Source organism: Sorghum bicolor, chromosome 2, assembly GCF_000003195.3.
Source record: "Sorghum bicolor cultivar BTx623 chromosome 2, Sorghum_bicolor_NCBIv3, whole genome shotgun sequence".
NCBI lineage: Eukaryota > Viridiplantae > Streptophyta > Magnoliopsida > Poales > Poaceae > Sorghum > Sorghum bicolor.
The window spans coordinates 1,357,844-1,428,786 of NC_012871.2; the positions used below are offsets into that span (position 1 = coordinate 1,357,844).

Genomic DNA, 70,943 nt, shown 5'->3' on the forward strand with positions numbered 1-70,943 from the left:
CATATGCTAGACCAAATATAGTAGCAGCACTAATATGACATCCCAAGTTAGATATGAGCAAACGAGCAATCATATAGTAATTACCCCCAAAAAAATCACAGTGGGGCAAAAAGAAATCTACCTCCATAGTCCTTGTACTCAGGATCAACATATAAATGTGGGAGCACAAAGAGAACACCATGGAGCCCTACAAAATAACATAAACAAAACGACATTAGATACATATCAGATCGAATCTAGCAAAAAGGACAGAAGGACAACAAATGAATAATGGCATCATAGAGCATAGAATGAATGAACGCTCGAGCTTGTTAGATGTCTCCTTATCGAACTCGCACCCAAACCCGAAATAGCCAGTTTCAAAATCACAGTGACACACACGTATGAATGAATTTTATAAGTGAAATTCTATTACTGATTTAGCAGCATCCCCATTCCATACCACCTCTTTTCAAAATGTTAGATCAGAGATATAGTCATGAGAATGGTATAACAAATTATACAGACTTTCAAGTTCAATCTATTTCACAGAGTGCTGTCACATCCGTAGACAACAACTGGAAGACAAAATTTCACCTGCTCCATCCTATTGAATTTTTGCATGACTTCTAGGAACATGAACATGACCTTGGTTTGTGTAGAAAGTAAATGAACCTGTGTGAAGATCAAGGTACGTGGAGCTTGAGATGAGATGTGTTGGGCTTGCTACTGCATAGCTCTCATCGATGCGTCAAGCATGCTACTGTAGTTCCAATTGGCTTGGAACAGAGATCTGTAGGAACTTTAGCAAAGAGATCAAAGAAGTAGAAAAAAGAAAAACAGAACAATCATTATATTTTTGGAAGGCTGATAATTCAAGTGCTAGCAATAGATTTTTGGAAAAAGGACACATTAAAGCATAGAATTTGAACTAAACTATTGAGCATGTTACTAAGCAAACAACAAATTGCTGATTTCAGTCAGATTCAAAGTACCGCACCAGCGCGCGCAAGCCACATCTCTTCAATCTCACAGACTGTAGCATCCAAACTCTTTGCAGTAGCAGCAAAAATGAGTTTGTAAAAAACGAGTAGCTGTAGTAAGATATTCAGATTGGATGAACTGCAGCCATGTTCTTCACAAGTTGAGCTGTAATTACCTCTCAACCGTAATGCATATGTAGCATCTGCAGAGCCTTCCTGCAGATGCTCTGGATGTCCTCTGAGCTATTGTCCAACCACTTTTTTTTTTTTGGCAGTCAGCCCCACGAGTCGAGGAGAGAGAGAGCGCCCCTGCTGGCGATGGCGGACTCCGCCCCCGCCGTCCCGTTGCAGCCCCAGATCCTCCGCCGCGGCGAGCCCATCCCGCAGATCCATCCTATCCCCGTCGCCCTCCACACCTCCAATGGTCCTCCGTACACAGATGACTCTGCGAGCAGCCCCGACATGGGAGATCGAAGCGCGCCCCAGTTTGAGACCCCGCCGCCGCCGCCGCCGTTCCACACGCGTCGGTCCGAGCTGGATGACGACCTGGTGATCCCAGCCACGTCGGAGGCAACCTTCTTGCAGACGGCTCATCCCTCCTACGCGGACATCGTCAAGCGACACAAGACTGAAGTTAAGGAAGCACACCTACCCCGGCGCCCAACGGCTCGCATCCTCCAGTCCACCATTACTACGCCGAAGGGGAGCACTTACTACGGGCGTGGCTCCGCTGACGAGCCGTCTCGTCGTCTCCGCACGGACGACGCGCCCCGAGGCCGCCATGACGACCCGTCACCTCGCCGTGCGGCGCTGCATCGGCAGCCTGCCCCTGGCGCCTTCAATTCGACTGAAGCAGAGTGGTTCGAGGCCAGAGTGAAGCACTGGTGGCGCAAGCTGTGCCGCGGGTCAACTGATGAAGCTCTGCGATGCCGCAGAGCGTCAAATCGCGCGTCGCGTCCACTTCAAGGCCGCCCGCCCGCTAAGTCTGCTGTTTCTTCACCGGCGCTCCGTGCTTTTCACCTAAAAACAGCTGGAAAGTGTTTCAAGTGCCTCGCTTCTGACCACCGCGCTGCGTCCTGCCGAGACCCCGTCCGCTGCTTCCGCTGTCTTGGTCTGGGACACCGCGAGAGAGATTGTAGGCGCCCCGGCACACAACGCCCAAGCATACCTGCGCAGCGTGCCTGCAAGGAAGGCCTTCCCCCGCCGCCGCCGCAGCCGCTGCCGCCGCCGCCGCGCGCGGGCCAAGCTATGGCGATGCTTGGCGACCCGGAGACAAGGCCTGATGAGGACGAATGCCTCATCCCAACCTCGTTCGCCACTGAGGCGAGCCGACGCGAGTGGGAGGACACCGGTGCTGTCTCCTGGGCCATGTCTGGGCCTCCCAACACCGGCCCGAGGGAGGTCGAGGCGGCCATCCGCGATGAGTTCCGCCTGCGGCACGGCGAAGTGGTCGTCACCAACCACAGCCCCCAAGCGTTCCTCATCAAGTTCCAGCATCGGCATCACTGCAGCAGGGCCCTGCAGCAGGGCTTCGCCAAGCGCCACGGCATCGAAATCCACTTCGTCAAGTGGCGCAGCCTCGCCAACTGCTTTGGTGTGTCTCTCCTCTTCCGTGTCAGGCTCTGCCTCGACGGCGTGCCCAGACATGCCTGGGATGATGACATTGTGGAGCGCATCATTGGGAGGCGCTGTGCTTTGGAGTCCATCGACACCGACCTGCTGCACCCAGCTGAGACAAAAACCATTGATCTCTGGGCTTGGACAGCAAACCCAAGCCTCATCCCCAAGAAAGTTTGGCTCACCTTCACCAACCGCGCCAAAGACGCCAAGCTTCAGTCAATCCTGGTGACTGAGACGCCGCCTGAGCACTGGCAACAAGGCACCAAGCATCCTGTCATCATCCACCTGGATGAAATACATGACTACACTGCCTCCACCATCGACGACAAAGGCAACATCTCCCCAGGTAAAAGACGTCTCCCAAAATGGCATCTAGGTGTTGTTGATGGAGAACAGGTTCCCGCCCGTGCTTTCGAGGAGTTCCCGCATCACCCGCCGCCGCCCAGGCGCACTCACAAGGAGGGGCCGCGCACCAGGCGGCCTGACAACAGGTCCTCCAAGGGGACAAAGGGGCGCTACAACAACGACCACCCCGACTTCTACATGGGTCGTGGCAAGCACCACGAGGACGACGACGACTACGACACCTCTGGCCGGGGTGGCCGTGATGACCCTGGCAGGTTTAGCCGGGGTGATCACAGCGGTGCTGGTGGTTACCGCGAACGCGACCGCTCCCCTCCACGTCGCCTCTGGGCACATGACAACAGGCAGGGAGGACGCCAGAGGGCTTCCAGCGCCCTCGAACAGGCTGTGGTGCAGCCAGCTGAGCTACAGGTGCCGGCCAAACTTCCCCAACTGAATGTCTTGCAGGTGACTGAGGAGGCTGAGCTGCAACGCCTCTTCAGAGCCCATGCCATGGCCCTCCAAGGAGCTGTGCAGTGCATCGTGGACCGTGCGGGTGGCCACCACACTAGAGAGACGGCCTCCCTGCTGAAGTCACTCATGTACGACTACATCGACAAAGCCTCTGCGCTAGCTGGCGGGCTCGGGCTGATCCAAGCCCCGCCGGAAGCTGCTATGCCGGGAAATGAAGCCTGGTCCAAGTGGCCACCCCAGCCAGCTCCGACACACCAAGCTACTCACGCCACGGTACCCGTGCGTGACGTCTTCGGCCGCATCCTCAGCACGCTACCACCGAAGGCAACAGTGGAAGACAACTCCATTGCTGCGGTCGAGAAAGCACTGGCGCGCATCGAGCTCTCTGCAAGGGAGAGCCCCACAATTCAGGTGCCACAACCAACATCTCCTTCTCACCTCTGCAATTCAGAATTATCTCCAGAGCAGGGTCCCAGCGATGTAGCTCTCCGTGATCAATTCAGCACCCAACCATCACTCACCCCTGCTGCCACTACACAGGGTGACAGCAGCGGTGGCCAGCAGCTAACCAGCAGCGTCGTAGCACTCTTTAGCAAGCCGACGGAGCCGCTGCTCCAACAACCTCAGCACGCAGCTGCTGTCGTGCCAACACCGGCCTGTGCTGGGCCTAGGCGTCGCAGACGCCAACGTGCCTTCGATATGTCTGCGGTACGACGCAGTGCGCGCCTAGCCAACGCTAGACCCATGTCCCAGATGCAGCGTGCCCAGAAAAATCTTTGCCGAAAACTTGGCCTACTGCATGATGACCTTGAACCTGTGGAAAATGCTTTGCAGGATTACATCGCCATGTTCAATGGCCCGCTGCCGATGGACACCATCGCCGCACTGACGGAGATATTCAACCTGGACACTGAAGAGACGAATGATGCTGATGATGCGCTGCTTCGCATGGTGGGTGAAGGAGTCGAAGAACTCCGTGACGCAGCCATCCTCACTGCAGCGGCCTAACAAGCATTACAGGCTGCACAATTCGCGTCCAGACATTTAAATATGTATCAAGCTACCTTTTTTCAGAATTTGTTCAAGTGCTTCGTACTTTCCGTCGTCGTCGTAGCTCGGGCGGTATGCCTGTTTGCAAATTTGTTCAGACGTCCTGAGTTATGTATGCCTAAGACTTTCTTCAGTATGCATCAAATTTGCTTCACAACCACCGGTGATGCCTTCAGAGCTGCTTTGTTACTCCTGTATGCCTGGAGTTGCAGATCAGTCTTCAGTGATCTGCCTCCAATTATGCAATGTTCCTACAGGCTGCCTTTCATGCGTACTTTACCCCTCCATGGTTGCACAGAGTATTGACCTTTTATCCTGGAATGTTAGAGGGCTAAACCAGCAAGCTAGAAGAGATATTGTTCACCAGATAATAGCTGCAACGTCATGCAACATTGCATGCCTGCAAGAAACTAAACTGTCCCAAATCTGTCAATACGATGCCTCGTATCTTGGTGGCTATCGCCTGCGTCAGTACGCTTATAAGCCGGCATCAGGGCCTTCTCAAACGCGGGGGGGCATCATCATACTATGGAGCGACTGCCGTGTAAGCTGCACTGACATCACCATTGGAGAATTCCATGTCTCCATGAATGTTCAACTGAAAGACTTGAACACCAGCTTCCTGCTTACTGTGGTATATGGGCCATCACGTCGTCGTGCGGACAAGTTACGATTCCTCGATGAATTAAAAGCACTAAAGCCAGCGCCTAGCACGCGGTGGCTCATCACAGGCGACTTCAACCTCATCTACAGAGCCGCTGATAAAAACAATAGGAACCTAAGCCCACGCCTAATGCGCCATTTTCGCGAGGCGCTAGATGAGTGTGATCTTGCTGAAATTAGCCTGCAGAACCGAAAGTTCACTTGGAGCAATGAGAGGCTTCAACCCATGATGTCAAGGCTCGATCGTTTTTTCTGTAACGCAGATTGGGACGCCACCTTTAGCACCCACACCCTGAACGCGTTGTCGACATCACTCTCCGATCATTGCCCTCTTTTGTTATCTGACCAATCAGGACCTAGAACGCCTAGCTCATTCAAGTTTGAAAACTTCTGGATCAGACTCCCGGGCTTCAAAGACGTTGTCAAGAATGCATGGGATACTACATTGGAGCACCATGAGCCGTTCCATGTCCTGTACCACAAGCTGCGCTCTACCTCACAAGAGCTGAAAGCATGGAGTAAGGAAATTATCTCTGATGCCAAAAAACTTTTTTTCATGGCGCAAGAGATCATCCTAAGGCTTGATATTGCCCAAGAAAATAGGAATCTCACGGCTGCTGAACTGTTGCTGCGGGCAAAGCTCAAAAAAAGAATTTTGGGGCTAGCAGTGATCGAAAGAGCTAGGTCCAAGCAGGCTTCGAGACTGTCGTCCATCAAGCTGGGCGATGCCAACACAAAATTTTTCCACCGCAGAGTAAATGCGAGAAGGAGGAAAAACTACATCCAGAGGTTGAGGCATGGCCAGGGTTGGGCGATAAACCATGACGACAAAGCCTCTATAATACAGGACCATTTCTCGAACTTCATGAGGCACCCTCCAGAACGGCAGCAGGACATAAATTGGGACGAGCTGAATCTGCCATCGCACGATCTGAGCGGACTTGATGCAGTGTTCACCGAAGAGGAGATAAAGCTTGCTATTCAACAAATGCCATTTGACAAAGCACCGGGGCCAGATGGATACACTGGTGCTTTTTTCAGATCGTGCTGGGACATCATCAAGGTCGATGTCGTCAATGCGGCAAATGCCTTCCATTCACTGCGTACAAGTAGTCTTGCGCTCCTCAATTCAGCCAACGTGGTGTTGATCCCCAAAAAGGATGGCGCTGAAGCTATTACTGACTTCCGACCCATTAGTTTAATCCATTCCTTCGCTAAAATACTCGCCAAGGTTCTCGCACTACGGCTAGCACCCCATATGAGCTCCATTGTCTCCCCAGCACAAAGTGCTTTCATCAAAAGGCGAAGCATCCACGACAATTACATGGCTGTCCGCAACGCGATAAGACGCTACCATAATTCTAAGCTACCAACTATATTCCTTAAGCTCGACATCACCAAAGCCTTCGATTCAGTAAGATGGGAATATCTCCTCACGCTGTTGGATAAACTCGGTTTTCCTAGTCGATGGCAAGACTGGATCGCGGCGCTTCTATTCACCTCGTCGACGAGGGTGCTATTGAACGGCATCCCAAACGCGCCTATCAAGCATGGCAGAGGGCTTCGTCAGGGCGATCCGCTATCACCTCTGTTGTTCGTCATAGCAATGGATCCACTGCAGAAATTGCTCGATCTGGCAACCGAAAAAGGATTTTTGTCTAGGCTAAGGGGAAGAACAGCCCAACTTAGAGCTTCAATGTATGCTGATGACACGGCCATCTTCGTGAAGCCAACAAGGAAAGACATCTTAGCTTTGGCTGAACTCCTAACATTATTTGGCGAGGCTTCAGGATTGAAAACTAACTTCCAAAAATCGACATTAATCCCTATACGTTGTGAAGGATTAAATCTTAATGAAATCCTTGCTGGCTCACCGACGGAAATTTCATGCTTCCCAACTAAATACCTAGGCCTGCCGTTAACACCTCAGCGACTAAGGCGAGTGGACTTCCAGCCTCTGGTAGACAAAACGGTCAGCAAGCTCACTATATGGAATGGGCGCCAAATTAACCCGGCGGGTCGCTCGACCCTAGTTAAAGCTGTCCTTACTTCGCAAGCAGTCTACTTCCTCACGTCCCTCCGTGCGCCAAAAGGAATAATCAAGGACATCGATCGGCAGAGAAAGAGATTCCTGTGGGCAGGTGCTGAAACGCTAACAGGAGGAAAGTGCAAGGTCAATTGGCCGAGGTCAGCTAGACCCAAATACTCTGGAGGCTTGGGCATCCTCCACTTGGGGAAATTCGCAAGGGCGCTAAGATTGCGATGGCTGTGGCGACAATGGTCTCCAAATTTTGATGGTAGACTTGGGGATGAGACCCCATGCAACAAGACTGACAAGCTTCTCTTTGCGGCATCCATGACATTGACAATAGGGGATGGGGGAAAAGCGTTGTTCTGGACAAGTGCATGGCTTGACGGCCAACGGCCTTGTGACGTTGCGCCACACCTATTCTCCACTTCCAGAAGGAAGAACAGAACTCTGCAACAGGCACTCCGTGATAATAATTGGATTCGTGACATCAACATTCAGCATCAAAGTTTCTCTGCCCAACACTTAGTTGAGTACACACACCTTTGGCAAGCAACCAGGCGCATAACTCTAAGAACGGGCACGCCAGATAGCCTTGCATGGAAATTTGAGGAAAATGGCGAATACACAGCATCCTCTGCTTACCACGCCCAATTTGTTGGTGCAACTAAAAACACCTTTGAGGCACTCATTTGGAAACCTTGGGCGCCACCCAAATGCAAATTCTTTAGCTGGCTTGCGATTCAGAATCGAGTTTGGACTGCAGATAGATTGGAAGCCCGGAGATGGCCAAACCAACGAACTTGCACTCTATGTCGACTCCATGTGGAGTCAGGCCTGCACCTGTTCAAGGACTGCAGGTTCACGAAGCGCCTGTGGAAGGAAATCTCCACATGGGCGCAAAACTCCTACCTGCACCCAAGTGCATGGCCGCCAAGCAACACGACCGAGGAATGGTGGATGGCGATATCAAATGCGCCGAGTACAAGTAGGAAAGGCCTACGTTCATTCATTATACTAGCTTGCTGGGAGATCTGGAAGGAGAGAAATGCGAGAGTGTTTGAGCACAGAGAGTCCGCCAATTTTGTGGTACTTCAGAAAATCAAAGATGAGGCGAGGTTGTGGATTTTGGCAGGAGCAAAGCACCTCTCTTCTTGCATCCAACGACACCATCTTCGTTTTGTACCCTAGTTTTTTGAGCTTCTTTTTGTTGCTTTGCTTTGCTTACTTGTCGTCGGTTCTTTTAGCTGTGTATAGAGCCCAGTTGGCTGGGGTTGTATAGTGCCTGTCTAGGCGATCTCTTCTTTTTAATACAGCAGGCAGCTCTCCTGCCGGTTCGTTTCAAAAAAAAACTTTTTTTTTTGGCAAATGTCAGCACAATGTTAAGGCATAAAGTCCAAACATTTCTTATCAAAGTTCAGAGGTCGACCTTTGCATATTTGGCTAGCCTGTTTGGCATGGGTCAAATGCATGTCAACAAGGGCAGGTGCAGAGGAGTTCATGAACAAGTCAGCCAACCTTCAAAGAAAAATACTTATAAAAAAAATAAGGACTACTCAGACTGCGGTAGCTCAAAAATATGGGAGGAGACAAAATAAAATGGGGATCATGCCTTTTATTTGCCACCTGCAAAGGACTCCATTGAATCAGAAATAGATTGACAAGTACAGATTCTAAACGGAAATCTACTGTCCATTGTTTTCAATAGACTACACCTCTGAAACCTTTATAGATGATGCACATCTGAATTTTCGTAACTCTAAGAAACAACCATAGATGACAAATCACACTATCTATCTGTCGTTCAAGTTGTTACATATCGAAGTTGCATGGACAATTCTTTTAGGAAAATAACTAAAGATATGTTTGTGCTAAGTCCATTGCATAACTTACCTAGATTAACGATGGCTAGCACGCTGACGCCCGGCCAGTCAAACTGCGGCTCCAGATCCGCGGCGGACGCGAGGACAACCTCCAGCATGAGGTACACCTGCGCGCCGTAGCACGGGCACGGCATACGCAAGCATCCGCGGCCTGTAGCACCGGACAAAGACGAGCACGGAGAAGAGCGCCGCCTTGGCGGGGTAGGCAGCAAGAATCCAGAAGGGACAGAGGAGCGGGAGCAGCGACGGCGTTGTAGACCTAGGCCGCCTCCTGCTCGTCGATTTGTTGGTGAGGAGCCTAGCGGATGCACGGAGCAGGGGCACCAGGTTGCAACTGCAAGGGGCCAGGATCTGGGACTGGGAGGGGTGCCGCCAGGCTACGTCGCCGCCGGCAGATGCTTGTTATTCGCTAGGTGGAGTGCGTTAGCTGTGCAACGCACTGGGCTGGGCGGTGGCGACGGCAAGTTGGGCAACTGGATCCTCAGGCGGGCTGGGCAAGGGTGAGTGGTGCGACGGCGCACCCAGCTGCGGGTGGGCGCGGGCTCGTGAGGCGGCGAGGATCCCAGCAAGACACAGGCGCCGAGCGAGAGATGCGGATCCTGGCAGGTGGCAACAATGGTGGTTTCTTTCCTAAGGCGCGGTCCGCTTGCGCCTGGCGTCCATGGCGGGCTCGCGGTGCCCGCGTCTGGATAGAAGGCGGCGGCGGCGGCGGCGCAGAACCCTAGCTAGGGTTTCGCTCCCGCGGGGGCGGCGTGTGTGGGTGGAGGAGAGAGAAGTTTGCGAGCCGCAGCGCAACGGCACGAGCGAACCAGAGACGAGCAGCAGAGGCTTTGGGCGTGCGGCTTTTTTTCGGGGAAAAATTGTGTGGTCGCACTCGCGTGGGGAGGCGGCTCCAGGCGGATGGATCGCACGCGGGAGGGCAGGACGACCAAGCGATTGTCGCACTAAAAAATGTCCACTCTTTAGTGTCTTTTTAGTTGTAGGAGATATAGTTTGCTGGCTGTGTGCATCCGCAATGAAGAGGTTGAGTACTGTATTCCAATTGCTGGTAGTAAATAATTGTGAAATCATAGTTTGCTTTGTTTTATAGTATTTGTTAATTTATTAATTGTGATAGTCTTGAGTCAGTCAAGTTCACATCTATACTATAATTGAAATCTTCTCCGGGCAAATCCTACCTACAAGATCAACGACTCACAGCACATGTCCTACAGATTTAACGGCCCAGATTAGAAGTATGATCACGACCTTACACACCCTCAGCATCGCGTCAAATCAAACCTCCGTCAGCTGCATCGCGGGATCGATTCTTCCGATCGCACAAATAAAGAAACCCCCGTGAATACTTGAGCTCACGAAGCTCCTCTCCCTCGCCGCCGCCGCTGCCGACCTCCCCCGCGTAGAGTCGCTCTTCCTCCTCTCCGTACCCCACTCCCCGGCGTCCCCCACCCTCGCCAACCTCCTCCGCGCCGTCGCCGCGTCAGGCACCACGCCCGGTGCCCTGCTCGCGTTCTTCTCCCGCCTCGTGGACTGCCACAGGCTGCGGCCCAACGTATTCTCTTTCTCCACCCTCCTCGCTGCTATCGCCCCCACGGGCGTCGGAGCGCTCCCCCACAACCGCGCCCTCCACGCCCGCACGCTCACGAGCAGGATGCTCGCCCCGACCGGCGAGAGTGGGCACGTGATGACCAGCCTCGTCGGCGTGTACGCGGCGGCCCGCCAGCTCGAGGACGCCCGTAAGGTGTTCGACGAAATGTTAACCAAGGCGGTGGCCGCGTGAAACTGCATGCTCGCCGCATACGATCAGTGCGGCGAGGTGGACGCCGCGCTGCGGTTTTTTGGCGAGATGCCTAGGAGGGACGCGGTGGCATGGACGACCATGATTGATGGGTGCGCGAATGCTGGGAGGGCAGCAGAGGCGGTGGACCTGTTCTGGAGGATGAGAAAGGCGCGTGTCAAGGATGACGCAGTGACCATGGTTGCCTTGTTGACGGCCTGTGCAGAGCTGGGTCACTGGAGCTTGGACGGTGGGTGCATGCACGTGTGGATTTGGAAGGGTGGCAGTGGAGAACATACTCTAATCTATATGTATCTCAAGTGCGTTGTTGTAGAAGATGCACGATGCTTGTTTGGGATTTTTGTTTTATTATTTCTTTAATCGATCTCTACAATTTTGTTTTTCTTGTTTGTTTGTCCAGTAAGGCAGGTGTAAGTATCTCATTTTTATGTACTCGTTACCAAGGTTATAAGACAAATGATGAGCATTTGTAGATCAGCTGTGTTTCTCAACTTTTCTACATAGCATTTGTTAAAATCAAATATATGTTCTCAAATGAAGTACTGTAATTTTCATATAGACTTTTTTGTTAGTGGATAGGTTTGTTTTTTAATTTTATGATTTATTTTAGTTTTGTAATTTTTTTTCTAAATATCGCCGTAGCGTTAGCACGGGCAATATTACTAGTTTAGAAAATGCCGTTGTTTCATGAGTATCATGACATCAATTTCCTTCCCGAAACCTGCTTGATCTTTCACATTTCCCTGCAAGCCAGTTGTCACCATACTATGTACATATTTCCTGGTTCATTCTACACTGAATTCCATGATTTTTCACAACTGTCAAGTTTGAACTCCATATTGATTGTTTTTTCATGTTCATGTTGTGGTGATACCGATGTTAAATCTTTTATTTTTCTACTTTGACCTTTCAAGTGCATGAGATAAATGGGCCTTGCTTAACCATTGCCGAGCCTTTTTTTTCTTTTGCGATTTTGTTTTGCATTAAATATTTAACCTTGAGTCAAACATTTTGGTTTCTCGTAGTGCAAAGTGCTAATGAGTAACCAATGTGTTGGGCCTAGTTTGTGAGTTTTTCTGTCCAAAACCGTCAAGCCTTAGAGTTTTATTATATGAGATGTACAAGGTTAAAATTGAGTTCATGTGACATTCAGAAGCTTGTAAGTGACAAAACTTTTATTTGAGACGAACTGTTGAATTTGCAGATGTTTGACAGAATCTGAAAGTCAATAAGATTTTTAATTTTTAAATAGACGAATACCAATTCAAGGACCTCCTAAAGAGTCGAGAGTGATGTATCGCACATTTAATTGTCAAAACATATATTCCTTCTCCCACTCCGTGATCAATTTATCTCATCCTATGTTTATTTCTCAACTATAGAGCACAATTTATACAAAATAGAATAAAAAAATGTCGAAGCACCATTTATACAAAATAGAAATAAAAAAAAAATTATTGGGTACCAACTTAGACACACAACCCACACACTCCATATTTTTACTCAACTACGAAACACAATTTATACAAAATAGAAATAAGAGAATGTCAAAGCACAATTTATACAAAATAGAAATAAAAGATGTTTTTTTCTTGGGTACAATTTAGATGCACACAACCTATACACTTCACACTCATACTATACGCACACACAAGTATGCAGTGTCTGTGTCCATACATACACAAAGAAGAGATTGGGAGGTGTCGCCTCCAGTCCACACATTCCACGCACTCCACCTTCACACTCCACACACACAAGGAAGCTTATGTACATGTCAACTGAAGTCCATTGCACTTCCTCACGCTTGTTTGGGCTCATAGAGTCATGTATGCTTTCTCAATTATGATAACTTTTGGGCTTGCATTCCATAAGAAGATAGAAACAATGAAGAGACCCTAGGAAACAACAAGACCGCAAAAGGAAAAAAATGATTAAGAGAGCACAAAAAGGAAATAAATATGTGTTAGTAGATAATAAGGAAAAATATTCCTACAAAATAGAAATCAAATATTTTTTCAACAGTTATGCAAAAAATATATAAAAATATTGTGAACAATGTTCTAGCTTGAAAATAAAAATATTCCAATCTAAATAGCAAGTATTCTAGAACTTCAAGAAAAAAGTAGCTTAAAAAGATGATTCAACTTCAAGAGAAATAACCTCTAAATTATTTTTTTAGCTTCATGAGGAAAAATTGTTCACCTTAGCTAAAAAGATGTTCCAGTATAGAGTAAAATTTCTTGATGATTAATTCACATTGCATCCTTATACAACTATTGAGAATAAATAAAAAAAAATACTATGTCCGATCCATTTGAAATGGCAAAACGTTTAGTTTTGTTTTAATATATAGGTTTAGCTATGCACTTAGATATGCACTGTTGGTCTACTTGGTAGCTCGCCCCAGGGCCGGCCTGACTGGAAACCACATGCAAACCCAACTAAACCGGCCTTGTTTACTTCCAAAAATTTTTGCGAAATAGGAATAGTAGCACTTTCGTTTATATTTGACAAATATTATCTAATTATAGACTAACTAGGCTCAAAAGATTCGTCTCGTCAATTCCGACCAAACTGTGCAATTAGTTTTTATTTTCATCTATATTTAATACTCAATGCATACGTCTAAAGATTCGATGTGACAGGGAATCTGAAAAAATTTTGCAAAATTTTTAAGGAACTAAACAAGGTCCAAGATGTGTGGATGCAACCTAACTTGTTTGGTTGCTAGGCTGAACTAAGCTAGGTTGAGGCTGGTCCTCATTTGGTTTCCTGAATTTTCTACGCCTTGTTTAGTTTCCAGAAAATTTTGCAAATTTTTTCACATTCTCCATCACATCGAATCTTTAGACGCATGCATGGAGTATTAAATATAAACGAAAATAAAAACTAATTGCACAGTTTGGTCAGAATTGACGAGACGAATCTTTTAAGCCTAGTTAGTCTACAACTAAATAATATTTATCAAATATAAATGAAAGTGCTACGGTATCGATTTCCAAAATTCTAGCCAGGCTCGGCAGCGACGACTGAAACCTGCGTGCCCCTCCAGCCGGCCATGCATGGAGCCGCATCTCCACGCACGGAGCCAGGCCAGGCCGCGAGCACCCGCATGGCCCTGAACATGGGTTCTCCTGCATGCCGCGGGCCAGGAGCCGGTGTGGGCTACTAAAATACGATTGTTTGGTTTCGTTCCTGAAACAGAACTATCATCTATCCCACGTTTTTTTTTCTGACAGCATTTCTTCCATTTTAATTTATTACGTTGCCCGAGCGGGCATAATGTAAATTTCTATGTATACCATTTATAGGAAGACTAAATAGATGATCCGCTTTTGATAAAAAAAATGCTACGCATACAAGATGCACACAGTACAACTATCATCTATATCTATATCTATATCTATAATTACAAATCCCACTATAATTCTATCTTGACATGCAAGCCATCCACAACACAAGTCCACTATATATATATCACTACCACATGCAATTATGACACCTACCTTTTCATACAAGGTATCAAGTGAAGCTATATCATCCACTAACATACAATTATTTGCCCATGTCACCAAGCCACATCATTCACTAAAATTCATTAGCAATTCATAGGCAATGCATGGGGTATGCTTCTAGCTAGTAACTTTGTAAAAGCAATTACCGGTCTACATATATATGGCCCTAGATGTTTGCATGTTGAATTACATATGCACCAATTCTTTTTATATTTAGCCTGTTGAAATTTGACACATACACCCGTTACAAGTCATAAACATTTTTTAGAGGTAGACTCAAACCTTAAGGTACATCAAGAAAGGTTTTACACATATATGTTTAAAATCATTTTGTATTTTTAAATGAACGGCAAGACAGAGTGGGACTAAAGTGATATGCCCCTTATATATAGATAATGGTTATCCACTACCATATGAATGTGGACCATGAATATAGATCGATGTTGATGATGAAGAAGCACAGTGAGGGGAGACATGACAAAGTTGGTGAATACCATTGTGAGCCACTTGATCTTGACTATTAATAATGACCAAAAAGGCCATGTACTTGTCACATAGGGTGGAATCAAAGTGATGAAATGGCCATCAAACCCTTGACATAGAAGTGCATGCTATGGAAGGTAGACCTTGTTTAAGCAACCAACATAACTTCACAAGCTCCGTTTTCAGTTGTCCAGAATGGGTGATCAACCAACTTCTAGGATGACAGATGGCTCTCCATGGGGCAACTGTCTGACTGCTTCCCGACTTGCTCCGCATAGGCATGCAAGGACGTCCATCGTCATCTCAGTCACCGAGATGTTCGCAGTTGGCGGGCTCATGTTGCCTTGTGGATAACAAGGGCAAAACTAGAAGCAATCCTTGCAGGAGATACTCTGATAGTTGGGGATGACCTAAGGTGCTCCATTGAAGACTGCCAGAATTCTTAGTTGGGTAGGCCCGATTTACCACACCGTAATTGATGCTATAGCCAAAATGCCAAACTAGTGATAGTCACCAACAACATGAGATGAGGTTAGCCTTAGGGTTAGCACACAATACACTAGCATGAGATAAAGACATAGTCACCAACAACATTAGCACAAACAACCATGAGAATCTAGAGAACTACCTCGAATCCAACCAACACCCATAGCTAGCGAGATCAAGATGCCATCAACATCACACCAAGAATAGGTTTGCAATGGTGAAGATATATCGACCTATCACCATCACAATGATGGCACAAATTGCCCTTGATGATCCGTAGTCACCTTGGACCATAGGCACAATATGGTCAATAGCCTCCATGAACCACAAACACACATACATCTGAAGCAGGGTAGGCACCATGATGAGCTTGAAGGTACACAAGGCTAAGTCGGTGATCATGTTGCCATGTCATGTAACAAGAACACATTCAGTGACCATCCATGCCACCATGAAGCACAAGAACATAGATAAGTCAGGGTTAAATCATCATAGATAAAGTGGGCTGATTAGTCACGAAGGCCATATTCACCACCTCTAAAGGTTGGTGGCAGTGATTGCTAGCAATGCGTGTGATGGGGTAGCAGTGAAAGGCTAGGGGAGATCCTACTTCACACTCTCCAAGTAATAACAACACAGTTATATTGAATGACCAATGGTAGCTCAAATTTGCACAATGCTGAAATGCTGTTATCATTCTGATTCAACGATCTTATTCACTGCCCGTTGTGCTATTGTTAGTGTATTGTAGTGGTCACCAGGGTGAATACCAGGAGACAAAAAGAAGGTACGAGTTTGTGTGGAACACCCCAATCACTTGCATTATGGTGTCCTCTGCAATATCATCGTCTCCCTCCTAGCTAGCACTTGAGACAGTGCCCCGCATTAGTCATCCCTTCCAAGCTCTCTCATTCTACACCACCCCTCCAGCAGTGGGATCTCCTGCATCCTTTGCATGCACACACCTAATTCTAGCCACCACTTATTTATCCCCATGCACTAATTAATTACTCTAGTAAAGCTTGGTGACCGCTCCATTGTAGTCATGGATTAATGGCTCCGGTCCACCGTTATCGACAACCTCTAAGAGGAGCACGACTTTGAAATAGGGTTTCTGCCTTAGAGGAAAATAATGAAATAACTGAGGGTAGCGTGTAAAGATGGCAACGGGTACAAACCCGCTGGGTTTTGCCATCCCAAACCCAATACCCATTAATATAAAATATGCCCACTAAAAAACCCATGATCCGTCACGGGTTTGATTCGTGCCCAAACCCATGCCCATTGGGCCACGGGTATTTAACGGGTTGCCCGTGCCCGTCACAACATGTCATAAGATGGTCATCCAGTCAAGTGAGCAAGTCTACTCTATAGCGCACCAAAATACTTGAAGTTGAATCAATTGGCAAGGTGAGATTCATGTTATGTGTTATCACACCTCCGCACTAAAATTTGCAAGTTGTGACATAACACTCACCTCTAGCATGCACTGGGCCATGACCTGCTAATGCTCGGTGCCAACATCTGTCATATCTTTGAGTCTACATGAACTGGGTGCATGCACTAAGACGCGCTAGCTAGCTGCAACTTTCACATATGGAGCTTCTAATAAAAAAAGTATGGAGCATGCATGTTCTCTATTTCGTTTATTTTCTTGCATTTTGTACTTTATGTACTAATTATATTGTGTGATGATATGGTGAACCGGGTTTAAAAAACTCATGGGTTTGCGGGTTTGGGTACTACACACCCAGACCCATGCCCATAAACCCGCTGGGTCTAGCTTTTGCCCCATTAACAAACCCACGGGTAGTGAAGTTGACCCATATCCTTACCCTAATAGAGCAAAAACCCATCGAGTTTCGGGTCTCAGGTACCCATTGCCATCTTTATAGTGTGGGCATAAAGTTACATATATATGGTCCTTTGATAATAGTCCTAAGATAGTTAGGCAGATATATAACTCATTATTGATGGTGTGGTGACAAAACGGTATGATGAGAGGCAACAAAATTGGTATAAAAAAAGACCGTGTCATAGTCGGCTCTTTTTTAAAGACCGAATATATAGGTAGTGCATACTTGATACGCTATCAAACGGATGAAATGACCATTGAAACCCTTTACGTAGTTGCCTTGTTTAAGTAACAAGTACTAAATATTATTACAACTGGCTACTGATGGGATGACTGCAGTCAGAGCTGTGTCAAAAAGGCATATACCACATGGCCGTCTTACAGCTCACGACATTCTATCTACTAGCTGTGTGTGAAATGTGAAATGGTAACCTGTGACCCCAGCCCCCGATCCAGATCGCCCTCCCAGTCGTCCCCACTCCCTTCCCCACCCCAACCACTCGGCCTCTCAGCTCCGACTCCGATCCATGGACCCAGCAGCTCCGGCGACATCGCCGCCGTGAAGCGCACGCGCGCGAAGCTCCCGTCCGACACAACTCCGACTCAGCCGCAGACATGGATCGCCTCAGCCCGCTGCCAGACGACATCCTCGCCAAGATCCTCTCCTCCATCGACAACTCTCCCGACGCCGTCCGGACCTGCCTTCTCTCCCGGAGCTGGCGCCCCCTGTGGAAGCTCCTCCCGGAGCTCCGATTCCCCTTCTTCCCCGAGCAGGCCAGCATGTTCCGCGACGCCCTCGACCGCCATCAGGTGCCTCTCCGCCACCTCCAAGTCGAGGGCCACGGCCAAGGTGCCCTACCCAAGTCCCTCGCGATTTGGCTCCCCGCCGCCGCGCGCCGTGTCTCCGGCTGCTTCGCGCTGCGCAACAACGCGGCTCCGATCCTGGAGGACCTAGACGACGAGCGCGCTGAGGATCAGACGGCGACCATCGAGCTTCCCTGCTTCGAGCAGGCCACCTCGATCTTGATCTGCCTAGGGTTGCTCGGCAGCCTCGCCATGCCACCAGCCGACGCTGACGGCGCCGGCGGCGTGTTCTCCCGCCTCACCGACCTCTGCCTGGAACGCGTCTGGTTCCACCACCCGTCCGAGCTCGGAGACGCCGTCTCCTCGGCGCGGTGCCCGTGCCTGCAGACGCTCAAGCTCCGCAACACTCCTGGGCTGGAGGTGCTCGCCATAGACTCCACGAGCCTACTGAAGATGAACCTGGAGGAGGTCATTGACCTGCGGGAGCTCACCGTGGAGGCGCCGGAGCTCAAGGAGATAACTGTGGTGGACTGCTTCGTCTTCTCGCTGATGCCAAGTGAATCGATTGTTGTCACCGTTACAGCGCCTGAGCTGGTGTTCCTGGATTGGAAAGACAGCATGGAGAGCCAAAGACGTATTCTGGCTCAGCTCAGTCAGTTTCCGCGTCTCTGCTCACTGGGAAGCCTCCTAATCTTTGTGTATGGAACTGATGATGCCTTCGTTCCATACAACACATATTTTCTGGAGTTCTTGCAGCACATTCAGTTCCTCGAAAATCTTACACTGACACTGGTCTATGTGCAGGTGAGTCCACTTCATCTTTTGTCTATTGGATATTTTCTGTATGAATGCCAAACATGATAGCTTTGCTAGATTACTATAGTTTGATTTTTTCTTTATTTTTTCTCTTTCGTTTTAATTTGTATTATTAGTTACCTGCTGGGCACAGATTTGAGAATTATTATTGGACTCCCAAGCACAGTATGCATGTGATACAATACACCGCTAGCAGGGAATCCTGAATAATATATAATTCTCTAGTTGGGGGTATTATTGGAGAATCAACGGAAGAACTCTCACCTGTTTTGCTTTGCTTGAGTCCCTGCTATCACTACTTCCCAAGATATATATATATATGCTCGAATCTAGCCTATATATTTTGGCCTTTTTTTTTCTGAAAACAATGTTCCATCAATGAACTATATCTAAAAAAACAATTGCTGGACATGACCACTATATACTGCATATGCACAACCTAGGCATGAATCCTATAGACATTTCTAGAAATAGTTCTTGGCGATATAAATCTTTCTTGAAAAAATGATTTCCTATGCACACGCAGGACATAGAGAACTATCAATACCTGATGGAAGACATGAGGATGCTCCCGAAAGTTACAACTCTGCACCTCATTGTAGCATCAAGTGGGCATTGCTATGGGGCCTGCTTGTTCCATATTCTCAGGGTATGCACTGGTATAAGAAAACTGGTGCTAGATTTACATGCTACTCCTGAGGTAAAAATATGTTTTTTTATCTAATAGGCTCTTTAATTAGAACTTAATACAACTTTGTATGGTGGTGGTGGGTGCTAAGCTAGTAGGTCACAGATCTTGTAAAATGCTCAGCTTGGTCACTTAAGTTTGTTTAGAGTGTATTTATAACATGCATTGATCTAGCGTGGCTAAAAATGTATGCTTTTCATGTTGGTGACCAGAGACTCATATATAATAGATTGTGCTTGCTTACCAATGCACATGCTCTGGATATTTCTTCTATTTTGCCATCGCCTTATTATTGCTTCTTAACTGAGTGCAAATTGGATGTGTAATTGTTGATAGACCTTTCAGTGAGTTCCAATGTTTAAATATGATAAGGTATTCAATACATGTCTCCTAATGGAAACATGTCTAGTTTTCGAGTTTGTCTGCACTATATGGTAATGTACAGTACAAGTAGGCTAAGTTCTTGCTGTAAAGGGCAATCTTGATAGCACAATGACCTTCAAAGAAAATCTTTAGCACAATATGAGTTTGTAAATTCTAATGTTTGTTGTAATAATATTTTCATTAATATCTACCACTTGAGGTGAACTAATACCATTAGCTTCTGCCAATGACATGTAGGACCTTACACCACATGGCACATGCCTTTGACTATAACTTTGTACTTTAAATGATGATTTTCCATCAAGTGATGTTATGGATGAAAATTTGCCTTTTGTATAACCTTCAATATTTCCATTGATGTGTCATATTTAGCATTGTTTACAATGGGATATTATCTACTGATACAACAATAAGTCAGGTTGTGCACAATTTTATGAAAATATGATGTTTATCGCGCCAATTTGATTTACAACAATACAAGCATACTACTGCAGTCAAATAAATTTCTAGGTAGAATTTTCCACTGATGCTGTTGATGACATGATTTCTTGCTGATATACCTAGCTTGAAGTATTTTTGCAGTCTGATAATTTTTTTTGGATTCCAATACTTTCACGTTATCCAATTCTAATTTTAGTTGATCTCATCGTGTTGATATGGTATGTTGTGTCAGGAACCATTAACATGTCCACCTGGATGTAATTGTGAGAACCAATCAAACTGGCAATCTGAGAAACTTTTGTTGGTTGGCCTAGAAGAAATTGAAATCCAACGTTTTGGACGAACTACTCATGATATTGATTTTGTGGAGCGATTGTTTGGTTGGGCGACACCATTGAAAAAGGCAACAATAATTTTTGATATATTAGTCAGAGAAGGCGTGGCCAAGGAATTGTGCAGGATGTTTGGACTCTTCTCTAGGCCCGAAATACACATAGAGTTCAGGTATCATAACAACAAGAAAATGCTTTATGCACCTGAAGACTAGGGCACCATGGAGTATGCATGTGATGAAACATGTATAAGACTTGTAGTGTAATATACTTCATCTTGGTACCAGCTGTAGTGCGTGTGAACATTAAATTTCTAGCAGATCATTCATATATGTTGGAACAGTGCATTGTACTGTACATTGATTTGATATGTAAGTTAAGTGGTCTGCCTTACCTCTTTTGACAAGCTTCATGTCTAGAGGATTGTAATGTTGGCATGCTGAAGACTAGAAATCATTAATATGGATTTAAATGCCCCCCCGTCTAGTTTAAAAAAAATGAATTCCACATTCTGATTGGTTTTGATGGAAAAGGCATACTACTTGGGTTATAGTATATTAGTATGTGTCCTTTCTGCATTCTTGCCAGTCTATTTGAACTTTGAAATATATATAGCTTGGAAAGTGGTGTTGCACTTGCCAGCAGAAATATTGATGAGTTAGGACACAAGGATTTGAGTTTTTTATATAGCTTCCAATGTAACCCAAGTCCCGATGGAAATCAAACATATTATTGAGTAGCTATTGCTAGAATGATCCTTGAAAATTTAGTAATTTTATTTACAAAGAAAGAAGAAAGCATTATTCTAGCACACATCAAACATAATTCTGCAATCTATTGTTTTATTTTGGTGACATATACCAAAGTATTCATCATTCAATCTGATAATAATCTTAGGGATGCATCTCTTCTGATCTGATGGAAGGATCTCAGTTTATTTTCCAAAGCTTTGGTCCTTACTTTAAGCACAAACTACATGCTCATCAGGTTATACTTTTGAGCAGACACAAAATGGAAAACATGGAACTCTTGTTGAATATCCATGGAGAAAGCAGAAGCACATGATGATTTGACTATTAGTTGTACAAAGAGAGGGCTTAACAACAAAAAGGAAAATGGCAAATGCCTACTGAGCCCCGAGAGCGAGCCTAACCTTGACTATTAATATTCATCAAAAAGGTAATACTTACTTGAGCCAAGTTGGAATCAGATGGATTAAATGACTATGACACCTTTGATGTATAACTGATCTATCTATGGAATAAGGTGGCTAGCGACCCTTGACATATGAGCACTCATGATATTGAAGATTGTCAGCTGGCCATGCATCTCTGGACCACGGAACCCTTGACATAGTAGCAATTAATAGTAACGGAATGATGATAGATAGAGCTATATCGAACAAATGTTGATACCTTGTCACACTGGCCTCACTACCCATGCTAGCATGAAGGCCATCAATAAGATGGGATGGCCTAGGGGCTTGCAAAGTGGGCTTAGGCTAGATAGCCGTGGGAGGAGAGTGAGAAGAAGGGAAGATATGTGATAGGGTACAGGGGACAGTGTGGGAACAAGTGTGGTTTGTGACTTCAATACCATCAAGGACCATCGGGAGGTGGGGTAGGCTAGAAAGAGAGAAGGGATAGGGATGTGGAAGGGGTGGTGAGGGGTGAAAATTATATATATATATATATATATATATATATATATATAAACAAGGTATCTACATACAAATGCATATGTGCAAGCATGGGGTAATCAAGCTACCGTGGCAATATGTTAGAAAAATAGCCTAACAAAACCATCACGGGTCATTTGAATGCTATTAGATACTTTAGGGGCTATAATGTTGAGTTTTACTGTTAAGTGTGTTATTTAGTCAGCCCTCGATATGTTAGGGGGTTACTTAGACTTTTTCCTTTTATATGTGTTGATGCACAACCATATCATCATCCATCTAATGTGCCATATGTTAGAAAGAACACCTTAAAATCATCTAGGGGTTACTTAGACGGTTTCTGAAATTTGAAGTGGCAAACTACATGTATTTTATGTTGTGGGTGAAGCAAAGTACGAACACCAATATTTATAGGGGTTAAGTCGATCTTTTGCATCTTTTATTTGTGTTATATTCTCTTTACTTAAAAAAATAAGGTTGCATTTTGGACATGGGCACACTAGTGTCCATAATATAATTGGAATATTCATTTCAAATAGAATACACGCCCGTAGCCTACTCAAATCAAGGGTAGCCTAGTCAAACACAGTGGCAGACCCAGAATTTTTGTAGAGCCTGGGCGAATGTTACGGTAAATAAAGGATAGCATGTTGGTAGTGAATTGATGTTGAGATAGTGGATCATGAATAGCGGGTGCTATTGCGAATGTTGAGTTCTAATATCAGCATATGATAATTACATGTCAATTTAAGCATATATATTATGAATAATAGATATAAATAAAATATTTAAATGTACTCAAAGAACTAAGGTTTAACATATTTAAATTAAGAAAAAAACATGGTGTTCCATATAAAGCTTTGTTTAGATGCTCATGTATCTACCTTAATACATATGTGTTAGGATAGATTAACACACGTGGATTAAGGTGGCTATATGGACATCCAAACAAGCCCTTAGTCATCATATATTAGGTTTTATAAAGAAATAGATTATGGGAATCATAAATGGTAGCAATTTGTAGCTAGAAAATAAACATGCCCAGTAAAATTAATTTTATGTTTAATTGCTAAAAAGGATTTCAATATACATTATATAAGAGGGTGTTTGGTTGAGGGTGTTAAAGTTTAACAGGTACTATAGTATTTTTGTTTTATTTGTCAATTATTGTCTAATCATGGGCTAATTAGGCTTAAAAGATTCGTCTCGCAAATTACTCTCTAGCTATATTTTTAGTTTCGTAAATAGTCTATATTTAGTACTCTATGCATGTATCTAAACATTCAATATGATGAAAGTTAAAGTATAACTTCCTAAACCAAATAGGACCTAAATTCATAGCTACTTAATTTTTTTGAAAACTAAACAAGGGGCTTTATTGCTAATGTCCTGTCACCGAGCAGAGCCCGGGCAGGTGCCCAGGGTCGCCGGGCGCTGGGTCCGCCCATGGTCAAACATATGATTGGTTGACTGCACTGTAGTAAGTGCAGTTCTAAAAAAAAGTGACAGTCCACTTTTGTGTAATGGAGGGCGTATGGAATACTTAAGCTGCTAGGGGAATAATTGAAAGAAATATATATGCTCTTGCATTTCTTGTCACAGCAAGAGACTAACGAGCTGTTAGTTGCTCTAGGTGCTAGATTTATACTTGTTTGTTTCATTTCATGCATGTTTAACCATTGCAAATAATTGTATATGAGTGTCCTCAAAACACTTCACTTTAGTACCTGGGCTGGGAAGAGTTTGTGTTTTTCGTTTCGGTGACCGGCGGCCTGTATGAAGTATATATATAGCAGTAGACAAGAAGTTCAGTGACATCCATTTGTCCAGACCTTATGACCTGACATTGAAGCCATATCTCATCTGCCGGCCGGCTCATGCACACCCGACACTGGTGAACCAGCGGGGATTTTTTCTGTTGACAACCTCTAGGACCAGTAGGGATTTTGATTATATGTGACCTTGACTATATAATAATACTAACTTAAATGTTTCACAAAAGATAGGTATGGTGAGAGGGGACAATGACAAAAAAAAAAGGCAAAAAAGCCTATATGTGAGCAATGTGACCATAAGAGTGACTATAACACTACTACAACAATTTTAACTGAGGTGAGAAAAAAAAAATAATCGAGACGGACATCACAACTGCCTTGGTGGCTTGGCCCAAGGTTACGGAAAATCACCATTTTGCTGGGGCGGTTGTCTTGCCCGCCTTAGTAAATTATTTTTTAAAAAATAAAAAACAAAACCCACCGATGAGCCCGTTTTGGAGCCCTACGGCAAGCCCGCCAACTCCGTGTGATTGCCACCGCCGCCATATCCCTGTGCGCCACTTACGCGAGCCGGATCTGGCGTCCCCATGTCGAACTTCTACCGGATCGACATCCCTGCATAGCGCCATCTCCAAATGGAGGAGAGAAGGGTCTCCCACAGGCCACCACTGGATCTAGCCAGGGGAGGAGGCCCCTTTCCCTGTGATACCGTCGTCCCAGATCTGGGAAGCCATCAGGCGAGGGGAGGAGGCCCCTCCTCCGCGCCCCTCGCTCGCTCATTGTTGCTCCGCCACAATAACCTCGACGGATCCAAGCGAGGGACGACAAAGGCCGCTAGAGGATGTCGCGCCACCGCTCTGCCACCATGCCCTGTCGAGCCACGCCTCTGAGCCATCGCCGTAGTGTGAGAAGAGAGGTGAGGGAGAGAAGAGAGAGAGAGAGAGAGAGAGAGAGAGAGAGCGTGAGAGAGAGAGAGAGGCTAATGAGGGAGAGAAGAGAGAGATCGTGGAGGAGGCCACGAGTGGCGCACACTGAGGGTCAGGAAGGCGTGAGGCTCATGAACGGCTGTGAGAAGAGAGAAGATTGAGTGGATTTGGAGGCTAGGGTTTCGACATGGCTTACATACTATGACCGAGTTTTAGGCCGAGATGGGCTTCTAACTATGCTCGGCCACATTAACGGAGGCGGGTCTTTTAAGAGGTTTGCCTCGAAAATGCAAGTATTTTGGCCCGCCTTTGTTAATAGGTTTTAGGAGGTTATTTTTTAACCGCCACCATAAATCTATTTTGCAAGGCGGTGAATTGTGACCGCCTTGATTAATAAAAACTAATGCATCTGTAAATCGATAGCCATTAATTAACTGATTGAGACAATCAGCCCAACCGCCTCTGTGGCCATTCTCCCAATGCCTTGTAAAAGATTTTATGTAGTAGTGTAACATTAACCATTACGACAATGATAGACGCTCCATCTCGAAACACACGTGCTTCTGTCCTCTGTGGGTCACTTCCGCCACCCCCACCCATTCTCTTCATCGTCGCCGCATCCCCAAAACCCGCCCTTTGTGCACCACTATGGCTGCCCCGGCCCCACCCATCCCCTATGTCGTTGCCATGCCCCACCCTATCCTCTGTGCATATAGCCTAGATCCATGCCACGTCACCTGCTACACACCATTGAGCTCCATGTTGGTAGCGAGATCCGTGCCACCGGCAAGCACCACCATTGAGCTCCACGCTAGTGACTCCACACACCGCTGTCTAGCTCTATGAGCTAACGAGCCTCCGTTCGCCCAAGCAGAAAGGAGACATTGCTCTGAAAGCCTATGTTTTTGCGCGCCACGCCCATACCCGTCCTTCGCCTGTGCGCCGTCGCCGAGATCCATGCCCGGACACTCCGTCCCGAAAAGCGTGTGCTCCTATCCTCGGTGCGCCACTCCCGCCATCCCCACCTGCCCTCTGTGCGACGTACGTCCCGGCACTAGTTTTTCCATAACCATTAACGACTGAAAGTGTAGTACTTGATAGTTGATATGCAGTATAGATGACATGGCCATGAAACCCTTGAAGTATGTGTAATAAGCGCATGCTATGGAAGGCAGGCTGGGCGGCCATGCATCCAAAGTTTAAAATAGCGGGCTATTGAATATAGCGGCAACTTTTTTTCAACAGCTATGCAGCTATAGCGGTGCTATGACAGATAGCGTTTTCATAAAAAATACATGAAAAACAAGAGTAATTGATAAAAAAGACATGTTAAATATGAATTTTGATGAATAAAAATATGTTTTTATAAGTCTAGATAACATTACTAAGTACTAATGTGATATTATAGCATGGTTTATGAAAACTTCATTGTTTAAAATACCAAATTAGTTGTAACTGATAAATGATAATCTAGTCTAAGATGGAGTTTTGAGAGTCAGACTGAGAAAATTTATAATAATGGCGCTATAGCGCGTAATAGCGGTGAAATTTATCATAGCAAATGTAACTTAGCGGCGCTATAGCGTGTAATAGCGGTGAAAGTTGTAATAGCAGAAAAAATACAAATAGCTTAGCGGCAGGCCTGTCCAGCAGCTATAGCGCCGCTATATCCCGCTATTTTTTTTTCTATGCATGCATCTCCAGACCATGCATGAAACCCGGGATGTAGTGTAGTAGCCCTTGTTGAAGGAATAGTATTACAATTTCACAGCCTCCTAGCTACTAGCCATAAACGGAATGACGACACGATAGTAGCCAGATGGCTGACACAGCTCACTAGCCTTGTACTACTGTGAAATGATATATATGGTAACCCGCGTGACTGACATGTGAGCGCATATATAGCCAGATGGCTCACACAGCTCACACACCATCTGTCGCCTGCCAGCTTCTACTGCCGTGTGTGAACTGTGTGAAGTTCTACTACTAGCAGCCCAGCGGCAGCGTGCCCAGCCACCACTCCCACCCAGCAGCCCTAGCAGATCCAAATCGTCCTCACCACCGCTCCTGCTCTGGACCATGGACCCCAGCGGCGCCGGCGAGATCGCCGCCGCCGCGAAGCGCGCCAAGCCTCCGTGGGACACCGCCACGAGCATCGCCGTCGATCGCCTCAGCGCGCTGCCGGACGAAATCCTCGCCGAGATCCTCCTCTCCGTCACCTCCCCCGACGCCGTCCAGACATGCGTCCTCTCCAAGCGTTGGTGCTCCTTGTGGAAGCTCCTCCCGGATCTGCACTTCCCCTTCTTCCCCAAGCCGGCCGGCAGCTTCCGCGACGCCCTCGACGACCAACAACAGGATCTGCAGGTACGACCTCTCCACCTCCGCGACCTCAAAGTCGAGGGCCACGACCACGGCCAAGGCGACGGCGACCTACCCAGTTCCATCGCGACCTGGCTCCCCGCCGCCGCGCGCCGCGTCCATGGCCGCTTCACGCTGCTCGTCCACGGGGATCCGACGAGAATCGCGCCGGATGAGGATGAGGCGGCGGACGCGGCGGTGATTGTTGAGCTGCCCTGCTTCGAGCAGGCCACCTCGATCTCGATTGGCCTGTCGTTCCGCGGCAGACTCGCGTTTCTTCCACCGGACGTCGCCGGCGTCTTCTCCCGCCTCACCGACCTCTGGCTGGAACGCGTCCAGTTCCAGGACCCGTCTGCGCTCGGCGACGCCATCTCCTCGGCGCGGTGCCCGTGCCTGCAGACATTTCACGTCTGCCGCGGCCTTGGCCTGGAGAAGCTCGCCGTCAGCTCCACGTCTCTACTGAAGCTGGACCTTCAGAAGCTCCATGGATTGCTGGAGCTCACCGTGGAGACGCCGGGGCTCAAGGAGCTACAGGTGGTGGACTGCTTCTGCACTCCGGCAGGGGAGACGGATCAACTACCAGCGCCGGTTATATCCATTACAGCGCCTGAGCTGGTGGCGCTGGATTGGAGAGACTCGATTACTCAAGACGCTATTGGTTTCGCCCACGGGTTGCAGCATCTCCGCTCACTGGGAACCTTCTTATTCTTCGTCTATGGAGATGAGGACGCTGATAGTTACAACCGTGATTGTGTGAGGATCTTGCAGGGCTTTCGGTCCATCGTAACTTTGACATTGATCCTAGCTGTGCTGGTGAGTTCACTAATTAGTCTTTTATTTGTTGGAATTGTGTTAATTTGTTGTTAGTATATTATATATAGTATATATATGCCAAACATGATATATAGCATGATATAGCATTCTGGTGCACAGGTTTGAAAGAATTATTGGAGGCATGTGATACAAATATACAATACACACCTATAGAGCAAGCAGAATCCTGGCTAGGCGGGAACGGGCACGACTATATATATAGCTCATTTAAATTTGATCGTGCACGCGCGCCAATATAATGCTTTTGATGAGTCGACGTCATAATAATAATTCTATAGACATGGTGGTATTTGATCATGCATGCTATTCCATTCTTTTCCGAATGAGAAGTATGATGTTGAGAATCAACCCAACATTTTCTCACCGTTAGCTTGACTCTGCTATCAGCACTTTCCAATGCAAGATTAGATCCAAAGCATGCATTTTTTTTAGTTATTTGGGAATTACAGTACAGTTTTTATCCCTTGAGATGGTTAGCTAGGGTTTTGTGGAAGCAAGTGAGATATTGTTTCCTCAGCTAACAACAACGACAGCGTCTGTGAATTTAGCCTATATATATAGTTGGTTCTTTTTGTAAAATAATATTCCAGAAATAATGAGCATATATGTTTTAAAAAAATATTTCTGGAATTGACCACTATATGGCATTATTGAGCTGCCCATTATTGAGCTGCCAATGCTTTTGGCACCAATTAATACAACGTTCAACCTTAGCACCGGCCCATCATTGAGCCTGCACTAACCCTGTGGTGCCAAAAATTAGTAATAGTTCTAGGGTGTGGTATATGTATATTCTTCTAGAAATATTTCTTGGTATTATAAGTTGTTTCTTGAAATATATTTGCTTCAGCTTTTTCGTCTGATTAATTAATATATGGACACACAGGACATAGATGATGACGATGAATATTTGATGGAAGCAATAACCGTGCTCCCAGACCTTACAACTCTGCACCTCGTTATAATGTCAAGTGGACATTGCTTTGGGAATAGCTCATTACATGTTCTCAGGATTTGTACTGGTATAAGAAAGCTGGTCCTGGAATTATCAAGTATTTCCGAATCGAAGGTAAAGATATATATGCTTTGCTTATATAAGATTCTCTCTAGCTAGTTAAAAGAAGAGAAAAATAGCACCAAATGTACAACTTGTGTGGTGGGTGCTAGTAGGTCACAGATATCATAAAATGCTCACCTTGGTCAATATATTCCTTTTAGATTGTCTGTATTGATGACATGAATTGATTCAAAGCGTGACTAATGATCTTGAAGTAATTTGGTTGTCTCATAAATTTTTGTTTTTAGATTCCTCTACTTTCATGGCATCCAAATTTTTAGTTGATCTCGTCATGTTAATATGGTTTATTGTTGTGTCAGGAACCATGCCCATTCGGCTGTATTTGTCGGCAGCAGTCAAACTGGCAAAATAAGGAGCTTGCGTTGGTTTGCCTACAAGAAATAGAAATCCAAGGATTTGGACCATCTGAACATGATAGTGGATTTGTGGAGCATCTATTTGATCGGGCAACATCACTTTCAAAGGCGACAATATTTTTTGATGAATCGGTCACGGAAGGCATGGCGAAGGAGCTGTGCTGGATGTTTCAGTTGTCCTCTAAAGTACACATAGACTTAAGGTATCATAACAACAAGAAGGTGTTATGAAGAATAGGGAAAAGGCAGCGTATATGGGAACCTTTTGTAAGCTTTTGCTTGTAGTACATGGACCATGCATGGAGTATGCATGGAATGACATATGTATAATACTTAATGTATTGTAATTTTATTTCATCTTGCATTGGTACCACAGCTGCAAATGCGAACAATGTAAGCAGTGTTCCTTTGACAAACTTTTGTAATGTCGATGTGTTGAGACTACAAATAATCAGTATTGCTTGAAATGATTCCCATCCAGGAAATAATCTATTCTACAATCTGTTAGTTTTTGGCAGCCGGACATGGATACTGCTTGGGCTGTAAATATGTATCTTTTCTTCATACTTATCAGTCTGTTTGAACTTTGAAATATATGGAGGTGGAAATATAAAATCTTTGAAGTTTCAGTAGTTTTATTTTGTATACTAAAAAATTAATGATTTTAGCACAGAACAATCATAAGTATGTACTGCCTCCATTTCAAATTACAAGATGTTTTATCTTTTTTGTTATGCACTTAGATATACACTGTCAGATAGTTTCTGCAAGGATTTGGTCCTTGTTGCAGGCACAAACGCTCATCAGACACAGAAGTCCAGGGAGCATTTGACACATAAATTCATGACGAGTTTTGAGGATCTGAACTTGAAGTATATTTTGTGACGTACGTGACTGTCCAATTGGGTGACAATGCTAAAAGAATTGTACAACAAACATTGTCAAGGAACTAGCTACTACTAGTACCTTGTTATCAAATACTTTCAAGACATCATCATATCGTTCGCTATATATATTGCGTCCATGGCTGCACTGAAAAATTGAAGTTTGCTAAAAATCTGATGGGGATGATGACAACAACAACAACGTCCTATTTTGTAGTACCAGCAGAGCACCTGCGCGCCACTGCTCGACAACTTCTACCCTGATCCTACGTCAATGGCGGAGCCTGATGGGTCATGGGCCTCGCATGTAGCTCCACTAGTGCCTACGTCAACATACGCACTGATGGATCTACAACCGATTAACGGCACCAGACCTCTAAAGTATCTTCGAAAATTGACCCGAGGCCCAAATGAAGCCCATTAACTACCAAAGCATATAAATTACGCAGTTAGGGTTTGGCACCCTCACTCTCTCCTCTCACAGCTGCCTCTCTCCCTCCCTATCCTTCTCAGCCACTTCTCTCCCTCCCTTACTACAGGAAAGCCGAGCTTTGCTGAGTGTTAAATGCTTTGCCGAGTGCCAAAAGTCGGGCACTCGGCAAAGAGCCTCTTTGCCGAGTGCCAGACACTCGGCAAAGCCAGGCCCTCGGCAAAGACCATCTTTGCCGAGTGTCCGAAACTCGGCAAAGCAAGGCACTCGGCAAAGGGTGACGGTGGTACACACCGTTAGTCTTTGCCGAGTGCCAGAAGTTTGACACTCGGCACAGATGGTCTTTGCCGAGTGCTAAATTTGGCACTCGGCAAAGATTTTTTTCTTTTTTGGTTTTTTGTCTCCAAATTTTTTTCTACTAACTTTACACTTTATTTTGAAGCCTAAGTTAAAATTTGGCACAATTCTCGATATATTTCATATATATATTTAATTTATTTCGCTTAAACGTATTTCTTCCAAAAATACAATATTGAACTACAGGTGCATCCAATCATAGAATTAGTTGGTTGGAAAAATGATATTCACAATACTTACTATAGTTTGAGACCATTTCCAAGAGTACACCCGGAATTTCGAACGTCTTATACACGAAATATGGCGACAAAGTTGCGGGAGAAATGCATTTTAATTATATAAATTGCAAATAAAGTCCAAAAATCTGAAAACTTGACGACATGTCTTTACATCACATGTAGATGCTATGATAAAAATTAGAGAACGTTTCACAAAAGTTATCACGTACGTTAGTTATAAACCCACACTTCTCACATGTGATCACATGTGAAATGAAGTGAGAGGTGTTGGTTTATAACTATGGTATATGACAACTTTCGCAAAATGTTCTCAAATTTTTATCATAGCGTCCTCATATGATGTTAAGACGTGTCGCTAGGTTTTAAGATTTTCGGAGGTTATTTGTAATTTATATAATTAAAATTATTTCTCTCGCAACTTTATTGTCATATTTTAAGTATAAGACGTTTGAAATTTTGGACGTGTGCTTCAAGAAATGGTCTCAAACTATAATAAGTATTGTGAATATCATTTTTACAATCATCATATTTATGATTTGACGCACCTGTAGTTCAATATTGTATTTTCGGCAGAAATATATTTCATCAAAATAAATTAAATTTATATATCAAATATATCGAGAATTGTACCAAATTTTAACATACACTTGAGAATAAAGTGTAAAGTCTGCACAAAAAGTCTCGAGGCAAAAAAAATCTTTGCCGAGTGCGTTTGGGAGGCCCTCGGCAAAGACGTAACCTTTGCCAAGTGCCCTACCAGATGGCTCTCGGCAAAGACTATAGTTTTTTTAAATACGATTAGAGAGTAAAAATATTTTAATAAAAAAATTACAAAATGACTTTACCGAGTGCTGTGGGTGTGGCCCTCGGCAAAGCGAATTTTTTAAAAAAAAATAAAAACAGAAAATAAGATTTTTTTTAAAAAAAAGGCTCTTTGCCGAGAGCCGGATCTAGCAGCCCTCGGCAAAGGGAAAGTTTTTTCTTCAAACAAAATGAAAACAGAAAATAAAAAATTTTCAAAAAAAAAAGTTGTTTGCCGAGAGCCAGATCTGGCGGCCCTCAGCAAAAAGGGAAACACGCAATAAGTGTCAGCCAGTGCTCCAACTCCCGAACGTTGCCAGCCAGTGCCCCAACTCCCCAACTCCCGAAGCCCAACGCTCGACGCAAAGAGACGCAACGCCCGGCGGCCGGAGCCGCGCCCGCCGCTGACCGCGGAGCTGCGACTGCCGGAGCCGCGCCCGCCGTTGACCGCCAGAGCCACGCCGGCCAGCCCTGACCCCCGCCCCAGCTCGGCCCTCCCCGCGCCTGCCCCAGCTCTTGGAGCGACTGTGCTGGGCAGCTGCGGCGTGCCGGCGACCGAAGGGCAAGAAGCAGCCAAGGCGAGCAGTGTGCAGGCAGCGGCTGGGGCGGGTGGATCCTGCACGGCTGTACCTGCAGCGTCGGGGTGCCAGGCAAGGAGCCAAGGACAAGGGGCGGCGGGCAGATCCGAAGTCAAAGAGCAAAACACTTTTTTAAAAAAAATTCTTTGCCGAACGCCTCCAAACTAGCGCTCGGCAAAGAGCAAAACAATTTTATTTTTAAAAATTTTTTTGCCGAGCGCCTCCAGCCTAGCGCTCGGCAAAGAGCAAAACATTTTTTTGAATTTTTTTTTTGCCGAGGGCCCCAATAACGCGCTCGGCAAAGTGGAAAATTTTGTTTTTCTTAAAAAAAATCTTTGCCTAGCGCCTCTAGCCTGGCGCTCGGCTAAGCTGGGGAAGCTGTTCTGTTCCCGCGCCAAACCTGGCAGCTTTGCCGAGCGCCGTGCCAAGAAGCGCTCAGCAAAGGCTCTTTACCTAGCGCAGGTGGAATCCAGATTTTTTTGTTTTTGCTTTCTATCACTACAGACACAACAAATCATATATATATATATATATATATATATATATATATATATATATATATATATATATATATATATATATATATATATATATATATATATATATATATACATCACATGGATATCACGATGAACACAAGTAGCACCATTTATATCATAATTCCATCACTTTTATCACCACCGTCACCATATATATCACAATAGCACATATGTCTCATAATAGCATCACTTATTTGGCGATGAAGTCCATACAATAACTTGATGTTCATGAAGTTCAACACAACAAGTCCAAGTCCATGACATGAAGTTCAACACAACAAGTCCAAGTCCATGACACGAAGAGAAGGAATATGTGACAACTTCTTCGACGTTACTCACTGAGGCGGCGGTGGAGGTGCGTACCCGGCCACCCATGTGACGGCGGCGACGGTCTCCCATGCTCGTTCGCCACGTGGTTCGAACCCACCGACTGAGGCTACACACAAGAGCAGCGATTGCATGAGACAAAGTTAAATAGCTAAATAACATGCATCTGTGATATATATTACTCTCCGGAGTCCATCAAGGAGTTTCTCGCACTCGTACAGGCTCTTCGGCAGCACGTGGCCCTCCGGAAGCATGTTAGCAATCAAGGCCAGCATGCCATTGAAGTGTTGCCGACTCATGTTGATCTCGGCCTTAAACGCCAGCAAGCGTCCAACGGCATCGAGTTGACAAACCGTCGTGCGATCATGAAGGGGTTTCTGTGCCGAAGCCATCATGTCATAGAATGCCTTTGTGGATGCCTCCGCCTCCTTCGCACGTCCATCGAGGATCTATGCTTGCGCGAAGTCATCTAACATGTCTACAACCCTGCCACCATCATCGACATGCTCGAGGCGAGGACGCACAACCTCCTCTCTCAACCAATGCGCTTCACCATGGTGTACCCACCGAGTATAGCCCGACACAAAGCCATTCAACTAAACATATTTAGCCATGGTCTCCTGGTTCTGCCATATCCTATTTGCACACTTGCTACAGGGACACTTCGCCAATCGCGCTCTATTCGCACCACTGCCAAATGCACGGTCCAAGAAAGCCTCTGTCTTCTGCCCCCATTCAATGTTGAAATCATGCTTACTTGTGCATCCCGTGTACATCCACTCACGGTCATCCATCCTCTAACATGCATATCAAAGATGAACATAAACATCAAGTGCATCAACTTCGTGTTCCTATCATCTAATAGGTAAGGATAGGTCCTAATCCCACCTGCGGATGCATAAACGAGGTTACTTTCCATGGGCTACTCCGAGCCGAGATAGAATTTCGGCAGCACCTCCCCGCTGTTCTCCGGATACACGTCTCGACGGGGAGAGTGTGTATCGAGAGAACAACACGGAGGTGAGGCCGAAACCCTGTCTCGGATCAAAGCAGACCATAGAAACTAACCTCGTCTACGCATCCGCGGGCTGTCTAAAAAAAGTGGACAATACAAACAGATACGGTTATACTGCTTCACTCAAGTACTCCAACAGAACTACGGTTCTAGTTTCTTGACTTCTTCGATAAGCCTTACAGCCAGCACTCCAGCCCCATTAAGGTTGAGGCATTGATGATTACAGTAGCTGAAATGATAAACACTTCTGAAAGAAATAAGAAAATTAACGTAGATTGTCGCTCGAAACGTAGTGTTCAACGCTGGTTACCTTTACTTCTGACGAAACTGAATGAATTCAGGAAGTGTTCATATATACCGACGAAACTGCACAATCTAATCTAATCTAATCTAATCTAATCAGGTTGCAGTGGGCCCGACCAAACTTGCGCAGCCCTATGTCTATATATGTATATATGGGCGTTCGAGATCATATGGCCGCGATCGATCGAAGAATTCCCGATCTCCACTCCACCAGCCGCCATCCCTCTCCGGCGATCTAGCCATGGGGATGGTCACCAGAGCCAAGAGGAGGAGGCAGGAAGAGGAAGAGCGCGAGCGCCTTGCCGACCGTATCAGCAGCCTCCCTGACGACGTCCTCGTTGACATTGTGTCCCTTCTCCCCACCAAAGACGGCGCCCGCACGCAGGTGCTCTCCTCCATGTGGCGCCACCTATGGTGCTCCGCTCCTCTCAACCTCGACTTCCACGACGACCACGTTGGCATCGTCGCCAGCGATATCTCCCACATCCTCTCTACGCACCCTGGCCCTGTCCGCCGTTTTGTCATGCCTCGCCCCTGCCATGGCAAGCAGTATCCCACCTCGACGGTCCGGGATGGCTGGCTCCGGTCACCCGCCCTGGACAACCTCCAGGAGCTCCAGTTCTCCGGCGACGGCGACAGTCTGCTACTGCCATCAGTACACCGCTTCTCGCCCACCCTTTGCATCGCCCGCTTCAGTGACTGCAGTATCCTAGCAGCCGGCGGAAACGACGCCGGCCCGCTCCATTGGCCGCTTCTCAAGCAGCTGACTCTTTTCAGTGTCAGTATCTCGGAGAGCTCGCTGCACGCCTTGCTCGCCGGCTGCCCTGTCCTGGAGAGCTTGCTGCTACTTTACAACAGGGGCCTTTCAAGGCTGCAAATCGTGTCCCGTAGCCTCAGAAGTATCGGTGTGCATTCCGGTCATAACGGTCAGCAGCTCGTCATCGAGGACGCCCCGTGTCTAGAAAGATTACTATATTTTGGAGGAACTGTAAACATATCGGTAATCTCTGCACCAAGATTGGCTATTTTTGGGAAACTCTTTGACGGCTTTCCCATGCTTCAGTTCGGGGCCATGGTTTTTAAGGTATATACATATATCATGCTCATGCATCCTCAATCACTTTCACCTTCGATTCCCGAGGCATCCACTTTTTCCCCCTATCATGCATGTGCGATGTGTTAATTCTTCTTCCATGCTTAACTCAGGGATCAACCATTGTTAGAATGTCAGGAGCGGTGGTGAGCAGTGTGAAGGTTCTTGCCTTATATGATGTCCAAACTTTGCCTGGATGCGGCTATTAACTTACTGCAGTGCTTTCCCCACTTGCAGAAGTTGTATATCGACCTGAGTCTCCAAACCATAGTCGTCTGTGCATCTGCATTCTTTTTTTTTGTCACTTGTAGAACATCAGTATTGTTGTAAAGTCGGGTTGACCATTGATGCTATTTCTACATTCACGTTGCTTTTTCAGATAACAAGAGTTTCGAGGAAAGATTGGTGTACATACCGGAAACTTACTAGTACCCTTGATATCGGTCTGAGGAAAATTGTGCTAAGAAATTACCGAGCCAACAAGTCACATCTTAACTTGGCTAGGTTCTTTGTATCAATTGCAAAAGTGCTGGAGTTAATGAGGTTTGAGATAGAAGGCGTAAACTTTAGCAACAAATGGATTGGAAAGCAACAGAGGCTGCTCCAGATCAAAAAGGGCGCTTCAAGGGTTGCTCAGTTCGACTTTGTATTTCCCGGCACATTGATTCGGTCTCATGGCGACCGACGTGACGAGCAAGTACACGATCTATCGGCCAACCCATTTCACAGGTTTCACTATTAGTATGTCTATGACACCAATGGAACACACATTTGGTTCTCATGTGATCCAGCAAGGTCTAGTGATTTTGCAGTGTGTTGCCATTTGTTATCTCTTCAGTGGTGTAATTTGTCAACCAATTTGGCATTATATTTTATTTTAAACGAAGAACTCCTGAGATTTCTATTGTTATTTTCCACCGGGATGCATTGGTTTTTTTTTGTTTGCAATCTGCGCATATATCTGCGTCAAATCATATTACTGTCTAATTCATTCAGTTTTGTCACAGAAGATGTTTTTGGTAAGCCATGAGGCACACGTCTATTTTGTCAAATCAAGTCTTCTTCCATGCATAGTACCAAGTTGAGTAATTTTGGAACATACAAAGATAATCTATGTGAATGTATTTGATTTTCTATATATTTTTAATGGAATATTCTCTTATTTCTGCATTTGATTCAACTCTATCTCTGCCTAACTCATTGTCCACCTCATTGGTAAATGGACTGCCAAAGGCTAAAGCACTAGGTTGTTTTCTTCTTGGTACCTACTACCTACTGCAGCGTTTAAGGATATCAAGATGCTTAAAATTTTGTAATCTATCATTATCCTAATTTACTTCCAAAAATATGCTTATTAGCAATTCACATTCATGTGTTTATTTTTTATTTTTGGTGTATGAACATTCTTGTATATATAATGCATGCTAGGGAAGGACGATATAAGACCTCTCGTGATGTTTTCAAAATTTGATCATTGTTGTAACGCACTATTGGTCTTGTTTGTAAGCAGATAAGATCTGCATTTCTTCAAGGAAATGAAGAATGGATGTGGTTCTGTAGGTTTATAAGAAGCAAATGTGCACTTACATTCAAAGCACTAGAAACTGCTACTTCACTTAAGCAGAAATTGTTGCCTTCTAATGTTTCCCTAGCTCCTTGTACTGACAATCTAGTAAAGCTTCAAATAATAAACCATATATAGCCCTTTTATGTATTTGGGAATCTTGAATCAGCAATACATCGGGGAGAAGATCATTGAACTGCTTCAGCCTAAGGTATTTCTTATCCACAGCCAAACCCCAAGAAGGAAACTACTGACATTGCCATCAAAGAACAGCGCACAGCGGGTCATAACATGAGTTTTCGCAATAACAACAGACCACTCTGTCGTCACCTATATCAGTTCAGTTTCATAATGCTTAGGATTTAGAGATGATTTTTTCTTTTACAATTGAAATGTTCAGTTCAACGTTTTTTCAGCAGTGTTCAGAATTCAGAGCTACATTGAAGAAACTTTTGCTTTGAGGTCATACCTAAACTATATGCATGTCTTGCCTGCGTACCAAGCTGTTCTTCGACAAAGTTGTATTATAGGTTTTTGCTGCTGCATCTTAGTCTACTGGATGTTGCCGTACCTTAAAAAATACAAAGACAAGTTGAATGGTGAGACTGTGCTCTGTTCACATTGTGTTAGAACAGAAGTGAAGGGCAGGGGAGTTTGAGGCTGCAATAATCGCTCACCGACGTCCAGGACTTTGCATCTTGTTCTCACGAACTCATGCAAGTTGAGCTTGTGCCTGACCACGGCATCCCGGGCCAAGGCATGGGGACTCTGTGTCGATGACTTTGGCCGTCAATAAGCTATCGGCGAGCTTGAGCGGCATGCCGGCTTTAAGAAAAATGGTACCCGACATGGGCCATTATGTGATTTTGGTGTTTGATGAACAACATGACCAACTGAAATAAAAATGTTTGCTAATATACAAGGAAAGCTCAAAATGATTCAAGGTTGGCTTTTTTTTTCATTTTTGTTTAGTTAGCATTCCGCTCCTGAAACAGTTCTCCACTCGGACCCGCAAAAAGCCACTCTACCACTAAAAGCCCTTGGATCATAAATGTCATGCATTCAACAACAAAAAAAAAGACTTGTCTGAACATCTATAAGCATTAATCATACAATAAGATATACAGCCCTTCTACTGTTCTTTGAACTAATTGAATAGCAGGCCCAAACTACTAACTAACTGCAAGCCTATGCTGGGCAATGCACCCATCCATAAACTTCAGTACTACTAGCACACTGAAAAAAAGCTGGCATTCTAAATTTTCGGCACTAGCAAGGATCTAGAACAAACAGAAGCATGTGGTCAGGATCTTACATAGGACAAGAAATAAAAGCGTTTCAGTTAACAAGGAAATAACAATTATATTGCTGCTGAAAAAATTAACTTCCAAACGAGTTATCACGGACATCTCCAGTTTTTCATCGAAGACCTATCTGGATCCAAATCACCCTTTGCAAAAACCAAGGCAACCACAGAGAGCCTTACCACAGGTGAAATAACGTATATATAGCATGCATCTTCCCACCAATGCAAAGTATTTCTTTTGCATTTTAATGTCCTGGATTCATAGATTCATTAATTTTTTTTACCAGTCCCTAAAAGTTGTGATATATTGGGATACTTCTACAACATCTCCTCCAATAAATCTAGAAAATGATATTGGGCTACCCTAATACTATTTTATTAGAAGAGTTGTATTGGGAACTGCTGAAGATGTTCTAATAATGGCTAGAAATTCCTTTACCAAAAGAAACTAGAGGTGAAACGCCATGGACATTTGTGAATGGAAAAATTGTGATTACATTTTTTTTTTTGAGAAAAAAGTAGCCCTCTGTAGGCCTTATCAGCTCATCCTTTCCTGCCAGGCCGACGCCATGGGCCGTGGGCCGCTACTCTGTAGCCACGTCTTTCCCTGCCCTTCGCCGCCAGGCCCTCGACTCTGCTGTGCTCTCGTCTCGATGGAGCTGGGTGGCGGTGGCGGCGGCGGCGGCGAGAGCGCCGCCAAGCGCGCGAGGCTCTCCTCCGGCGATGCCGATTCCTCCGCCGCCGCAGGAGAGGACCGGCTCAGCGCGCTACCCGACGACGTCGTCATCTTCATCCTCCTCCACCTCAGCACCCGCGCCGCCGCGCGGACCAGCGTCCTCTCCCGCCACTGGCGCCGCATCTGGGCCCTCGTCCCGGCGTTCCACTTCCCTAAGGTCCGCAGACCCCACTGGCTGCGCGACTTCCTCGACGCGCGTGAGGCGCCCGTACGCGACCTCGTCGTCATTGCCCACGGCGCCACCGGCGAATCTATGGGGGTCTGGCTCCCCGCCGCCGCGCGCCGCGTCACCGGTGACCTATCCCTTGTCAACTGCTTTCCGCCATATGGTGCCAAGAAGGAGGAGGAATCCGCGCAAAGAGGCTCTTTTGAGTTCCCCTGCTTTGAGAAGGCCACTGCGATCCATTTCTTGTTGGGTTTTCACGGCCTCGCCGTGCCTCCCACCGGCGTCTTCACCCGCCTCTCGACAATCTACCTCGGCCGCGTCTGGTTCCATGGTCCAGGCGATCTAGGCGATGCCGTTTCCTCGCCGCGGTGCCCGTGCTTGCAGAGGCTCGGCGTGGACGGCGCCCATGGGCTGGGTGGCCTCTCCATACATTCGGAGTCTATGCTGCAGTTGGAGCTCAAGAACGTGCGCTCCTTGTCTCAGCTCACCATTGTGGCACCGGCGCTCAAGGAGTTAACTTTGGAATTCTGCTTTGCCAAGAGTGGACCTGTCGCCAACATCACGGCCCCTCTGCTGGCGAATCTTGTGTGGAATGATGTGTATGATCCAAGCTCTGTCAGCCTTGGCAAGATGGAACATCTCCGATTGCTGGGCACGTACTCTTGTTTTGTTTATCAATACAGTCACTTCATGAGGAATCAGTCTTGTGTAAGTTTCTTGCAGCGCTTTGAGGGCATCGATACTCTTCTTCTAACGCTGGTGTATCCGCTGGTGAGTTCTTACTTCTCTTATATATCTGGATCAAATTATGACATTGCCATGTTATTTATACCATGGTAGTCTATCCATCTAGGTTCTTATATGTGACAGATGCGACATGCTGACTAGTCCTAGGCTACTGCCCCATAACCAAAGTTTGCTAAATACACCTTTTTGTACATAAAAAACTTGCACAATATAATGTCCTAACTGATAAGGCTTGGGTAGACATATAAAGCAAGAAATAAAGTACTTCAGGCATATTAAACACATGAGTCTTTGTTTAGGGAAAAAAAAGTTGAATTGTACATTGAACCAAATGGCCTAATTAAAATAATGTTTTATTACCACTATTTTGACTTTTTTGTTGAATTGTCTAGATGATGATGATCAGCAAACCACCATTGGGAAAAATCCATCTCGTGTTTTGGTTTGCTCGTGTCTCTCCAACGTTGCTTAGCACAGTCATTCATCACTGTTGTTGAATATATGCTGAAGAAACATGAGATCCAAAATATTTTTCTACAGAAAATGCAATACAGTCTTTTAAGTACCTCACTATGGCCAGGCTTTGTGTAAGCAATCCATAATGTATCTGTTAGCTTTATTATAGCGACCGTTTCATGCTGGCTCACAACAATGGCCAGCTATCAACAATCACTTAAGTAACTTTAAGTTTCATTCTCTTTATAACTGTCACATATAACCCCCTTGGTTTACTTCCTACGGACACACAGGATACAAAGTATTATCGATACTACATGATGGAGGACATCGCATATACAAGTGGACATGCCTTTGGGGCCAGCGTATTATTCCATGTTCTCAGATTGTGTAATGGTATAAGAAGGTTGATGCTGCAATTTGTTGCTAGTGACTCAAAGGTAAAGCTATTCTTTGTTTACCTAATACTCCAGCCAGACACTGAAAAAATGTAGCATATTGGTCCCAAAAAGGCACTTTTGAAAATTATTTTTTATTAAAAAGGCAAATGAAATCGAAGTATTATGAAACTATTTTTTCAAGGTAGACCGACACATGCTGTTTTGTGAAAAAAGCATGTGTTTGTATTTAGTTAGACATGGTACGGAAAAGGATAAAACACAACTTGTTTTCTTATTGGAGTTAGTATATTTAAGTTGTCAGAGAAGTAATGTGAAGGAACCTGCATTTTGCATTTTTTTAGCATGCCAAGGCTTATGTGCAGACTGTAGTAGATAGTAGATACATGGTTTATTTGATATCCTAATTATGTCAATTTAGTCTAGATTTTACTGAATGGTATACTATAGTCAGTAAATAGTTGCTCTCTTTCTAAGTTATTGTTAGCCTGTTTGAAATATATATGGCAGTGGCGAGTCATTGGATGGCACTAGGCTGATCGACCTTTGTAATATAGATAAAAGTTATGAAATACATTGCTCTGGACAGGAAGTTGAAGGAGTCATTGGTCTGGGTATGTTCATTTTTTTAAAAGAAATGAATAAAGGTTATGTACTTGCATTCAGAACCCATGCACTAAACTTGATTCAAAATCTCATTAAATTTACATGATTAATAGCATGTTAATTAGTATTACCTGGAGTTTTCTTTGATTTTACAACAGAAGTTATGCTCTTGTTTGTTATCTCTCCAAATAGAAAATTACATTGCTGCACAATCAGTTTTTAGTCTGAATTATTTTTGTAGCTGTTGCTGTCAGCACATTGACAGTTTGACACACCTCAAAAGTATGCAGGAATCTTGCGTGCTTATTCTCTCCTTTTTCCATTCAGTCCACAATTAATATTATTAAGTTTATACTTCCTTGTGTCAGGCCCAAACCGTATGCTCAAGGGATTGCATGTGTGATCAGCCAGCAGACTGGGAAACCAAGGAACTCTTGTTGAATCACCTTGAAGAAGTTGAAATCGATGGATTGAGGGGATCTGAACAGGAATTTGCTTTTGTCAAACGAGTTTTCAATTGGGTGACAAAGCTTAAAGAGATGACAGTAACTTTCCATTTCTCAATTTCTGAAATCAAGGCCAAGGAGCTGTACAAAGTATTTCAGATTTTCTCTAGGCCGGAAGTATGCATGAAATTTTATGTATATCGTAACTGTAGTAAGGTGCTATATGCACCTGAGGACTAGCGCACCAGTTTCACTTTAGGCACTTTTTTTTTTATTTATGTTTCCTTGTTATGAACCGCACTATATGCGAGCATCAGAATTACAGCTAAGCTTAAAAGAATGTTAAATTTTTGTAGTTTTTATTCGCGGGAAGTGAAGATCCCATTATAGGCACGCTGAAGTTCAGCGATTCTATGAGCTTGCTTGCTAGCTACTGCAATTTTACCTCCGTAAACAATCACATGGTAGTATTTAGAACATGGATAAATATCTCTCGTAACTGTGAAGATGCAAAATTTGACATCTTGGATATATACATTTACAAGCCAGTGGGCCACCTGAGGCATTGGATGAAATTGAATAAACCTGTGACATTGAATCAAAATGAATAAGTAATCTAACCTCCTGAAGGTAGTATTTAGAACACGGATAAAAGATCTGTCATGTTTTTACTCCTAAAAATACATAAATGCAAAAAAGCGACCATTGCATAGAGCACAGACGGTGCGATGCGGGCTGACACCCCCCCCCCCTCTCTCTCTCTCACACACACACACACACATGACCACGCCAACGCGCTCGCGCCTCGCCAGAGAAGAAGAATACGTGATGGTGTTACGGTGAGGGCTCCGGCGAGGTTAGGGTTTTATTCCTCGGTGGCTCTAGAAAGGGGTTCCTGGGGAGGCGACCATGACACGATGGTGGTGTTGGAAGAGACGGCAGTGGGGCGGCGAGAGAAGTCAGTTGGGGCGGGGCATCACTGCAGAGCTTGTCGGGGCCCTGCCTTGGATTAGGGTGGGCGGAGTCGAGGGGCGAGGGTGGCTTGGCGCGGCAAGGCACCTAGGTGGAGTTCACCTAGTCCACGTGTGGCTCACACACCAGCAGTCTAGCATCCCCTGGCCTCCGAATCACCGGCGAGCATTGCCAGCACCGAGAGTAGTCCCATGCCGAGTGTTGCCCCTACCTTCACTGAGATGTCTTCCACAGTGGGCAGCCTGATCTTTTGGGATGAAGGCATGGCGGCACCATATCTGGTGGGGCAGACTGAGGCGTTGTGGTTGGGGCTCATTGGGGCATTGATGTTGGCTACTCTCGTCCACCTGAAAGTGGATATATTCATAACACCCTAAAATTCCATTTATGCAAATCTAGTTTAATTTGATTTAATTATGCAATTTTTGTGCATTCAAATATAGGGAAAATAATCATTACGATGGTGAGGGTGAGGCGGCTATGGCACCGTGCGAGGGTGAGGGCAAGCCGCCGCCGCGGGAGGGTGAGGCGGCGACAACGAAGAGTGCAAGGGCAGGACGAGCCTCATGTTGTTCTGGTTTGGTGATGCCTAGGCGAGTGCGTCCGAGTTGGGTGCGTGTGGGCGCTGCAAGGGGTTGCGGGGGAACAAAAGTGCTCAAAGCCAGCGGTGGAACATAATTTTTACAGGCGGTTTTAATTAAAAAACGCCTGTAGAAAGAAATTGGGTTACCCGACTACAAAACCGCCTGTGAAAATCAATTTTTACAGGCGGTTTTTCTAACAAAACCGCCTGTAGAAATAATTTGAACTTGAATTTTTTGAGCTTTTCAAATGACCTCGTTTGAAAAAAACCGTCAAAATGAAAGTTGTAGATCTTGAAAAGTTATGAAACTTTGTAGTTGATAATTTTTTCATTTGAAATCATCTTGTCATCGAAAACTATGTTTGAATTTCTCAAATTTGAAATTCAAATTTCGAAAATGACCTCGGATGAAGGAACTACCAATATAAAAGTTGTAGGTCTTAAAAAGTTGTAAAACTTTGTAGTTGATGACTTTTCCATTTGAATCCGTTTAGGGCCTCAAATAATCAATTTATGCTTGGTTTATGATAGTATGTGGGGAACTAAACTCTATTATAAACACAAGTGAGTGATAGGTGGAGTGGTAGAGGAGGGTACGCGCGAGGGTGAGGTCTCAGGTTCGAATCCCACCGACCGCGTAGCACGCGATTTCTACAGGTTGGCATAACTGAACCGCAGGTGGTTCGCAATTACCCGCCTGTGGAAAAATTTATTTCCACAGGCCACCAAACACACAGGCGGTTCGCAAAACCGCCTGTAAAAAGGGGTTACGAACCGCCTGTATAGTACCTCTGTGTACTAGTGGAAGGGAAGGCACAATTACCATACTAACCTTCCACATATAAGATTAATTAGAGCTAATAAATTACTTAGGAATAAAAAGGAACCTAGAAGTACCCCCAACCATTGTAAGAGCTTAATTTTACCTACATCAGAAGTTATATGCACCTAAGGATTAGCACACCATATTGTCCCCTTAGGCACTTTTTTACGGCTTATGTTTTCTTGTTAAAAACTGTATTGTATGAGAGCATCAAAATGCTAGCAGACCTTAAAAAGCAATGTTGAGATTCAGTATGTTTTTTATTTTGTTGATGAAAGTTGAAGGGCTTGTTTTTTTTTCTGAACATGCTGAAAGTGCCCAATATAGGCATGACATTCTTTCTAGCCCTGATCATATTTAGGTATTTCGAACATGGATAAATATATTTCCCATTCCCATATTATTACTGTGAAATTGCAAAATTTGACATGTTCTGTACACAGGCAAGTCAGTGGGCGGCCCTGTGACATATTGGCCAAAAAAGAATAATAATAATAATAATAATAAATACGATTTGGCCAATGACTCCTTCAACTTTTTCTATTTTACAAAAAAAGAAATCATCGATATTTTGTAGTGAAAATCTACGGACATTTGTGAAGTTGGTAAAAAAATATTTTTAAAAAAAATACTTTATTCCTGTTAGTTTTTTTTACAATGTATTCCTGTTAGATAAAATATCCGATCTTTTGAAGAAAAAAAAAACAGAACCCAACTCAAGGCACGGACACATCCTGATTCCTGGCCCAACCCAGCTGATTCCAGGCCCAGCCCAGACCAGGCCAACACGGACGCATCTTTATTCCAGGCCCAACCCAGTCTGCACGCAATAGCCTGAGGGAGCGACGCAGCCTGCACCCCTCCGCGACCTGCTGCGGCGCTCCTCCCCTCCGCGACCTCGGCGACGACGGCAGCGGCGGTTCCTCAGGCCTATTCTGCATGGTGCGCCCCTCTCCGCCTATTTTTCCTCTCGTTCTCCATTCTTTCTTGTGCTCTTCTTTCATGGTCTAAACCCTATGTTTGGGGTTCTGTAGTGACGAGACAAGGGATTGGGGATTTGAGTGAAGATGGACGCTACTGAAATTCTACAAGGGTAATCTCCTTTGACACACTCTGTATTCTTCTAATGTTGTATCTATTTTGCTGGTATTTTTGTGTGCACATGGCTGAAATTTCTGGTGGGGCTTGGGCTAGACGGCAGTAGATATGCTGCAGTCATCAGGTCTGAAGGGCTGTTCAGTGTTTGCTGTTAGAATAAGGTGTGAAGGCTGCTCAAATGAATCTGCAATAGAAGTTAACGTGGAGTTAATTGATGTGCTAATGGGCTACTCCGTACAACGGAGGAACCTTTCCATGATATTCTTCTGCAGTTCAATCTTTCAATGGTATTTTTCTAAATACTGAATATTTTAATGGTACAGGGCCTCTAAGGAATGATTTAGAATCGGATTCAATAGAAAATGAGATAATACGCAAACAAAATAGAAGAAACAAATGTATTGCAAATTTTTTTATTCCTATGTTAGATTCATTATCGAATCCGATATTGTACAATTCCCTTCTATATGGAATATTTCAATGGTATTTTTCTAAAGGCTGAATCTTTTAATGGTACAGGGCCAATTTTCCCTTGTGAAAATGGTTGACGACTTTTCAAGGCCAGCGGACGAGACCCAAATCTAGGGGAGCTCCCTTTTCCTCTCCATGGAGCCTTGCTGCTGCGGCAGCGATGGCGATGTCTCCACCAAGCGTGCCAAGCTCCCCACTGGTGCCTCCGTCGGCGTCGGTAGTGAGGACCGCCTTAGTGCGCTCCCCGACGACATCCTGGTACTCATCCTCCACCACCTTAGCACTTGCAGCGCCGCCCGGACCAGCGTTCTCTCTCGTCGCTGGCGCCGTGTCTGGGCGCTCCTCCCAACACTCTGCTTCCCCTACACCCTAGATCCCCGCCAGATCGGCTCTGCCCTCGAGGCTCACGAGGCAGCCATCCTGTACCTCTCCGTCTTGACCCAGGATGCGGCCCCTGACTCCGTGTCAGCCTGGCTCCCCGTCGCTGCTCACCGCCTCTCTGGCAACCTCTTCTTTCACAACACTGTTGTGTGGGGGAGGAGCGCCCAGGAAGGTGACGATGAGGAGGGGCCTGGGCAGAGGGGCGCCTTTGAGCTCCCCTGCCTGGAGCGCGCCACCAATGTCTCGCTTTGCCTAGGATTCCTCGGCCTCACAGTGCCCCCTGCCGGCGTCTTCGCTCGGCTCACCGAGCTGTGCCTGGATCGCGTTCAGCTCTACGGCCCGGGGGATCTCGGTGACATGGTTTCCTGGCCGCGATGCCCGTGCCTGCAGACACCCGGGGGCTGGACAACCTTGCCATCCATTCCGATTCTCTCCAGCAAGTGGAACTCATTGATCTGCAAGGCTTGCAGCAGCTCAACATTGTGGCGCCAGCTCTCGAGGAGTTGAAATTTACACACTGTTTCTTCTACAATCGGAGCCAACCAGTTGCCAGCATCACAGCACCTCAGCTGGCAACCCTTGCATGGATGGATCCATATGACCCAAGCTCCGTCTATCTTGGCAAGATGAAACGTCTTCGATTACTGTGGCCTTCCTTCTTTTTTGTTTATGGGCCTGACAGCTTTCCGTACAACCAATCTTGTTTAAGTCTCTTGTGGCGTTTCAAGGTCATCGAATGTCTTATGCTCGCACTGGCCTATCCGTTGGTAAGTCCAGTACCTCTCTTACACGAATTTTCAGTGCGTATGTGTTTTCCTTGCTTGTGCTCAGATTTGAAAACTAAGGCATAAATGCAATCAGAGCTGTGTCCTAAGGCATCGATGCAGTTGACACCAGCACAATATTCTTACATGGACAAGGAAGATAAAATTAAGTAGGCATACTATATTTAAATCTTTGCTATTAGAATTTAGAATTTGAAAAGAATTTGTAGCTTCACTTCAAGTCAGGCATGCTTGGTTGGATGTTTGTCCAACAAAATTGTGGTGACCTGGTGATATACAACTTGCTTGGGACTATAAAGGATTTATGTTGGTAGAGAACTAGGTATGCAAATTTATTCTTCATGCTCGCAGTTAAGTTATATTAACCACTTCCTGCTTGGTAACAATAATGGTCATCTTAGTACTTAAGATGAGATGCTGTTATCTCGTTGCAAATGTCATATGACCCTTCTTTTTTTGGGTGACTTCCCATGGACAAGCAGGACATAGATGATTATCACTATATGATGGAAGATATGACAATGCTACCGGACATCACTATTTTGCAGCTGATTGTATTGGCAAACGGACATGCTTTTGGGGACAGCGCATTTCATGTTCTCAGGATGTGTTCTAGTATCAAAAAGCTGATGCTGTCATTTGTTCCTCCTACTGTGGTGGAGGTAAGGCTATCATTTGTATTTCTTGGCTCACCATGGCTTTTTCTGTTAGTTCCCCTAGGCATTTGTTCTATATTTTTTATGGAAGTTATGGGTCATATATCTCGTAATGTATATATTTATGCATACCGTTAGAGTATGAGTATTATAGGCCCATGAGGTTAGGCCCATGTATGGCAACTCTATATTGCTACCCTGTCTAGGGTTAGCCTAATCAAGGAAATCAGTTTTGTAACATCAACACACGAGCCCCCCACAGACGCAACTAGCCACTGGTGATGTTGAGGCTGGAGCGGAACTCGTTGAAGGTCGAGGACGGGAGACCCTTGGTGAAGATGTCGGCGAACTGGGAGATGTTCGGGTAATCGGGTCCTCCACGTCCCGACCACCTGTGCTCCTATAGTAACGGAATAGTTACATTGGTATTTGATCTTGACAATCAGGGGCTAGGAGATATTAGCGAGTATTGGTACATAAAAAAAACAGTTGCAATTTTGCAAAGGCCTCCCAATTTGTAAAAGGTTCCATATTTCCATTGGATAACAATAGCCCTGTAGTCAGTAAAAAATCTCGTGAATATTTTTGACATCATATAGTCATGTACTCATGTCTGCAGTACCACACTGTCTTAGGTCAAAACAGTCATATTGTTGCAATCTGTTGGCTTCAAAGTGATATCCAGGATGAGTCCTTTTGCAAATCTTGTCGTCCTTGATTTGCATATTTGGACAATCAGACAAGTTTTTGGAATTTCCTGTGTGTCCATTCCACCCTACAATATCAGTTAATCTTACAGTTACAGTTTAATGCGTTTCTTGTTCCAGGCACAAACTATATGCCCACCAGGTTGCATTTGCGGTGAGCACCAAAACTGGGAAACTGAGCACTTGTTGTTGAATCGCCTCAAAGAAGTAGAAGTCACTCGGATGAGAGGATCTGAACATGAAGTTACTTTTGTGAAGCAGCTGTTCAATTGGGCGGCATCCTTAGAAAAGATGAGGGTAGTTTTCGATGAGTCGGTTACTGAAAGCGTGGGCAAGGAGTTGTCCCAGGTGCTACGAAGCTTTGCTAGGCCGGAAATACGCATGGAAATCCACATGTATATGTAGGACTTGCTGAAGATGATGTGTGTACTCGAAGACTAAGGCAGGGGGGTTGTCGATTTGTCTCTGCAGTTTTCCTCTTTGTTATGTACGAACTTCTCATTTGCTGGCATGCTGAGGAGTGACAGTCTTGTTTAGATCATCAGTACAATGACTCTGTAATGCACATTTAGACCCCTTTTATGAAGAATGACCAGGATGATCTTTCTTCTATTCTATCATGATAAAGCGCCCAATATTAGGCTGTTGCAGTAGCAAATTTTCCTGGCAGTAACAGACAATTGTGTTTTTTAATTTGCACTGAAACAGATAACTTTTCTTTCTTTTTTTCTCGACCTCATTCATTTTCTGCGATGATTGCAATTTGTATATATCCCCATCAAAAATATATATATTTTTTGTTTCCTCACTAAATGAAAACCTCTTTTGTGATATGACAGCCATAACGACATTATATTATTTCAAAGCCAGTCTTGTTGCACAGTCAACACTTGAAACTTGGTGACAATCTCTTGTAGAATAACCAAATGAAAAGCTCTTTTGGGTTTTTATTTTTTTTTCCCTCTTGAGGTCAAAAACCAAAATGGAGAATAACCATCTTTTTTGCCAAAAAATTTGCATGGTGTTTAGTTCCATTTAACCCAAATTTTTTTGGAATATGAAGGGAACTAAACACCCCTTTAATTTTGTATTTATATTTACTGGAAGCAAATCTCACATGTTTCTCTGCATTCTCCTTCGTCTGTGCCTCTCTCCTACAGCTGTTCTCTTTTGTAGGCTTTGTCTTGGTATAAATATATATATACTAGAGTGCATGCTTGACACACTAGCTAGCTCTCCCTCCTCCCCACCAAGGATGGTGCCCGCACGCAGCGCAGGTGCTCTCCTCCTATGACAGCGTCGATCGACCGCCTCAGCCTCCTCCCCAATGCAATGCTCAAGAATGTTGTGTCATGCTTGCTGCTCGCCAAGGATGCCGGGCACATATATATATAGCCACGCTCACCACGCATTGGTGTGGCCCCTCTAGCGCTCGGTGCCACTCTCCATCATCATCAACGCTCACATCATGCATCCTCCTGCATGCGCTGGATGTCGGTAGACATCACTGTGGTGGACGCTCCTCGTCTGGTGAGGCTCTTCGTGATATCATCTTCCATGCGAGACAGATGCTCAAGGATCAAGATTTATTAGCCATGCACCCAAACTGCGCATGCTGGAACCCACAACATTTACAATGGGATATTTGTTTTCTCTCGAACAGGCATTGTGCCCGTTTTTCATTAATAGGATGGCTCGGAAAACATCACACAGTGGAACAACGACGGTGTGGCGAGGAGTCTTCATCCGAAGACCACAGGCACACTAGCTACCACTACCGGAATTCCTGGCTTTGCCGTGAGCCGGAAACTTTTTGCCGTGTGCTTCCCATCGGGCACACGCCAAAGATAATATGTTGCCGAGAGCCACAAGCCCGGCTCACGGCACAACGGAAACGCTCGACATAAAAGGTCTTCACCGTGCGCTAATTTACAAGCACACGGCAAAGAGCACCAGTTTGTCGTGTGCCGAAGCGAAGCCCTCGGCAAAAAAGGAAATGCACGGCATCCCTATTCTTTGCCATGCGCTCCATGCAGGCGCACGGCAAAAGGCTGACGCCGTTGATGGGCATCGGCCGCCGTCAAATATTTGCCGTACGCCTCAGAGGGCACATGGCAAAGCTTAGTGTCTTTGCCGTGAGCTTCCAAAGGGCACACGGCAAACATTCCCTATGCCGTGTGCCTTGTTCTAGCACTCGGCAAACCAGCTAAAAAAATTAAAATTAAATGAAAGGACGATGCATTCTTGTCTTCCTCTTTTGTTTGTAGGCCACTGTTGAAGTTTAAGTTACATGAAATAACCGTTTATATTGCTGTAATATATGACGATGCGTTCTTATGTCTTCCTCTCTTGTCTACAAGCTATATATCAGTGAAGTTTGCGCTACACATGAAATAATGTTTTAAATAGCTCTACTACATGAAATGACGATGGATTGTTTGCCGTATGTTGTAGCCTAAGGCACACGGCAAAGATGGTGGCCAGAGCCACCTGGGAACTGCCTTTGCCGTGTGCCTGGTCGGGCAGCACACGGCGAAGAATCTCATTTAGTCGTGCGCCTGGTCAGTCAGCGCACGGCGAAGGATCTCATTTAGCCGTGCGCCTGGTCAGTCAGCACACGGCAAAGACTACCATTTTGCCGTGCGCCTGGTCCGGGAGCACACGGCAAAGCATCCTTTCGTGGGTTTTAAAAATAATTTATTTTGCCGTGAGCCCTGTGACGTGGCGCACGACAAAGCTGGCCGTTACTGCGCACATGACCGTTACGTTGCTTTTGTGTGCCGAGAGCCAAAAAGACACACGCATTAGGTTTTGCCGTGTGCCCTGCGGCCGGCACACGGCAAATATGGTCTTCATCGTCAGCTACTGTGCCGTGCAATCTTTGCTGTGCGCAGCGCACGGTAAATGCTTTTGCCGTGTGCTTACGTTGCTTTTGTGTGCCGAGAGCCAAAAAGACACACGCATTAGGTTTTGCCGTGTGCCCTGCGGCCGGCACACGGCAAAGATGGTCTTCATCGTCAGCTACTGTGCCGTGCACTCTTTGCCGTGCGCAGCGCACGGTAAATGCTTTTGCCGTGTGCTTCAGACACACGGCAAAGCTCCTGAGTCCGGTAGTGTACTGGGGTTTCAAATGAACTGTTACATAGGAGACAAATTTCGGACCAAATCGGGCATACTACAGCCAGGGTTGTGAACCTACCCTCAACCCAAACCTCTGCTCGGTGACCACCGCCTGGTATAGAGCCAGAATTCTGGCCGATGTCCTTTGGAAAGTCCTGCTATTTCTCTCCTTCATTCTAGAGTGTCTAGGAGATGAGTTTGCAGCAATGAGTCAAACGGCGGTCGTTCTCAAGTGTCGGTCCACATCCTAGCTGAGCAAACATCACCCAGGATGATGGATAAGCTGATGGTGCTCATTGCCGCTACCTGCTTCTTGGTTTTGGACCGCTGCAAGGTCCAGTAACGCTCCGGTAACGTCCTACTTAGCCACTCCTAATGCAGCCTCACAGCGAAGCCGAAGAACCATAGATCAAGAACGCTGAGACCACCCAAAGACATTGGTCTACAAATAGATGTCCACGCTACCTTGCACTTGCCCAACGATGTGTACTCGGTGTCGGCCCAAAAGAAACGCCTAACGTCACTTGTCAATCTGAGTCACCGCCCACATAGACAAAACAACAGGTGTTTTGCCGAGAGGGTCCACCTTTGGTGAGCAACACATAGCCGGCATGGGAAGCAGCCCCGATTTCCAGGTTCGGATTCTAGCCGGGGCAAAGTCCACAAGCGAATGCTCCTCACAGCGTTTGAGCCTAGTGAGCTGTAAAGGTATGCCGAGATATTTGCATGGGAATAGGGCAATGACGCATAGGAACACTTGCTGCACCGACGCCGCCATCTCATCTGAACACTGAATCGGTGTGACGACACACTTGTCCAATATGATATTCTATTGATAGAACAATAAGTCAAGATTTTGCAGAATTTTGTTACAATATGATAATTCTTTGGACCAATTTTATTTGCAACAATACAATCATATTACTACAGTCAAATGAGTTTCTAGGTGGAATTTTCCACAAATGTTGTTGATGACTTGACTTCTTGATGACATATCTCAAAGTATTTTAGCAGTCACTACCGGACTCAGGAGCTTTGCCGTGTGCCTCAGGCACACGACAAAATGCCCAAAGCACACGGCAAAGAATTTGCCGTGCGCTGCACACGGCAAAGAGTGCACGGCACAGTAGCTGACGGTGAAGACCATCGTTGTCGTGTGCCAGCCGCCGGGCACACGGCAAAACCTAATGTCATGTGTCTTTTTGGCACTCGGCACACAAAAGCAACGTAACGGCCGCCGTCATAGGGCCTCTTTGTCGTGAGCCCGTGTGGAAGCACACGGCAAAGACACTAAGCTTTACCGTGTGCCCTCTGAGGCGCACGGCAAATATTTGACGGCGGCCGATGCCCATCAACGGCGTCAGCCCTTTGCCGTGCGCCTGCATGGAGCACACAGCAAAGAATAGGGATGCCGTGCCTTTCTTTTTCTGCCGAGGGCTTTGCTTCGGCTCACGGCAAACTCCTGCTCTTTGCCGTGTGCTGGGAAGTTAGCCCACGGTGAAGATATTTTATGCCGAGCGTTTTTATTATGCCTTGAGCCGGACTTGTGGCTCTCGGCAAAAAGTTATCTTTGCCGTGTGCCCGATGGGAAGCACACCGCAAAGTCTCCGGCTCACGGCATAGCCAGGGATTCCGGTAGTGAGTCTAATAATTTATTTTTAGATTCCTTTACTTCCATGGTATCCAAATTTTCTACTTGATCTCATCGTGTTGATATGGCATGTGTTGTGTCAGGAACCATTCACACGACCTTCTGTTCGTGATCGTCTGGTCGAAATCCAACGGTTTGGATGATCTGGCCTGGTCGTGATCTTGATTTTGTGGAGCGACTATTTCGTTCGGCGTGCGCCGTGCCCTTGCCCTTGCCGTGGGGGCGATTCCCAGATCCGTGCGGGCCGCCGCGCCGCCATTCGCCATGGAGATGGTCTCCGGGGCAGAGAGGACGAGAACACTAGAGGAAGAGGAAGAGCAGGACGAAGACCGGATCAGCAAGCTCCCCGATGGCGTCCTGGGCGACATCGTTTCCTTCATCCTTCCTCCCCACCAGGGACGGCGGCCGCACGCAGGTGCTCTCCTCCCGGTGGCGCCACCTATGGGGCTCCTCTCCTCTCCACCTCGGCCTCGGAGCGCACGGCCACAGCAGCATCCCCGCCGGCGATATCTCGCGCATCCTCTCCGCGCACCCTGGCCCCGCCCGCCGCTTCTCTGTCCCCGAGGACTGCTTCGACTACAGGGACATGCCCGACGCGACCACCTTGGACAGCTGGTTCCGATCCCCCGCCCTCGACGGCCTGCAGGAGCTCGAGTTCCACCACGCCAGCCATCCTTATTTGCCGCCGCCGTCGCTACCTGCATCAGTGCACCGCTTCTCGTCGACCCTTCGCGTTGCCAGCTTCGGCGGCTTCTGTTTCCTGTATGGAGACGGCGGCGGGCTGCACTTGCCGGTTCTTGAGCAGCTAAGCCTAACGGATGTCATAATCTCGGAGAGGTCTCTTGGAGTCTTGCTCGCTGCCTGCCCTGTCCTGCAGAGCTTGCTGATAGATGGTGGAATTGGCTGCTCCAGTGTCGAAATTGTGTCCCCCACGCTTAGAAGCATCGGCATAAGTTCTGGCATCGGGCTACAACGGCTCATCATCAAGGATGCCCCCTGGCTAGAAAGGTTACTTCTTGATAGTATTGGTAGCAAGGAAATCACCGTCTCGGTCATCTCGGCGCCAAAATTGCATGCTTTAGGGCCATTATCGGCTCACAATATCAGACTCGAGTTTGGCACCACAATTTTTCAGGTATCACCGTGCTGCTTCTCACTTTGTATTCAGTATTCACAACGGATCCATTCCAAAGTCCGGCCCTTTATCTGAATAAACTGACCAAAGTCCCTCGTGAAGGTCTTGTCATTAATACAGGCGCATCTTAGTTTGGATGCGGTTATTGAATCCATGAAATGTTTTCCCTGCTTGGAGAAGTTGTACATCGAGGTGACTGTCTTCCTTAATTGAGTGGCCATCTCTAAACCCTAAACCCTAAAGTCCGAAGGATACTTTATAGAGATCCCAGAAGTGCTTGGATTGACAAACAACACAGACTGCTTCAGATTAAAAACAAGGCTTCAAGGGATATGCAGCTTGATTTCGCATCTAGTTATCGGTCATATTTCCTTATTTGCAATGAGCAAGTACATGATTTGTCAACAGCCGACCCCTTTTCATGATAAGGCAGCAATAATTTTTTGATATATTGGTCGCAGAAGGCTTGTCCAAGGGGCGTGCAGGATGTTTGAACTCTTCTCTGGTCCAAAAATACACAGAGAGTTCAGGTATCACAACAACAAGAAGGTGTCTTATGCACTGCAAGCTGTATGTCTTTTGCTTGTAGCATATGCATGGACCATGCAGTATGCATGGAATTAAACATGTATAAGACGTGTGTAGTTTAATTTATTTCATCTTGGTACCAGCTTGAAATTTCTAGTAGATAATTCATAAATGCCGGAACCATTAAAATATAGTTTGATTTTATATGAAAGTTTTTAAGTGTTTTTACCTGTTTTTAAAAAGCTTCTTGTGTCGAAGATTGTAGCGTTGGCATGCTAAAGACTAGAAATCATTAGTACTTTAAATGAGCCCCATCCAGTACAGAATAAATTCTACAACCTGCTAGCTTTTGCTGGAAAAAGGTATATACTTGGGTTTAAATATGTGTCCTTTCCGCTTGTTGTCAGTCTGTGTGAACTTCAGAAGTGGAAAGGGATGTTGCATGCTAGGCTAAATACTGATGAGTTAGAGCAACTCCAACAGCTTTGCTATTCTTATTATGAAGGTCTTTTAGAACTTTTGTAGTAGAAAAATATGCTCCAACAGATGTGCTATTTGGTTTTGTAAAATAGAAAGTTTGCTATCCCTTGAGTTTCGTTGGCCATATATAGCCAACCACTGGCACTAGCTATCTGATAGCAAGGCTGTTGGTAACCTCTTCTTTTTTAAGAAGTTATCTATTTTATAAAATGGCTAAATATTAGAATTTAGCTACTCATTTTAGCTAAGCTCTTGGAGATGCTCTTAGGACATGATTTGAGTTTTTTTTATAGTTTCCAATGGTAACCAAATTAAGCCCTGATGGCAATTGAATAATATCTTCTTGAATATAAGGTATTGTGTTAGGGCGATCCGTGAAGAATCAATAATTTTATTTATAAAGAAAGAAGAAATCATTGTAGAGCAATCTATCATTAGATTTCGGTGATATATCTCAAGGTATTCGGTCAATTAAGCCGATAATCGCAGGTCCACATCTCTTCTTATATAAAATAATATCAATTAATTGACAGTAAAATGGAAATCCATGGAGCTCTAGTTGAATCTCGAGTATAGACAAAGTAGAAATCCATGATGACTTTCGAGGATCTACACAAGAAGTTTCTTTCCTGATGTGACCTGTACCTTGTGACTATCGATGACGATGCTAAAATTGACAGTAAGTATTAACAAGGAACTAGCCACTACATTTACCGTCGCGACCACGTACGTACAAGATTTTGGCAGACGACCGAAAAACATATTTCTACAGGTGGGCAAGCAGTCCGCCTTCCACGCCTGTGTAAATCGGAATTTCCGGAGGTAGCCAAATGTGCCCCTGCAATAGATTAAAACAACAACTTTTTTTTTCGAAAGGCGGCAAAAAGCTTTTGCCGAAATTTTATTAGACGAGGAAAAATACAAAAGAAAAGGTGAAAAACACCGAAAAAGGTCAAGAAAAAAACTCTACTCCACTACTGACGACCACCCTGGCACCCTAAAGGTCCTGCGGTGCCAAGAGGAAGAAGAGAGAAAAACCAAAAACACTAGGAGCTACTGACTAAGAGGAAACACCGTCCTCTGAAGCTGTGGCCATCCCGAACTGATCGAAATCTTCTTTACAGAGAAAGGCCACTTCCCTTGGCTGACGGTTTTTATTTTGAAACATTCTTCTATTTCTTTCGCTTTGGTATCTAACATATTCGCCTGCTGCTCCCATCCCAACTGCTGACCATCCGCCTGATGCTGCACCCATCCGCGCCTGCTGCTCCCATCTGCGCGATGCTGGGATAATAGAGTGGAGCAGTTGGGATTTCCCCGGCGCTCGACGGAGACGAAGCTGATCCAGCGGTGCAGTGGGGTAGCGATTCAGAGGACCTGTCCATGAGGAAGCGGCTCACAGTGAAGAGGAAAAAGGCAATTCGGAGTGAGCCGCGATGAGCTGCTCCGGCTGTGGCAGGAGCGGGTGAGAGGACAAGGCGATGGACGGGGTGAGGAATTACGGTATTCAGCGGTTCCATCTGGATCCCCACGATGGGAAACTTCACAGCACGCAGGAAACTCTTCTCTGCGCGCGGGAAGGATTGCGGGCAAGCAGACGTGGCGAGCGATTTCAGGGATGGCGAGCGGCGCAGGATTGCTTTCTATGCCGAGCAAAGTTTCTAGATAGCCCAACTTGCTATTTTAGCAAACTAGATAGCATATCTGTTGGAGCTTTTTTTTAAAAAAAATTCTAAATAGAGCATACACAACAAAGATAGTATATCTGTTGAAGGTGCTCTTATCAGCCAAACAAATAAGTTGGTCAAAAGAACCGCTGGATAGCCAGTTCTCGAGGGAAAAAAATTCTCTGCAGCGACATCCATGATGGGTCAAGGACACATGGACGCCATCCAAGCCGTGCTGTATAGGCACTGCAAGGCTATTTTTTATATTTGAACCCTTTTTTTAATAAATATTGCAATATTAATCTTTTGAAAAAAAAATATATTGCATCACATAGTCCTTTTGGTCGTGCCACATGCGTTGGCGTGGCAAAATACGACACATTCGATTAATCGCGCCACATGCGTTGGCGCGGCAAGATACGATACATTCGATGGCGTTTCCGATGTGGGAAAACTTATCACGCCACATGTATTAGCGTGATTGGATGGTCTTATCACGCCATCGGGAATGGCGAGACAAGACCAAACTTTCAAAAAATCATAACTCTTTTATACGATTTTGGATGAAGATTGTTTTTATATGAAAGTTATAGATCTCGATGAGATCTACAACTTTCTAGTTTTGAGTTTTTCTATTTAACGATGTTAAGTTGCTCAAAAAAATTATATAAAATTTTAGTACTATAATAATCACGCTTGTCGTATTATAAAATCAATATTTTTTTTACATTATGGTGCTTATTATGTACACAAAAAGTGCTGTGTTCACAACCTGGACGGGATTAAGTGCATATGGTTTTCTTTTGGACGGGAGAGGACCGAATGAAGTGCATATGGTTTTCTTTTGGACGGGCTCTGGCCCTAAGCAATAGGCTGGCTAATCCGTTGGGTTTCTGCTCATGGCCCACCTCAATATAAGCAGCCCGGCCCATTACTTACTGTCACTGGCAACCCTAATCGAGTCATATATTCTTGGCAGTGGCAGCTCGTCCCTCTCCTCTCCCAAAAAAAACCTGCCATCACTTTCTTCCATGGAGATGAGGTCGCCGCCAAGCGCGCTTGCTCCACCACCGTGGGGGACCGAATCAGCGCGCTCCCCGACGAACTTCTGCTCATCATCCTCCTCTTCCTCAGCAACGCCGCAGACGCAGCTCGGACCAGCGTCCTCTCCCGGCGCTGGCGCGCCGTGTGGACACTCCTCCCGGATCTCCGCGTCCCCTTCTTCCCCGAGCCCCTCAGCTTCCGCCGCGCACTCACTGCGAGTCAACTGCCCCTCCACTACCTCCGCCTCGAGGGCGACCGCGCCATTGCTGAGTCCCTGGCGATCTGGCTCCCCGCCGCGGCGCGCCGGCTCTCCGGCACCCTGTTCTTCTTGAACCATGCGCCGGATCCCAAAGATATGCCGGCGTTGTCGAGGTTGAACAAGTGGACGAGCAATAGGACAAGAGGAGGCTTCTTTGAGATGCCCTGCTTCGAGAACGCCGCTGAGATCATCCTCAACCTAGGGTTCCTCCGCGTCCAGATGCCATCCGGCGGCGTGTTCGTCCAGCTCACCGTCCTCGTCCTAGAACGCGTCTGGTTCTGCCGCCCGTGCAACCTCGGCGCCGCCGTCTCCTCGCCACGCTGCCCCCGCTTGCAGGTCCTCAGGGTCTGCAACACCCGTGGGCTGTTCAGCCTCGACATAAATTCTGAATCTCTCCTGGAACTAGAGCTCAACAACATTGTTGCCTTGTATAGTCACAGCATAGAAGCGGCGGTGCTCAAGAAATTAACTGTAATGAACTGCTTCTGCCGAATCGACAAGAATTTTGCCACTATTTCAGCACCTCAGCTTGTGTTTCTCAGCTGGGGAAATCCGCTGGGTCAGCAGAAGTTTCTCAGCCTCGGCCAGATGCCACATCTCCAGTCCATTGGGGAGTTCTCATATTTGGTATATACAGACCAAAGTTCAAAAATAGTATATACAGACCAAGGACCAATTGGCATTCCAGACAACTCAGCTTTTATGGAGCTCTTGCAGCGCTTTAAGTTTAAGGCCATCGAATCTCTTGCTCTGGCTCTGATCTACACGAGTGTGAGTTCACTTCTGCCTTCATTAATTTGGAACCATATATGCAAAACAAAGTGATGTGCGCTTGCAGCTCTGCAGATTTATATTTACTTAGTAATTACCCAGGCAAATATATGAGAATTGGACGTTTATGCTCATCCAAGTAGCAGAGTATGTTACACAATAAACATTTGTACATTATCATAATATTTGAGTAGAGTAGCCATCATGAAAGTACTTTAGATGATCAATTGTTTGAAAATAAATGACAAGTCTTTTGGCCATATTTAAGAAAAAAAATAGATTCTCTCTAACACAGGAACAATTGATCTAGTAGAGTAAAAAATGTTGCACTTGATTCTTTTGTCAAAAATGTGGCATATTTAGGGACATACATAACATATATTTGACAATATTCACATGAAGACTTGTCTTCTGTTTGCTTTGCACAAGTACCTGCAACACTGCTGACCACACTCAATTAGCACTCTTTTCCAACAACATGTCCTCCTGCCGGTATATGAGATTCAAACAATTTTCTAGAGAATTATTTTAATTTGTTAAGCATCTTGTAATGAACAGGTTCACATGTGTGAGTAATTAGCTAGTTACCTTATACCTCTACTGTTTCCTTGGTGCCGCTAACTGCAAACAATGGTGGCCATGTTTTTAATCCTATTTTTGCCATTTTTCTGAACTGTATCCGAAAAATAGACCCACAAACAAAAACTGTTCCTGGAATTGATTCTGAACTGAGGGCCAATGTCATTCGCGCTAAGGGTAACAGTTCAGCTCCAACAACATTGGTATTGACCAACTCGGTCCAACAAACATGGGCCATACCCCGCGCATGGAGGTCCAGTTTTACAAACTCCATTAGGCCTTGTTTGGATTGTTGTCGGATTCACTTCAATACATGTGTGTTGGTGTGGATTGGGGTGGAATTTAGTTCAAGTTCCACTCCAATCCACCTCAACACATGTGGATTGATGTGAATCCAACTACATCCAAACAAGGCCTTAGTTGTGTACACTATCAAGTACCTAAGTTTTAGGAGCTAACCAATGGCTATTTTTTACTGTATAGTCCCTGGCTCCCTGCTCAATTTAGATGCAAGCTCAACCTGACCAAAGAACTTAATCTCAATAACTATATATATATATATATATATATATATATATATATATATATATATATATATATATATATATATATATATATATATATATATGGTGCTGAGCTAAGAATTGGCCAATTTTTCTAGGCCGTGATCTAAAAATCATCCATGCCTTTTGCACTAAGACATTCAACCTAGCACCAATCGAACATGGTGCTAATAAGATGGTCAAAGTAGAAATAATTTTGAAGATGGACAGATGCTTCATGTTTTACTCGTTTTAGAAATATTTTGCAGTACTAATATATTTTGTCTCTTTGCAACAGTCTAATATATCAGGTTTTTATTTTTCTATGAACCCACAGGATCTAGAAAACTGTCAATACATGATGGAAGACATGAAAGTGTTTCCTGACCCTGCAATTCTGTACCTAAGTGTACTTGCACATGGGCATTCCTTTGGGGCCAGCTCATTCCATGTTTTCAGGAGGTGTCTTGGAATAAAAAGGCTGGTGTTGGTATTATTAGACAATGCTGTTAGTTCAGAGGTAAAGTTATCTGCTATTTATCTTATATTCTAGCTACTTGAAACATTAAAAAAAGCTAGCATTTTGGACACTGACGCAGCACCCATATAACACAAATCTGAATATCTGACCATTCATTCAAACAAAATTCAAGCCATTGCCTATTCAAACTATGGGTATTATGAAAGTATTTTTTGACACAAATCTAAGTAGTAGTCAAACATATGATTGGTTGACTGTGCACTTGACACTACAATAAGTAACATGCCACTTTTGTGGGTATGGCAGGGAGTAGTCGGAAGAAATATGCTCTTGCAGTTCCTGCCATGCCAAGGACCGATAAATTGTTAGTTGCTCTAGGCACTGGTTTTATACTTGTTTGTTTCAAAGTTTAACCATGCCAAATGTATAGTATATGTACCTCCTTATCAAAACACACTATTCTAGTTTGGGTGGAGATATGCGTGATTATTTAGTTGGACGTTCTGTTTGAAATATATGGCAATGGATAGCGCAAGTTAATTGAGTTTTTGCAGTGCAGGCTTAGTCGTGATATTACAGTAAGAGTTAGGAAATTGTAAGATTTTGATATGTATTTAATCAAGGATTCCTCGCTTCCATTTGATATAGCCTTGCAGAATATATATGGTCTATTGCAAGAAAAGTGGCTCACGGTTCTTTACAATTCTATTAAAAGAATAACGTGCATTATATTGCATCAATTTGGTTTACCATATTCCAATCACAATATTGCAGTCAAATCAATTTAAAGGTTGAATTCGCGCACATGTTGTTGATGTCTTGTTGACACATCTCAAGTATCCGTGCAGTCTGTTTCTCTCCTTCTATTCCAGACAACATTATATGTTATTAATTACTATGCTAATATGCTGTTGTATCAGGCACAAACTGATGATCCATGCCCACCGGATTGTGTTTGTGATGAACAAAACAACTGGAAAACCGAGGAACTTTTGTTGATTAACCTGCAAGAAATAGAAATCCAACTATTGGGAGGATTCGAACACGAAGTTTCTTTTGTGAAGCGACTCTTGAATTGGGCGACAGCACTGAACAAGGTGACAGTAACTTTAAGCTCATCAACAACTGAAAACGATGCCAAGGAGTTGTTCCAGATGTTCAAAAGCCTCTCTAAGCCAGAAGTATGCATCAAATTGATGTATCATAACCATAAGGAGGTGTTATATGCAACCTGAAGTGTATCACAACTTTAATCTTCTGTTCGTGGGATATGAACCATGGAAGGAATATGAATAAAAATATTCATGTATCAACACTTTTGTAATTTATTTTTTGGTACCATCTGTGGTGAATACGATATGACAATGCTAGGAGATCATTGAAGAAAGTTAAATCCATTGTGTTCTATTCTGATCATTCCATGTTTTGTTTTTGCAACTCAAAATCTATTATATTTTCAAGATAGAGAGGTGGTATTCTCTAGTCTTGCCATTTTTCTTTCCCATGTTTCAATGATTTTTTGTGTAGTTGAGCACTTTAGACTTTGGAGCTCCGATTAGGTAACATGCATGGAAATGAAAACCACTAGTGGGTGTTGAAAGCATTGCTTTATTGGCCGTGTCATCTGTTATGATGACAAACTGTTTTATTCGTATGGGCCAAGATATGTGTGCAAATTGGGCACAACTTTGTTAGGCTGTCTACACTCACCTATACTCAGTATAAATAACAACATTATGGCCCCATGCATGTGGACATCGTTTGCATGCATCCTCACCAAGGATGACAGCCTAACACAAGCACAAGTCATCTCTTGAAGTGCCCTCGTCCCAACATGGCTGTGTGGGATGTCCTGCGTTCGCTCACCACTTCTCCATCCCCATGCATTACTTGATGGAGCTTAGTGACCACTCTCCTATATTCCCAGTGGCGGAGCTAGAGGCCTAGAGCAAATATGAGGGGGCGCGCCTGTCTTGTGGGCGCGTAGAATTTTACTGTGTAGATACGGATATGGTGAAAATTTAACTATAATCACTGTTTTTGATATATTTGTGGGTGCATCTGCACCCAGTATGCCCTATATAGATCCGCCCATGCCTATTCCCATGCTCTGGGCAGGATGTGAGGCTGATGGTCTATCACCCTTGACTGCCTCTTGATGTGAGGCCACACATATGCCTCCATGCCGCACTTCTCCCCTAATCTTGGCATCCCCACTGAAAGGAGAGTTAGCGCATAGTCACTTGATGTTGTGGCTTCCTTTTTCTTCTCAGGACATTCCCACACTATTAAAAGAAAAAGATTTATAGTGACGCCTCTTTTTTATTTGTGAGCCGTAAGGGCAGCTCTATATAAACTCGCCCTTACAAATAGACGTTGGATATTAAAAATTAAGTGCTAAAAATAGAAAGTTTTTTAAACGACTTCAGAAAATTCAATTTATAAATTGACGAAGAACTATGATTTCTTTTTTTTTAATTTCTAGCTAAAACTTGTAACTAATCTTTCTTCCTCATACTAGTCTTTCTTCCTCGCCATCCTGGTGCTCGTCCTCCTCGTGCCGCTTCGATGCCAACAGCTCCGATCCATGACGAGGTACATATGGTGTCCTGCACCAAGGACACGTCATCTCGTCGTTGTACTCTCCTGTCTCCGGGTACAGCAGCTTCTCCTCGAACTTGGTGAGAGCTTGATGCACTATGGCCTTGTTTAGTTCCCCAAAATTTTTACAAAATTTTTCAGATTCTCCATCACATCGAATCTTTAGACGTATACATGGAGTATTAAATATAGATGAAAATAAAAACTAATTACACGGTTTGGTCGAAATTGACGAGACGAATCTTTTGAGTCTAGTTAGTCTATGATTGGACAATATTTGTCACATACAAACGAAAAAGATACTGTAGCAATTTTGTAAAAAATTTGGGAAGTAAACAAGGCCATAGCTTAGGACGACTTGCAGAGCGGCGCTTGCAGGCCGAGGCACCCCAGCTAGCACTGGGTTTACGTGTTAATGGCAAAGCAAACGTGCATAGCTAGGCTTGCTCGAACCTCGCGACTGCCATGCATGAAAGGCGTCTGTATTTGGGGTGAAGGGGATGGACATCAAGGGTCCACGTTAAAGTGCCACTTACGCAAAACCAAAACCTTAATGGAAGCCTTTAGTTGTCTGTTGACAGATTTTTTTTTAGTTAGATCTGTCAGCTTTTTCCACTACCGAGAAAAAAGAAACAACTACGAAAAACGACATATTTCCTGTCAGATTCTAATAACGGCCAAACAGGTTACCAAAACCAAACACGTTAAAGAACTTCCGGTACGAAAAGCACATAATAAAAAAAGCAAAAGCCCATCTTAGGAAGCCAGCCCAATCCAATAAAAAAAAGCAAACAAGATATCTTGTACGAGAAGAAAGAAACTAGATCTGAAAAAGGAGAGCAAACAAACAACTCATGGCGACAGGAGAAAAAGTACATCCAAAAGCACAGGAGATTGCAAATAAAGGTACGCAAGCATCCCAAAAAATTGTGTACTCAATCAAGTAGACTTCCGTCTTCTCACACAAAAAACCTGAAAAAAGAGAGACAAAAATAGGTATTTGCTTAGAATTGTAGATGTGTTCTTATGAAAACCAAACAAAAAATTAACAAAATTGTAGTTCTCAGGCTGAACTCTTCTAACTCTTTTCAAAAACATGGAATAGAATACACGATTGTTAGTAGCAGGGCAATTGTTTCTAAGGTCAGGGAAGATCAATGAAATTCTAAGCCTAGAGAATGTGCGTGCTGCATTGCTTCCTCAAAACAAGAGTTCCACGGGCGTCAGAAACCTCTTTAATAGCACTCTATTGGGCATGTCTGACTGTATTCCAACAAGCAGTATAAGACAACTAACAAATGATAAAAAGCAATTAACACTGAGAAGATCCAAAGGAAATAAGACAAGGCAGAGCCAGAAAAGATATCTGAGATCCTGAGCATAAAGAGAAATATGGGAGGCAATGCGAAAGATAAATGCACAAATTTGATTCAACCATTGGACAACCTAAACTTCATTTAAACACATTCTAACAAAACATTGAAAGAACAGCCATACTACAACCAATCATGACCGAAAGACTTAAGATACAAGAAACATAAAAAAACACCTTATCATTCATTGAACAACCAAAAGCTGATTGAAGCCTTGATTTGAAGCCAAACTCATTGTGTGCACAATCAAATTCACCAACAAAAACACCCTAAAAAATTTACAATATGTCAACAACAAAAATAAAAAAGGAAATCAACAATAAATAAATTATAAAATAGAATAAAACTAACAAAACAAAACCTTTTGATTTTTGATATCCATCAAAACAGAGGCTCTAAGCTGGCTTTTCAATTCCTTTATCTTCTGCAAAAAAAAAATATATATCAAATACTGAATTAAAAAAAAGCAAACAAAAATATAAAAAACAAACCTGCTTCTTAAAGAACTCAAATAAAGCTTCATCCATAGAACTATCATCAACACCATGAGATGCCATCTTCAAAAATAACAAACCAGAAGCAACATAGAGATAAGGTCAGCCCACTACACCTATGTAAAATGGAACTCTGATGCAAAACACAAATGAATAACAGAACACAAGCAACCCAACCAAAAAGTAAATTACACTCTTGATGCAAATCACAGATTGATAACAAACACACAAGCAACTGAGACATCAAGAACAAAAAAAACAAAAGAAGGAGCAGACAAGCAAAGTGCACGAGTGCCCACAGCCTGCTAGCCAGTGGGTAGCAGTGCACGAGCGCTCTGCCGCATCCACAATTTGGCACAGCACCATCGCCATCCCCTCTGCCACACCCACAAAACACAGAGTTCCCCTCGCCAGCTACCGAGAAAAATAAAATTTGGAGCCGGACGGATCTACTACATGACCCTCATCATGCATATATAGAAACCAGTAGATCCACAAACAAAAACCAAACATCAACGAACAACAAGCAAGGAACAAAAATACACTTACAAATCCTACTCAAAACACCGCTCACAACAGGCACAGGGGGAGCACAGCGCGTGGAGATAGCACCTGCCCCGCCCGAAGTCCAACAACCAGTCGCCACGACACGACATAGGGACAACACCTCACCTGCTTGACATAGCTCGTCGCAGCAGCAGTCGAAGGCTCCGCCCCAACCAACCGTGCGCGGCGCAAGGAGAGCATCTCAGCTCCTCAGCTGGCCAGTCTTGATTGGGGTGATGAATATGATCCGACCTCTGTCCACCTTGGCAAGATGGAACATCTCCGGTCGCTGGGCAGTGTCTATTATCTTGTTTATGGAACCGAGACCTTCCTACACAATCACTATTGTTTAAGTCTCTTGCAGCGCTTTGAGGACATCAAAACTCTTTCCCTGATGCTGGCATATCCACGGGTGAGTTCTCACATCTATTATCTTCAATAATTCGTAGTACCATGCTAGTGTATCCATCCGAGGTTCCTATGTGATTTTGCTGACTAAGTATGGTCCTAGGCTACCAGAATTAAAGTTTGATCAGTGCCCCTTTCTAAAAGACAAACTCGTACAATATCCTAACTCCTAAAGCTTTTGAGTAGACATATAAAAGCAAGAAATAAAGAACTTAAGGCATATCTCAATGAACCAGATGGTCAAATTAAAATGAGATTTTATTTCCACTTTTCTGACTTTGAGTCAAATTGTCTAGATGATGTTGGTATCAGTAAACCACCATAGGAAAAAGTCGTATCATGTTTTGGTTTGCTCAGGTCCCTCCAACATTGTTGAGCACACTCATTCATCACTGTTGTTGAATATATCTTGAAGAAACATGAGATCCAAAGTATTTTCTAGAGAACATGTAGTAGTCTTTTAAGCTGCTCACAATGGCCAGGCTTTGTAAAAGAAACTCAAGTCATGATGAATTTGTTAGCTTATAGCAACTGTTTCGTGCTTGCTCACAACAATGGCCAGCTAGCAACAATCACTTGAGCAGCTTTAAGTTTATTCTCTTAACTGTCACATGTGACCCCCATGGTTTTACTTCCTATGGACATGCAGGATTTAGAGAACTATCAATACTTGATGGAAGACATGATAGTGCTCCCTGACATTACAGTTTTGTGCTTGATGGTAATCACAAATGGACATGCCTTTGGGTCCAGCGTGTTCCATGTTCTCAGATTGTGCACTGGTATAAGAAGGTTGATATTGGACTTACCTACTAGTAGTGGCTCAGAGGTAAAGCTATTCTTTGTTTATCTACTACCCCCAGACACAAAAGGTAGCATTTTTGTCCCTAAAAGGCATATTTGACAATTAATTTCTATTAAAGTATATGTTGACAGCCAAATTAAATCAAAAGTATGATGAAACTTTTTTTTTCAAGGTACATTAATGCATGCTGTTTTTTATTAAAAAAACATGCTTTTGTATTTAGTTAGTCATGGTCCCTGAAAGGATAAAACACAACTTGTTTTCGTACTAAAGGTATTTAAGTTGCCAGGGAAGTAATGGGAAGAAACCTGCATTTGCAATTTTTTTTTGGCATGCCAAAGCTTATGTGTGGTAGGTATGTGGTATATTTGATATCCTAATCATGGCACTTTACTCTAGAGATTTAACTGAACGGTATTACTATTTTAGCTGTAAATAGTTGCTCTCTTACAGCAGTGGTAAGTTGTTGGATGACACTAAGATCAACCTTGGTAATATACATGAGAGTTAGGACATAACATTGCAGTGGACAGAAAGCTGAAGGAGTCAGCGGTCTGGGTATGTTTATTGTATTTAAAAAAAATGAAGAAAAAAGGTTCTATAGTCCATTCAAAATCTCCTTAAATTTGGGCGATTGATATCATGTTAGGGTTACCTTGAATTTTATTTGATTTTGTAACAGAAATTATGCTCTTGAGGCTATCTTCTCTCCTGATACAAAATTATATTTCTGCAACTAGTGTCTAGGAACTGTTCTGTAGCTGTTGATGTCAATGCTTTGGCACACCTGAAAAGTGTTCAGGAATCAGACAATTTACTATCTCTCCTTTTTGTCATTCTACCATCAGTTAATTTTATTAAGTTGATACTTGTGTCAGGTCCAAACTGTATGCTCATCAGATTGCATATGTGATCAACCAGCAGACTGGGAAACCGAGGAACTCCTGTTGAATCATCTCGAAGAAGTAGAAATCACTGGATTGAGAGGATCTGAACATGAATTTGCTTTTGTGAAACGACTTTTCAATTGGGGGACAAAGCTTAAAGAGATGAGAGTAACTTTCTATCGTTCAACCTCTGAAATCAAGGCCAAGGAGTTCTACGAAATATATCAGAGTTTCTCTAGGCCCGAAGTATGCTTGAAACTTTACCTGTATCGGAACTTAAGTGTGGTGTCATATGCACCTGAGGACTAGCACACCAGGTTGTCACTTTAGAACTTAGGCACCCTTTATGGTTTCTGATTTCTTGTTGTGAACCATGCTGTATGAGAGCATCAAAATGCTAGCAGATTAGAAAAATATTGAGAACCAGTATGTTTTGTATTTTATCTGTGAAAGTTGCGAGCTGGAAGTCTGTAAGGTCCCAATATAAGCACGCTAAAGTTTAGCGATTATATGACTGCTTGATAGCCAGTAGAACGATCTCATGGTATTTAGAACAGGGATAAATATCTCCCATGACTGTAAAGTGCAAAATTTGACATGCAAGCCAAGCCAGTTAGGGCCGTGTCCCAGCCTCCCAGGTCAAGAGAAGAGGAGCCCGAGGCTTGTCGATTTAAACACTTCTTTATGGTTTGTGTTTTATTCCAGTTATTATGATCTGTACTGTACCAGAACATCAAAGTGAGAATGTTAAAATCCTTTATATTTTGTTATATGCATATGGAAGTCTTAGTCTAGCCTTCTTTCCACAAGTTGGAAGTGTGTAATAAGATCCCCCAATGCAAACACGGTTCAGAGAAGGCAATCAGTTTTTGTTTTGGGTGACATATTCAGTGACTGGCCCTGTTTGATGCTGCTATTTTACCTCCTTAAACATGTAATTTTAGAACACAAGAAACATTTCCCACAAACTGTAGAAGTGCACAGATAAAAGCCAGTGGGCCTTCGATATTTTGGCCAAAAATGAATAATCAATGATACAGCAAAACATGATTTTACATGGTGGAGCAGCAAAAACAACATAGACTACACCTAATTCCTGTTGGCTGAAAATTGAGAACTTTCAGTTTTACATAAAGCTAGTCCTAATTCTATGCTACACAAAAAATGACATCAACAATTTCTGGAGACAATTTACATCTGTGCTTGTGCTTTCAAGAATCTCTCGTGCAAACCCTGGTAAACTATACAATTCATATGGTTATGTATCCTTACTAAAAAAATCGTTAGAAGTTAAGGTCAGAAGCTGCATCCTGTAGGTGAAACACCATGGAAGCTCCATCACAGGGTTGTTAACCCAGCTCCTCTGGATCGCAGTGCTCCATGAGCCACAATGTTGCGTGGTCACACAGATGATCTATAAAGCTCAAGATCCTTACTGAACTGCATCTGATAGAAATGGCACTCTACATGGCATGCAGCATCCACGATTAGAACAAAACTTCCTTCCCGTTAGGCCTTGGCAATGGACTAGGCTGAGGGTTTACGCTTGTAAACTGCATGGTGTTCACAAAATTTGCTGTGGAACCAGGATTGCCAAAACCTAAAGGCCGAGGTGAAAAATTAGGAGTAGCTTCCTGGATTGTTAGTGGAGCCAACCGAAAAGTTGATTCAGAAGACCTAGCAGCTCTGCTTGGTTCACTGGTAACAAAAACAATATATCGCTGTTAAGATATAGTGACGAAAAACTAACAGTTCTTTTAACCAAGACAGCACAATGATTTTAATCGAAACTACTCACAGATTGGTATTTTTCCCTTTCATGCTTGAGTCACTCTTCGCAGTCGGTCTGTTGTCCCTTGAACTGTAAGTGGTATCCTGTAATACATCAGTGGCATCATATGTATGTCATTCTCAGGTATCTTGTAACCCGCATTGATCATGTCAAAAAAAGAGACTTACATTGACTTTAATCCCTGCAAATGAATGTATGGAACCATGTTTGTTGTAGTGACTTGAATTGCGGATGAATGGATGATCCAACAGCTCGTTTGCAGTTGGCCTCTCTGCAGGAGTCCTCTTGAAACAGCACTGTAGAAATTCTTTGCCCTCATTGGACAAATTTTCTGGAATTGGTGGGTCCTTGTGTAACACCTTAAACATCGCAGCTGGCTGCAGGACGAAAAGGGTAACATATAATAGGGAACATTAAAATCAATGTGCGATGTCAATACCAAGAATACCGGTGACAAATAAAAGCATGTAAGGTAGTAGAGAGCGAGATGAAGAGGTGATCAATGGCACTAGCAACATGTGCTTGTCTCGTCTTTATGTAATCTAGAGCCCTACTTTTTGTATGACAGAATGGTCAGGCTAGCCATAGCTGTTTTCCTCATGTATGAGAACGAAAACTTTATCACACTCGACCTTTCTTGTATAGAACGGTGGGTGTTATTGACATGATAGTTTTACAATTCT

The 70,943-nt window shown here is 44.6% G+C and overlaps 6 protein-coding genes across 7 annotated transcripts in view; 5 read left to right on the forward strand and 1 right to left on the reverse strand.

The window, feature by feature from the left end:
• LOC8084270 (putative F-box/FBD/LRR-repeat protein At5g56810) lies at nt 17,649-19,922 on the forward strand. Its single transcript, XM_021452525.1, has 3 exons — nt 17,649-18,768; nt 19,307-19,480; nt 19,914-19,922. The coding sequence occupies exons 1-3, from the start codon at nt 17,776-17,778 to the stop codon at nt 19,920-19,922; spliced, it is 1,176 nt and encodes a 391-aa protein (XP_021308200.1). The 5' UTR covers nt 17,649-17,775.
• Nucleotides 39,717-42,984, forward strand: LOC110433058 (putative F-box/FBD/LRR-repeat protein At1g78840). The gene is made up of 3 exons (XM_021454663.1): nt 39,717-40,739; nt 41,465-41,611; nt 42,544-42,984. The coding sequence occupies exons 1-3, from the start codon at nt 39,720-39,722 to the stop codon at nt 42,859-42,861; spliced, it is 1,485 nt and encodes a 494-aa protein (XP_021310338.1). The 5' UTR covers nt 39,717-39,719; the 3' UTR covers nt 42,862-42,984.
• On the forward strand, nt 45,896-49,641 carry LOC110433038. Of its 2 annotated transcripts, none has more exons than XM_021454618.1 (5): nt 45,896-45,941; nt 46,034-46,092; nt 46,617-47,716; nt 48,217-48,396; nt 49,218-49,641. In XM_021454618.1, exons 3-5 carry the CDS (start codon nt 47,324-47,326, stop codon nt 49,500-49,502), a joined length of 858 nt encoding a protein of 285 aa, XP_021310293.1. In that variant the 5' UTR covers nt 45,896-45,941; nt 46,034-46,092; nt 46,617-47,323; the 3' UTR covers nt 49,503-49,641. The 2 variants fall into 2 exon arrangements, with proteins under 2 accessions (XP_021310293.1, XP_021310294.1); XM_021454619.1 differs by having other exon boundaries at nt 48,283-48,396.
• On the forward strand, nt 57,493-62,842 carry LOC110432336. Its single transcript, XM_021452533.1, has 4 exons — nt 57,493-57,600; nt 58,658-59,752; nt 61,211-61,393; nt 62,275-62,842. The coding sequence occupies exons 1-4, from the start codon at nt 57,493-57,495 to the stop codon at nt 62,587-62,589; spliced, it is 1,701 nt and encodes a 566-aa protein (XP_021308208.1). The 3' UTR covers nt 62,590-62,842.
• Nucleotides 66,524-68,894, forward strand: LOC8084273. The gene is made up of 3 exons (XM_021454408.1): nt 66,524-66,780; nt 67,426-67,605; nt 68,460-68,894. Exons 1-3 carry the CDS (start codon nt 66,640-66,642, stop codon nt 68,775-68,777), a joined length of 639 nt encoding a protein of 212 aa, XP_021310083.1. The 5' UTR covers nt 66,524-66,639; the 3' UTR covers nt 68,778-68,894.
• The window catches only part of LOC8084274 (mitogen-activated protein kinase kinase kinase 5), a 7,423-nt gene continuing 5,933 nt past the window's right edge, over nt 69,454-70,943 (reverse strand). Inside the window, exons 9-11 of the mRNA XM_002461319.2 lie at nt 70,428-70,637; nt 70,267-70,343; nt 69,454-70,166 (exon numbers count right to left, since the gene is read on the reverse strand). Coding sequence (XP_002461364.1) covers nt 69,956-70,166; nt 70,267-70,343; nt 70,428-70,637 — 498 coding nt within the window. The 3' untranslated portion in view covers nt 69,454-69,955. The remainder of the gene's footprint in view (nt 70,167-70,266; nt 70,344-70,427; nt 70,638-70,943) is intronic.

What these genes read in the sequence shown, in the direction of transcription:
- LOC8084270 (XM_021452525.1), top strand. Translation starts at nt 17,776, where the DNA reads ATGGATCGCCTCAGCCCGCTGCCAGACGACATCCTCGCCAAGATCCTC. An exon ending in TGACACTGGTCTATGTGCAG is followed by an intron (nt 18,769 to 19,306) that starts GTGAGTCCACTT and finishes ATGCACACGCAG; the next exon opens with GACATAGAGAACTATCAATA.
- LOC110433058 (XM_021454663.1), top strand. Translation starts at nt 39,720, where the DNA reads ATGGAGCTGGGTGGCGGTGGCGGCGGCGGCGGCGAGAGCGCCGCCAAG. An exon ending in TAACGCTGGTGTATCCGCTG is followed by an intron (nt 40,740 to 41,464) that starts GTGAGTTCTTAC and finishes ACGGACACACAG; the next exon opens with GATACAAAGTATTATCGATA. An exon ending in TTGTTGCTAGTGACTCAAAG is followed by an intron (nt 41,612 to 42,543) that starts GTAAAGCTATTC and finishes TCCTTGTGTCAG; the next exon opens with GCCCAAACCGTATGCTCAAG.
- LOC110433038 (XM_021454618.1), top strand. Translation starts at nt 47,324, where the DNA reads ATGCCCGTGCCTGCAGACACCCGGGGGCTGGACAACCTTGCCATCCAT. An exon ending in TCGCACTGGCCTATCCGTTG is followed by an intron (nt 47,717 to 48,216) that starts GTAAGTCCAGTA and finishes ATGGACAAGCAG; the next exon opens with GACATAGATGATTATCACTA. An exon ending in TTCCTCCTACTGTGGTGGAG is followed by an intron (nt 48,397 to 49,217) that starts GTAAGGCTATCA and finishes TTCTTGTTCCAG; the next exon opens with GCACAAACTATATGCCCACC.
- LOC110432336 (XM_021452533.1), top strand. Translation starts at nt 57,493, where the DNA reads ATGGACGGGGTGAGGAATTACGGTATTCAGCGGTTCCATCTGGATCCC. An exon ending in GCGCGCGGGAAGGATTGCGG is followed by an intron (nt 57,601 to 58,657) that starts GCAAGCAGACGT and finishes TATTCTTGGCAG; the next exon opens with TGGCAGCTCGTCCCTCTCCT. An exon ending in ACAATGCTGTTAGTTCAGAG is followed by an intron (nt 61,394 to 62,274) that starts GTAAAGTTATCT and finishes CTGTTGTATCAG; the next exon opens with GCACAAACTGATGATCCATG.
- LOC8084273 (XM_021454408.1), top strand. Translation starts at nt 66,640, where the DNA reads ATGGAACATCTCCGGTCGCTGGGCAGTGTCTATTATCTTGTTTATGGA. An exon ending in TGATGCTGGCATATCCACGG is followed by an intron (nt 66,781 to 67,425) that starts GTGAGTTCTCAC and finishes ATGGACATGCAG; the next exon opens with GATTTAGAGAACTATCAATA. An exon ending in CTACTAGTAGTGGCTCAGAG is followed by an intron (nt 67,606 to 68,459) that starts GTAAAGCTATTC and finishes TACTTGTGTCAG; the next exon opens with GTCCAAACTGTATGCTCATC.